At 43.3% G+C, this 60,727-nt stretch overlaps 1 protein-coding gene across 1 annotated transcript; it reads left to right on the top strand.

Moving 5' to 3' along the window:
* Nucleotides 1-1,265: 1,265 nt before the first annotated feature.
* Nucleotides 1,266-59,706, top strand: GOPC (golgi associated PDZ and coiled-coil motif containing). Its single transcript, XM_075924046.2, has 8 exons — nucleotides 1,266-1,882; nucleotides 29,270-29,434; nucleotides 48,226-48,401; nucleotides 50,544-50,709; nucleotides 54,354-54,449; nucleotides 55,492-55,656; nucleotides 56,872-57,052; nucleotides 57,570-59,706. Exons 1-8 carry the CDS (start codon nucleotides 1,592-1,594, stop codon nucleotides 57,686-57,688), a joined length of 1,359 nt encoding a protein of 452 aa, XP_075780161.2. The 5' UTR covers nucleotides 1,266-1,591; the 3' UTR covers nucleotides 57,689-59,706.
* The last annotated feature ends 1,021 nt before the right edge of the window (nucleotides 59,707-60,727 follow it).

The raw sequence follows: 60,727 nt of genomic DNA, 5'->3' as shown, positions 1-60,727 counted from the left end.
AGTTCTGGGCGCATGGCCGCGCATGCACGGCAGACCCAGCACGACTCGGAGCCCGCTCCCCAGAGTGCCGGAGCGGCACTGCCCTTAGTGCGCGGGCTCTAGCTCCTGTCACACCTATGTTCACTTGCAGGCTACACCCCAGGCACACCCATTGGCCAGGAATTGCGGCCAGTGGGAGCATGGGGGGGCAGTTGCCTGCAAGCAGGGAGCCATGTAGAGCCACCTCCATCCCCCTTCCCTGAGCTGTGCTAGATAGTTGCCCCCACCTACCCAGAACATACACCTTTATCCCCCTCTCCCACTCCTCACCCCTCCCAGACCCTGCACTCCCACCCCACGCCTATACCCCAGATCTCGCCCCTCTCCTACACTCCCAGACCCTGCAACCTCAGCCCACTACAGCACTCTACATTCTGCCTACATTCCACACCAACTTATTGTTGGCCCCACCTCAGAACCGAAGGGAGACCCACAAAATCTACAAGCCCCAGGTTCCCAGAATAGTTAATCCAGCCCTGGTGGGAAGCACTGAGCCTTGGCCCCTCCTCCCACTTGTCAAGCATGAGTGAAGTGAAGCAAAATGAGGCTACATCTACACTGCAACGTATCCCACAATAGCTATCCTGCGTCTCCACAGCAAGCCCATTATTTTGGGTTTGCTATTCCGATAACCCTGTAAATCTCATTCTACGAGGAGTAAGGGACAGTTTGGAATAGCACTTGATTTTGAAATTTGGTGCTGATGACAAAATATGCTATTTTGAAATAGCATTGAAATAAGATACTCTATTTGAGTGTCTCCCTTTCCCCCTCTGCTTCTGAAGAGAGGAAGGGCAGCTGCCCCAGGGCCCAGTGATTTAAAAGAGCCCTGGGCCCTGCAAATCACTGCTAGTGCCCTGGGTGGCATGGGATGGGCTAGCTGGGGGCGGCAAACCCACAGTCCTACTCCTTCTGCCAGAGGCTCTGTACCAGTGATGGGTGCACAGGTGGTAAAGGCTGAACCCCCTGCCATCTGTCTGGCTTTGCTGCCCCCGGACCAGTGAGACGTGCATGGGTAGCAGAAACTGAGATAAGCCAAATCTGACACACTAGTGCGCCAATAGCTGCTACTGGAGCAGATCTGGAGACTGGGGAAGGGAGGGGAGGGCGAAGCGCCCCCTGGCGACGGCTCTGCAGCGCGCAGGGAACTGCAACAGCCCAGACCCGTCCCGCCTCCCGGGCCGCTGCAGCAGGCGGCGCCTGCGCAAAGTGTGAGTTGTCACACTTGGCGCTGGGATCGATGGCGTGGCGTTCGGCCAGGCTCCCTGAGGTGCGGTCTCAGTTGTGGCAGGCAGCACAAGTCAATCGACGAAACCCGTCCGGCGACAGAGCGCCGCTTCGCAACCAGACTCTGTCAGCATTCCAGCGCATGCGCCGTGGGGTCGTGGTTCTCCTCTCACCAGAGCCAAGCGGAGGCTAGTGCCGCCGCATCCTGCGGGCGTTGAGGCGGGCGCGCGCAGGTGTGTGAAAGTGAGAGCGAGAGCCGCGCGGGCGTTGAGGCGGAGGGGCGCGCGCCCAGCGGGTGCCTCGCAAGGCCGCGAGGGGCGTCAACATGTCCGGCGTGGGGGCCGCTTCCTGCGCCTCGGGCTCCGGGGCCTGTGCCGGAGGGGCCGCCGCCGTCTCCTCCCCGGGCGGGGGGGTGTCGATGTTCCGCTGGCTGGAGGTGCTGGAGAAGGAGTTCGATAAGGCCTTCGTGGACGTGGACCTGCTGCTGGGGGAGATCGACCCCGACCAGGCGGACATCACCTACGAGGGGCGGCAGAAAATGACCAGCCTCAGCTCCTGCTTCGCCCAGCTCTGCCACAAGGCGCAGACCGTGTCCCAGATCAACCACAAGCTGGAGGTGAGGGCGGGGGGGGGGACGTGAAAGTGGCCAGACGGGGGAGGAGGTTTGGAGGGGCACGCGGGGGGTGGGGCTGGGTAGCCGAGTGCTGAGTTATTGGGGGAACTGGGAAGCAAAGGGCTTGACCGACGCGGGGTGGGGATTTTCCCCAGTGCCCTGATTGCTGCCTTAGTCTCCCATGGGGCAGGCTGGGATTCAGGGTGTCTGTTCTGTCCACTGTCTTCTCTGCACTTGGCTCTAGCTAGCTGGGGCACCTTTTCCTCTCCTCAGTCATAGCTTGGCTTCCCATGGCAGCTATGGGCCGGTCTAATGAATGACCAGTACAAAAACACACAACTTCTTAATTAGAATATTTTTTCACAAATCAAAACATCACCTAATCAGATGATCAAGTTAAAAAATCCATAACCAAGAAAGCACTCTTACCTAGTGAAAGAAGCAGGGAAGAGCATGCTTTAAAAATTCTCTGAACTCAGATATGGTGATGTGCAGTGTAAGAACCTGGTTGGGTTGTTAGGTCACCAACTGTGGTTCTCTCATTGCTCTATGATTCAGAAGTAACTAAAATTGCCATTTATATAGTCACCCCGAGCTATTAAACTAGCTAGAGCTGGTCTGTTGCAGAAATAGCTGACTGTAGGAAGAAAACATTTTGCCCATGATTTTAATCCCACTTCTTCTGGGTAGCAAGACATGGGTCTGCAAAATGTCTTTTGAGTATTAGTAATGCAGTAGCTAAGATTAGAGAATATTTAAAAGTAGAGTACAAGTTCAGTAGATCATCTCTGAGGGGTATCAGTGTTAGCATGGGGTGTTGGTGAAGGCAGGGCTGGGGGAGACAAGCTCCCATCCTCACATCGAGCCCCACCCCTTCTGCTGAGGCCCCATTTGTGCTCCCCCCTCCCAATCAGGGGGAGGGAAGGGCAGGAATGCGCTCACCCCAGCCTTTCCAGCCCCAGGCAGGAGACCCAGTACACGGTATGGCCCTGGCTTCACCAGCTCCGGAGGCGAGCGTGCCATGCAGCCCAGCCCAACCTCACCTCTCCAGCCCTGGAGCACCAGAAGAAGAAGGAGGGCGTAGGGTATGTGGCATGGCTCCAGCCTCGCCAGCCATGGCACACTGGGGAAAGGAGGAGGGCATGGTTGCTCAACTATTCGATAGTCTCTGGGGGCGGGGCTGGCAGCCAGGCACTCCCTGCCATCTTGTGCTGCTGCCTCTGATTGAGAGGCAACAGGGCAGTGTGGCATCAGCCCCTGTCCATGTGGTGCCTGAGCTCGCCGCAGACAGGGGCTGCTGCTTTGGAGCAGCTTCTGTCCACGGTGAGCCCAGACCCGCAGTAAGAGGCAGTGGAGGAGTGGACAGGCTGGTCCACAGAGCCAGCACACTCAGAGAGCTGGCTGCTTCCTGCCTTTCATGCTGCTGCCTCTCTATCAGGTTGAGGGGCAGTTGGATCCAGTGACCGTGGGGAGTCAGCTTAAAGCTGTCTACCTACAGGCACCGGCTCCTCCCTTCCGCCCTTTCCCCCGTTGGTGCCTCTGATACACATACCTCTGGTGCCACGTTCTACATTGACATCCCTAATAGAATCATGAGCTTTTTTGGGCAAAACCCACTTCATTGGATGAACTCTTCAATCAAGAGCTATGTATAGCAACAGACGTACCTGTCAGTTGTTAATGGCAGGAGAAATTGGCTTTGTAATATGCCAACTAGTTATGTCTTTGTTTTGTGTAAGTCCAGAGTAATTGTATCAAATCTGTAGATAAATTCCAGTTTTGCAGACTCTCTTTGTAATTGGTTAGTGATAATCCTTTGTAGAAAAATGGCTACTTTTAAATCCATAATTGAGTGACCAGGCAGATTAAAATGTTCCCCTACAGGTTTATGTGTGTTACCATTTCTGATGTGTGTCCATTTATTCTCATTTGGCTACTATAGATGGCAATGGGACACTTGATGGCATATATCACTTTAGAAGATGTGCAGTTGTATGAGCCTCTGATGTTGTGGCTTATGTGGTTAGGTCCTATAATGCTGTTGCTTGAATAGATATGGGGATGGAGTTGGCAACGGGGTTTGTTGCAGGGGTAGGTTCCCAGGTGAGTGTATCTGAGGTGTGATGTGTAGATGCCGTAAAGGATTTGCTTCAGGTTGGGGGGTTGTCTGTAGGTAAGGATTGTCCTCTCTCCCACGGCCTGTTAGTTTATAGTGAACAAAGTTGACTTCCTTATAGTTCATGGAAGTTCTTTCCAGACTGCTGTTTGTTGTATTATGTGTATGCGTGTTGCTGTACATTAGATAAGGCAAGTCTCCTGCTTGATAAATCTAATGCATATAGCCACAATATAGTGGTGCCATAGACAAAATCAGCATGGATAGCATGTTCTGGAAGAGCAATTCAGTTTTATTGTACCTTGGGAAACAGGTGAGTTTTATGATCTATTTGAAGGGGAAGGAAGATACTGGCAAATTCTTGTATAATTACTGGGGGAAACAATCATTAAGGCTTGAATGAAGGAAGAGAAAAAGGAAACAGTTAAGAGAGATGCTTCAGTGGAGTACATGGAGTGGGACTGAGACTGGATATAAGCAGCAATGAAGTCTGAAGGTGGTATTGGAATTGTGGAATGAGCAGAGGTAACAGGTAACTCTTTTAATGGGTGCACAATTTTCAAACTTTTTGAACTGAGCCCCTCTTGAAATTAAATTTTTTGGTTGTACCCCTCCTCCCAACACAGACAAAAATATGCAAGTCAAAGGAAAGAGGTAGTTCCCTTCCAAACACATGGGTCTGAAGACTGAGCTGCTACGCAGTGTTGCTCATCCCCTGGAACTTTTCTATATGTCCTTCAGTTTTGAAAACCTCTAATTTAAAGGTTGTGGTGTTATAAAAGCGGGGTTCTGGGCAGACTATATAAACCCTGACCAAAATCTGGACATGCATGCCCTCTCACATACATACACCTGTCCTCTGGGAGGGATTGCTTGAAAAGTGAGGACAAAGCTCTTAATTTTAGTTAAATAATTTTCTTTTGAGCAATTACTTTTAATATATCTTTGATATATACAGTTGGGGGGGTTTGATGGTTTTTTTTGTCTTTATCTTTTTGAAGTATCTTTTGAATGATTATTTTGTGCATTGTGGTTTTCATTCTATCCATTTTGGGCAATCTTAAGTTAGGGATGTGAAGGACTAATTGACTATCAATTTGCTGATTGGATAATTGACAGGATAGCTGACTAGTCACTTCCTTCCCCGCTTCCTGCCTCTATCAGATAGAGGCAGCAAGGCGGGGGAAGAAGAGAAAATGAGAACATAAGAATGGCGATACTGGATCAGACCAAAGGTTCATCCAGCCCAGTATCCTGTCTGCCGACAGTGGCCAATGCCAGGTGTTCCAGAGGGAGTGAACCGAATAGGTATTGATCAAGCAGTATCTTTCCTGCCATCCATCTCCATCCTTTGACAAACAGAAGCTAGGGACACCATTAATTACCCATACTGGCTAATAGCCATTAATGGACTTAACCTCCATGAATTTATCTAGTTTTCTTTTAAACCCTGTTATAGTCCTAGCCTTCACAACCTCCTCAGGCAAGGAGTTCCACAGATTGACTGACTGCACTGTGTGAAGAACTTCCTTTTATTTGTTTTAAACCTGCTGCCCATTAATTTCATTTGGTGGCCCCTAGTTCTTATATTATGGGAACAAGTAAATAGCTTTTCCTTATTCACTTTCTCCATACCACTCATGATTTTATATACCTCTATCATATCCCCCCTTAGTCTCCTCTTTTCCAAATGGCTCTGCTGCTTTGAAAACCTGCATGCAGCCCAGGGCCCGCTAGGGTGTCCTCAGGCTGGCATTTCAAAGTGCCAGCAATGTGGGGAGCCCAGGATCCCCAGCTGACCCTGGGCTTCATCTGGTGCTGCCACTTTGAAATGCTGTAAGAAGCCCAATATCAGGCTCTTTGCAGTATTTCAAAGCAGTAGCACCGCCTGGAGCCCGGGATCAGTTCAGGCTGTTGTTACACTTCGGAGGCGGAGGTGCCCTATCAACTAATCAAAATAATCGATGCAAAATGCATTGACTATTCGATTAGTCAGTTACCTGATACTTAACATCCTTACCTTAAGTATCAGAGGTATACATTGGAAATGGGAACTACTTATTTAACGTTCTTACATTACAGTTACAAGTTATGTTGAGAATAATGTCTGTCTTTATTACTGACCTTTAATCAAAAGACCTCGTGCTGAACATGAAGGATACAATTTCAAATTCTGAAACAACTTACTTGGGTCAAAATTGGTACTTGGGAACTAATCAGTAGACTCGCTGCAATTTAAAATTCATATTACTCTATGACTGGGGTCTCAAACTCCTGGCCCACAGGCTATCTACAGCCCAAGCAGTTAGACAATCACCCACAAAATATTTTTTAAAAGTTATTTAATTAGCCCTGTGTGTCTGCTAGTACATGAGTCCCTGCAGCCTGGAGAGAGATGGTATCTGTGTGCTGCTCCAGCTGCTGGGAACAGCACATAGAGAAACACACCTCCTCTAGGCCATTGGGATATGCCAGCTGCGGCACGGAGCTAGCACCCAAAAGCCATTCTCACTCTTCGGTGCTGCCAATGGCGGCAGCTCCTGGAGTCTTTTAAATCATCCAGAGGTGGCAGGCAGGGTCCGGGGTTGCATAGTGGAGGAGCATGCAGACTGGTAGCCAGAGCCGGAAGACCCATCGGGAGGAGGGGGGGAGAGACGCTCAGAGACCCATCGGAGCAGGGGGAGACACTCAGAGACCCCCTGTCCTCCCAGAGCTGCTGCCAGAGAGGAGTGCCCTAGGTAAGTGCAGCATCCTCCACCCCACAATCCCCCCCCCCAGAGCCTATGTTCTCTCCCTCCGCTTCCCTTCAGCACCAACACTTCCTTCCAGAGTTTTACCCCTTCACCTTTCCGGCACCTAAATACCCTCCCAGAGCCTGACCTCTCACTCCTCTTGTACCCCAGTATCTTGCCCCAGCCCAGCATCTGCACTTAGCACTCAAACACCCTCCCGTAGTCTGTACCCCTTCTCCATCCAAACTCCCTCCTAGAGCCTTACACAGCTGTGTGGGGGGAATGAAGATAAAGGATGTTAATGGGGAACAAGTTAACTGCTACCCAGTAAGCATTAACCAGTAAGGGTGATGCTTACCAGTGGGTTCTGGGAGTGGGAGCCACCCCTCCACTGCTTCTTAGTGCAGCCATTTTGAAATAATTCTTCATGAAATTCCTCACAGTACATTATTAGTCTCTTCTTAAGAAATTCTTATGAAAAATAATAGGGGAGGAGAGAATGACCTTTAATCATAAAAAAAATCACAAAAAAATCATTTTCCTATGCCCGGTAGCCTAATCTACATGCCTCTGGCGACAGAGACATGTAGTCTAGACGTACCCTAAGTGTTGCAACCTAACAAAGAGATCTAAAAATGTTGCCAGCATACATTATGGTTTGAAATGTCTTTCTAAGTATTGTCATTATTTAATGAGACCATTTTAGATGAGTCAGCACTCAGCTTACTCCTAGAGCTCTCTGTCATGGGAATGTTAGTACAGGCAGTCCCCGGGTTACGTACAAGATAGGGACTGTAGGTTTGTTCTTAAGTTGAATTTGTACGTAAGTCGGAACTGGTACATATTGTAGGGGAAACTCTAGCCAAACATTTTTCCAGAGCTCAGTTTTATTCTCCCACACCTCACTTCCCTCAGTCCTTTATTCTCAAGCTGAAGTGTCTGCTGAGAAAAGCCACTCCGTGTCTCCCTGGTCTGCTGGGGGGGGAGGGGGGGCGCTAGCTTCGCGTCTCCCTGGTCTGCTGGGGGGAAGCAGCTAGTGCAGGGTTGCCTCACCCTGTTTGTAAGTAGGGATCCGATGTAAGTCAGATCCATGTAACCCGGGGACTGCCTGTACTGAATGTGATCTAGTTTTTTGAAACATTGACTGATCATTCTTGAGCCAGTTTACTTTATATCCAGGGATGTGACCTTATTTTGTGATGTCATAAGTGGAGGTGAAGACATGCCTCAATTCTTAAATATTAACTCGCTAAATCCAGGTTCATCAGGGTCAGCAGCAGTATGCATGTTTTATTTAGAAGTTTCTCACCCATCTTTATGCCTTGTAGAAATTAATTAGCTATACTTATTCCATATTCTTGTGCTTCTGATATCCTGGAATTTTAAGTTTTATCTGACTTATGCTTCAGAAATCAGTGTGTGTAAAAGCTCTCTTTAAAAGTAAAGAAAAAAAGTTGAACTTCCAAAGAGTAAATAAGTTGCTAGGTTTTAAAATGTTGTTCACTGAATTATAAGATTTGTATATTTTAATAATGCTCTTAAAATAATTACATCAACCATAAAGGAGCCTATCATCTTATGGAAAGTAGGGGTATTCTTGGTACACAATTAAAAAGTATAAGCAACTTGAAAAAATGGTTTTGTGATACAGACATATCAAGCAAGAGTTACAGTTGAATAAAAAAGGAATTCTGAACTGTGTTTTTATAAATAAAGATAAATAATATGATACTGTCAAGTCCAAAGTAAAACTACAATTATGTACAAAACAATGGCAGCAATCAGTACATAAAATGAAATAAAAGCACAACGATAATAGCTTGCAGCAGGAACAGGTATTTCCATTCTAACAGCGGAAATTAAAAATATTTATAATAAATATGAAAATTAAAATATATATTGCTTATTTCCAAAGGAAACAACCCCTTCTGAAGTTTATATTGGTTTGTTAATTATTAATGCACTAAAAGGAAAAAATAGTGCAAATTGCAAAAAGTCATGTATCCAGAATGGGCTTCAGCACAACAGATAAAGCTGGGGCTAGCTGTCTTTTAGTTCTCCAGACAGTGTTTCAGCGCATTTCAACAGGACTTTCAGCTGCACCTGAGGAAGAGAGCAAATCAGTACTAGTTGTGGCATAAACAATGAAGAGTCCTGTGGTACCTTGGAGGCTAACAGATTTATTAGGTCATTAGCTTTTATGGGTAAAAACCAGTTCATCAGATACTTTGACCCAATTTAAATATATTTCCATACAGAATGAAAAGTAAGTCAGAAGTTAAGTGTATCCACTACCATCTGCTGTATTTGTATGAAATGCTTTTATTTAAATATTATTAAAGTTAAGGGACACTTTAATTCAACTCTGTTTTTGTTTGGATTATGGTAATAATATAGGTCCTTAATATTTAGCAGCACTAACCTAAAATATTTATATTTAATATAACTGTTTGTATAGTCATAGTATGTTCTTTATGTTCCTGGGGTTACAAGAAGGATAGGTTACAACGATCATGTGTTAAATTTTAACTAAATGTTTTAACAACTTGAATCACTGAAACTGCATAGTAAAATAAAGTGTGTTCTTTATTTTTATGTGGTTATGACGATCAGGACACACATGTTATTTATAAATGTTATAATATTGTGTAAATCAGAGCTTGAAAAATCCACCCATTCAGTCACCTGTGAAAAATGGAAAGCATTCTCTAACAAGTTGGGGAGCCTAAGCTTTCTTTGTTTAAAAATAAAGATTTTTATCTGTGATTATTTTAAGGTGTAGTGTTTATCTTTCTGAGGCTACAGACAGCTTGCGTGTGGCTGCTGCTATATCTGTCTTTTCAGGGAACAAAGTGCAATAAACAAGATTCTGGACAATTTGTTAGAACAAACCTTGTCATTTTGATATTGTATTGTTGCTTGAGAAAGTAACAAACAGAGGTAGGTATTGGAGGTATCCTCTGGAAAAGGGAACTCATACTTTAGACTGAGGAAGTATTAGATAGCTTCCATTGTTGCTTTTTTGTGGCAACCTTGGAAGAAGGTTATAGTAGTGGAGATCCCTCTTAGATCCTCAGGGACTCTGGAGGAAGCATAAAGAGACAAAAAAGAATTGTCTCTGTTCCAGCAAATGGAGGAAACTGACATTTTGAAATTTATTAGGTACCCTAATTTAGCGAATATGCCCTGCATCCAAATATACCCCGTGGTTTTTTCTATTTGAGTAAAAAAAATCGCGTATACCCCACGAACGAATATAACCAGTGAGGTATACAAGATTTTTCTGTGCCGGGGGTATATATGCTGGGGGTATATTTACGGGGGGGGGGGGGGGGGGGGAGAGGGAGATTAGCCACTCACTGCCCCAGGTTCCAGCTCAGCCACCAGCCTCCGGACAGGGGAGCGCTCATCTCACAGGTTCCTCCTCAGCTGCAGGAAGGGGCACGGGGATGAGCGCTTCTCTGCCCCTTCCTGCGGCTGCATAGGAACCGGGGAGTGAATGCTCCCCTGTCTGGAGGCTGGCAGCTGCGCAGTCACAGGAAGAGGTGACGGAGAGCTCACCACCTGGTGAGTATACCCCGCAGTGGTAGGGTGGATGCGGGGTATGTAAAAACGAATATAACCTGCGGATTATATTCGCTAAATTACGGTAACTATTAGCCAAAGGCTGATCCAAAGATAGAGCCCCAAACAGACCAGGTATCCCAAAAATCCCCACATCTTTGGGGCTGTGCTTCTCATGTACACATTGCCTTGGGGTGTTGTTTAGGGGAGCCTAACAACCCTCATCTCTTGTACCTGCCTTTGGTAAGTAAGGCCAATACTACACTGGAAAGATTTGGCAACAAAAGTATTGTCGACATTCATACATCGCCAAATCATGTTTGCCACTCTGTCAACATATTATGGCCACATTGTTAGCTCTCCCGACAGCAAAAAGAGCAAAGCAATGTGGGCAAGCATCCCACAGTGCCTAGCGTCATATTTAGTTGCTAGGCACTGTGGGAATGCACAGCATTGCGCAAAGCATTTTGGGAATTGGTGTCAGCCACCTGTTTGCTTCACAGCCTTTCCAAGTCTTCCAGTATGTGCTGGGAGAAATCGTGGAACCCAGACTTCTCATGTACTGTGATCAATGTGTTTATGACATTATGCTTTGCAGCAGAACTACTTATGAACTTAATATCAGAGGAAAAAGACTTGGATGTGGCAACAGTGTGAGCGTCAAGGGCAGGAGCAAAGTGGAATAACATTGGCTGTGTCAGAGCAGCTGTGCAGAGTAGAGCATTGCTTTTGGGTTAGGGAAACCAGCAGTGAGTGGTGGGGTCGCATGATCATACAGATGTGGATGTAGATCAGTGGCTACAGAAATTTCAGATGTGTAAAGCAATCTTCCTGGAGTTGTGTCTGAGCTGGCTCCTGAACTGCAGCACAAGGACACTCAAATGAGAGCTGCTTTCTCAGTAGAGAAGTGTGTTGCAGTTGCTTTGTGGAAACAGGTGACACTCAATTGCTACCGTACAGTTGCAAATCTGTTTGGAGTGGGAAAGTCTACTGTCAGGGCAGCACTTAATGCAAGTGTGCAGGGCAATAAATCACATTGTGGTGCATAGGATTGTGACTGTAGAATAGGGGTCAGCAACCTATGGCTTGCGATCCAAATATGGCTCACTAGGGAGCCAGATATGGCTTTTCTGGAGCCCCAACACAGACCCTGCTAGCTCCCCCTGCATCAGGGAGCTAGCACTGGTACTGCAGCCTTGCAGCCCCTTACAAGATTGGAATGCCAACGCTGGCTTCCTGCGGGGGGAACGGGGACAAAGCCCCGGGCCTTCCCATTGGTTCTGGTGTGCGGGGAATAAGCGTGGCTCCATGCGCTCCTCTTTTCCTGCCCTCGGCTTGCAGAGAACAAGTGGAACAAAAAATTACTCAGCATGCGCTGCCCTTTTCCTTTCCCTGGGACATGCTTCCTGGAGGCTTCCTTCCGGCAAATGGGAGCAGTGGGAGGCCCTGTTACATGATGTCTGCGACACGATGCAAAAACAGGTAAGTGCCTCCCCACTCCCTCATGCGCAGACCCCACATCCCCATCTCCTTACTCACTCCCACTCCTGCCCCCTGGCCAGACACCCTGCCCCCTGCCAGCTTGTACCCCCGGACAGACAGCCTGCCCCCAGCCTGTTTCTGATCCTGCACCCTACCTTCAACCCAGACCTCGCACCCTCATCCTTTCCTACACTCCACCTCCCGCCCAGATACTGCATCCCCATCCCTAGCCCATCTCTGCACACTTAACTCCTCATTTTTGGCCCCACCTCAGAGCCTGCGGGTGGGGGAGGCCACAAAATCCACTAACCTTGGAATCCCCCAGAAGAATAAATCTGGCCTGAGGCCTTGAACCTTGGTCCTCTCTGCCTCTCCCCTCACCATGGGGCTGGAGCACAAGGGGAGTGAGGTGTTAAGTTAGGGGCCACATCAGTGAGGGTTGGAGTTTTTTGGAGGTGTGGGTGGTGGATTTTTTTTTTTTTTTTTTGTTGCTTCTCATTTGTGTAGTTCCTCACCCAAAAAAGGTGCCTCACTCCTGCCATAAATAAAGACAATGTAAAACCTTTTGTGTTGTACATACTATTTTACTTTATTTAAACATAAAGCCTGGCCAACAAGCCCCCATCTGGCTGCAGCATTATAACACTCCTACACCCTCCCCTCCCCCCCCACCAACCTTGAGCCCATCATACTCCTGAACCCCCTGCCCTGAGCCCTTCATACATCCACATCCCCAGTCGCCTGCCATAACCCTCCTGCACCCCCACACACCCCAACCTTGTGCCCTGAGTCCATCATACACCCAAATGTCCTGCCCTGAGCCCCTTATATACCCCAACCCAGATTCCTGCACCCCCACACCTCTAGCCCCCTGCCAGAAGATTGACAGATGACAGCCTGAATGCGTGCATAAAGCTGGATTTGACCAGTTATGATGTAATCAAAGAAATGTGCAAAAATATGCAGCAGCAGAAGTTCCATTAAATAAATTCTATGAGTACAGTGTTTCGTTTATGGTATTAATCATGTCAATTATCATTAATATTAAGTTGTGTATTTTCAGTCATGCAAATAAGCATTTTTTTTTTTACTGGCTCTTTGTTGACCACTTGTTCCGAATTTTGATGTAGTTTGGCTCTTTGATTTAAAAAGGTTGCTGACCCCTGCTCTAAGAAATGTGGATGACATAGTGAATGGCTTTGCGAACATGGGCTGGGTTGAGGCTCATTGTGATGCCCAGTTACTATGACAGAGTTAGCCCAGTCCAGGCTTCAGCCTTTTAGTTCTTGCAGTGGGCCCATTCTTGTGAGTCTGCAAAAATTCAGACTCAACATAGAGCAAGTCCCTCCTGAAGTAGGCAAAAAGGTCAATGGCACTACCTTACTTAATGGGTGCCTGGGTAACAGCTGTAATGGGTTCCTTATAGCCAGGTAACCTGGGCAGTTTCTCCCTTTTAGGCTTGTCCTGGGCATTTGCCAAGTGAAGTTTCATCCTTTAAACACTGCCAACCTGTTAGCACACGGAGCCTCCATAGTCTTTTCCCTTTCAGGACAAGGATTATACTCCTCATTGAAATTATATTTAAATACTCTAGGGCAGTGGTCCCCAACACGGTGCCCGCAGGCGCCATGGTGCCCGCGGGGCCATTTGTGTGCGCCCGCCAAGTGCTCGGGGCTGGCCTGGCCCTGGGCACGTGGCACATGTATGGTGCCGGAGCCGGCCCAGGCGCATGGCGAGTGCCGGCCCCGGGAACGTCGCGAATTAGCCGCCCACCCTCTGGGCGCGCGGCGCGTGGAGGGGCGGGGCTGGCCCTGGGCGCGCGGCGCTTGGGCGGGGGGGCGGCTCCGGGCGCGCAGCGCTTGGCGGGGGGAGGGGAGCCGGCCCCGGGTGCGAATTAGCCGACCGCGCTCTGGGCGCATGGCGCTTGGGGGGGGGGGGGCGGCCCCGGGCGCGTGGCACTTGGGCAGCTCCGGGCACCGGCCCCGGGCGCATGGCTATGGGGGGAGCCCCGCCCCCGGGCGCCCAAGTGTCCCCGCCCCCTGGCGCCCGGCAGGCGAACGGCCACGCCCCCTGGCGCCCGGCAGCCTCAGATGGTTGGGGACCACTGCTCTAGGGCAGTGTTTCTCAAGCAGTGGTACAAGTACCCTTAGGGGTACTCGAGAGAAGTCTTGGGGGAGGGCAGTGTACAGAAACACAACTGAAATTTGAAGAAAATTGAATTTTTGTTTTAAGTTTTACAGCCTTTTATTATTTTTGTACTTTTTACACCCAAAAATTTCATCACCCACCCAGCTACGATTAAGTTGTTTAAACGAATGTGTTGCAATGGTAGAAAAAAATTTGTGTGTCTGAAAACTATAGGTTCTGGGGGGATTTTTTTTTTGAAAGGGATACTTTATTAAACAAGGTTGAGAAACACTGCTTTAAGAAACATTATAAAATAATTACTCCAGAGAAAGCTCTGGACATAGCATAGACTCAACAATTGCTAAAAATTCTGATCAGTGAAAAGAACAAACCCTGAAAAACAGAAGCTCTAGACATGACTTTAAGATTTTGGTTTTCACATTTTGGAAGACAAGGGCTATATATTAGTATACACTTGGTTCATGTTTGGAGGGTGTGTTTTCTAGATGCAAGACTAGAAATGTTCTTAAATGAAAGCTTACTTTCTGCAGAAATTGGTGAGTGAATCTCCACCCTCCAATTTTTGGAAAAAGTTTAATTCTTGCTAGTGGGAGCTGCAATAGAGGGTTTGTCAAACTATGCTTATATTATAGAAACACTAATTTTTGGTAAGATATAAGTAATGTCATCAGCCTGAAGGCGAGAAGACTGATAGCCAAAATCAGGTGTGGATTTGTAAATTGAATAATAAATGAAGTTAATGGAGACATGGTATAAGTTACATGAGGAGAGGATGCTGTGAAAAGCAGTAACTTTTCTTCCTCTTTCTCTGCCGTCTGTGCGTGCACGTGCATGTGCGCGCACACACACACACACACACGCACACACAGATATACCTTAAGTCAGGGCTTCTCAACACGTGTCCTGTGGGCTGCAAGTGGCCTGCATCCTGTTTGCAGCCTGCGGTGCAGTTTGGATTTACGTAGGACTCAACATGCGGCCGATAGGTGGGAGCCAAAATAAAAAAAAGTAGCCAATATAATGGTCTTCTGTTGATATGTGTTTTAGTAGTTAAATTCCTGGACTGTCACTGCTGTTATATGGGTGGAAATTCGATAAATATTGCATTTTATTAATATCAGCAGAACTGACTTAAATGGGGTCCTGTGTGTTGTGTAGTCTTGCCTTAATCTTTGTATCTTGCCAGTGTGAAAGAAGCTATTTGCATATATTTGCATAAATCTGCAACCACACTTAATTTGCAGCCCTCAGCATGTGCTGTATCATTGTCACCTCCGGAGCTTCCAAAGTTGAGTAGCCCTGCCTTAAGTGTTTGCTTATCTCCACCACATGGTGTCTTTGACTCTCCTCAAGGATATCTCACCATCAACTGAAGTTCAGTGTGGTTCAAACAGAGCTCCTAATCTTTCTCAGGGTACGTCTACACAGCAATGTTATTTCAAAATAACTAGTGTTATTTCGAAATAACTTAGTCCTCGTCTACACAGCAGGCAGTTATTTTGAAATAATATCGAAATACTGTCAAACTGGAGGACTTCTTATTTCGAATCCTGTGATCCTCATTTTATGAGGACTCAGGGAAGTCAGAGAAAGAGTGCTCTATTTCGAATTAAGTGCTGTGTAGATGCTCCCAATTTCAAAATAAGCTATTTTGAAAGAAACTACACAATTGACGTAGCTCAATTTGCATAGCTTACCTCGAGTTAAACCCTGCCCTCAAAGTCCTTTTCGCTTTTTCCTTTCTTGATCACTGTGGACAGCATCACCATCCTGCCTGTCACTCATGCCCATCATCTGTTTTTCATATTTGACCTCTCTAGGTCCTCAAATCTAGGTTATGTCTAAATCTTGCTGATTTTTTTTTTTTTTTGGTATAACATCTATAAAGCATGGCTTTTCTTATCCATTCATACAGTTAAAACTCTTGTCCAATCTCTTCTCATCTAGTCTCTCAATTATTCCAACTTTTTCTCTCTAGGCTTAACCAATGCAACCTTGCCCTGTTGATATCTATTCAGAATGGTTCTGCAAAGATCATTTTCCTACCCCATTACTTTGACTCCGTTACCTCTTTCTGTGCATCTCTCCACTGGCTTCCCCTTTCTCATGTCAAAAATAAGTTGCCTATAAACATTTTCAGGACCCATCACAGTCAATCCCCACCCTATCATCTCATTCAGTATTGATCTATTGACCAACCTCTCCCAGTGATGCTAGCCTCCATTGCCCACTTTGTAAATTTTCAAACAAATACCTGTGTGTTTTCTCTCATGCTACCTCTCACGCTTGAGGCACTCCCCATAACCATCTTTAAAGCTATATCTTTTTCCTCCTTAAAATGTCTTTGCTGTGGTGTCTTCAAAAATGTTGGCAACACTTAGGTTGCTGGTGTACTGAACACTGAAAGTTAAGTGACCCAACTACATTACAGAGGGTATGTCTAGACTACATTCCTCTATTGCCAGAGGGATGTAAATTAGACATACCGAAATTGCTAATGAAATGGGAATTTAAATATCCCGCACTTCATTAGCATAAAAATGGCACTGCTTTTTGTCGCCACAGAGCTTTGGTGATGAAAAGCGGCAGTCTAGATGCAGATCTGTCGCTCACTAAAGCCTTTGACGACAGATCCTGTATACCTCGTACGAGGCATAAGGGATCTGTCGTCAAAGACTTGAGTGAGCAACAGATCCACGTCTAGACTGCTGCTTTTCGTCGCCAAGGCTCCGGGGCAACAAAGCGGTGGCCATGTTCATGCTAATGAAGTGTGGGATGTTTAAATTCCTGCTTCATTAGCAATTTCGGTATGCCTAATTTACATCCCTCTGGCGACAGAGGAATGTAGTCTAGACATACCCTTAGGGTTATGAAGAAGCAACATCCCTGCGTTATGTAACTAACTCAACATAACTCCTGATGTATACTTCACTAGGTTAATGGAGTCAAGTATCAGAGGGGTAGCCGTGTTAGTCTGAATCTGCAAAAGCGATGAGGAGTCCTGTGGCACCTTTAGACTAACTGAAGTGTAGGAGCATAAGCTTTCGTGGGCACGTGCCACAGGACTCCTCATCGCTTTTGTAGGTTAATGGAACAATTCAGGAGTTGGATTAACTACAGCAATGGGAAAACCCTCGTGTTGCTGTAGTGAGTGTTTGATCTGAAGCACTACAGCAGCACAACTGATGCATTAGAGCTTTACGTTTAAACATAGACTGTAAGTTCTCTGTCTTTGTGGTCTTTCTACAGCATCTAGCACAATGGGGATTTGTCCATAACTAGGGCTCCTATGTGCTACGATAATGCAAATAAGTAATAATTTTCTATCAAGCTTCATTTTAAACACTTACCTTGCTAGTAAAAAATGAGTAGGCGGACTGGGTGTGTTGCTCCTAAATTGATCTTCTGAGAGGTCTAGATATGAGAAGTTGACATGGGATATCTAATAATAAATAAAATAGACTGTACAGTTTACTGACTCATGCTTGCTTTTTTTTATAAAGCCACACCACCTTTCCAATAAAATGCTTATGGAACTATACAAGAACTGCGGATTTAATCATCACAGTAATTAGTCAAGCTGCCGTTGTTCTAATCACAAAAAATTTTTCCACTTCAGAAAATGCTTTTATACTAAAATGACTTGTTGATGTTCTCTTATAAATGTTTGAGAATAGTAAATAAAGAAATCCATTTAATAAAAAATAGAAAGATTTCTGTCTGGATAGTATCATCTAGAGAAGCAGGCTTTCAATTTTTCCAACAATATTTTTAATGCTTTTCAGAATAGCTCTGAATGACTTCTGTCTCGACTGCAGAGCTTTTCCAGAACGTGTCCGCTTTTTTGGAACAGTTTCCGAAAAAGTGGACGTGTTCTTTCGGCATCCCTGTATTCCTCTCAGTGAGAGGAATAAAGGATGTTCCGAAAGAGGATTTTTTTCCAAAATTGGGCACTGTATAGATGGGCCAAATTTTGGAAAAGCCTCTTTCAGAAAAAAACAGGAAAAGATACGGTTCACAATTTGCAGTTCACAATTTGCATATCTTTTTCTGACTTTTCTCAGCAGTCTAGACATAGCCAATGTATTTAAACAATAGACTTTAAATTCTGAGATGATTTTGTTCCCCATTACACTATAGGCAAAACTCTTGTTTAAAATTTTAAGAATATTTTCAGTGAGATAAGTTTTCATTTATATCTTATAGCTGTAATGCCTTAATTTCTCACAGTTTCTGGTAAGTTTGCTCATTTTTTGACGTGGGGGGGAGTCAGTTGTCCCTCTAACACAGGCATGTCCAAAGTCCGGCCCGCGGGCCAATTGCGGCCCGTGTTCCGGTTTAATACGGCCCCACAGGTAATTTGGCAATATCTAACTTTTATGGCCCCCAACGAATCCATATGTATTGAGATGAATACATTGTAAAATCTCAGTTAATGTCAGTTGGTCTAAATCAGTTATAAATATATTTGGACACAACATGTATACTTGGTGTTATGTTCCTGTTCATATTTTTTGAACTTAAAAGTTGACAGACAACCTCTATTACCAATAATATGTAATGTACTTTACAATGTTCCTGACATATATTTCAGCTTCCTGGATTTTTTTTTATCTGGCCTTCAGATATGAAAGGCAAAGTGATTTAACACCTGTTTAGATTTGTCATCCATGTGACGAAATGAAAAGTATGCCGTTTGCAATAAACTTTGCATAAAATAGTTAATTTGCATTTAATTTTAATGGTTCAAAGAATGTCAGGCAAAATGGTCGGCCCTCACGCATGTTCACTTCATCAAATCTGGCCCTCTTTGAAAAAAGTTTGGACACCCCTGCTCTAACATTTTCTATGCTTGGGCAGCTTGAATTTTCTTACGTGCACCACCAATATTGAGGTAGTATATCAATGTACACCACCAATACAAACTAAACACACAGTTTATATTTAAACACACACTCTATATATACATATATTTTAAGGAGTCTATATATGTGGAATAAAATATATTAAAAGAAGACACCTAGTGCACTTGGTGACTACAAAGGTACACTTGGTGACTACAAAGGTACACTTAGTGACTACAAAGGCACTGTACAAAGGTAGGCAATAAGACTTCTTCCCTAGGAGGAAGAGTAGAAGCCCCAGAACAAATTACACGTGGCTCTAGGATTTGTAGACATTTGCATGTTTCAGAGAGCTTGCAAATAAGGTTTCATCCTACAAAACAACTAGCGTCACACCTAGTACTTGCTACTTCTAACTTATAAAAGCCAGAACTCTACCAGATAGCAAAGATCTGGCCTTAATGCAACACAATTTACCACGTATTAATTAGCAACACAGGATTTTTAAAAAGTCATTAAGCTCAGAGTTAAGATATCTGCAACATTCCGAAATATTCTGTTAAAAGAATTAAAAAACAACTGCAACAACAATTGCCGCACCTTAGGACTATTTGCTGTTTTTAAATATTTTTTTAGCTACAGACTAACACAGCTACCCCTCTGAAACTGTTAAAGGAATCTTTTTTTCTTATCTTAGCCATTAACATCTATATGCAAACTTTATATGAAATGCAATCATGCGAATGTCCTAGCGTGTGCACGCACACACACACCAGTCTTTAACCCCGTCCCTCCATACCAACCTATCAGAGAGGACTGCAGTGAGTGAGACACCCCAAACAGACTGCCCCCTGCCTCTACCTCACTGCATAGATGCCAGCACTCAATCATTCCCTCTTTCCCCCACCTGTCCCATGCAGTTCTCTCCTTTACCTCCTCCTTCCCAGCCCAAGAGGATTGAAGAGATTGCTGGGTTTCTGCCTCAACCTCTCTCTTTCCTCTGGCAGATGGGACTTTCCCCCAAGCCAATTAAATACTCCCTCCTCCAAGCCTCTCATTCCTTGCTTATCTCAACTGATTGTCTTCCCTTTCAAGCACATGGCAGGCAGTGTTTAGCTATGGTTTACAGGAGCCCATGCCCGCCAATCAGCTGATCTCCTTGCTAGCGCAGGGAGCTTTGAATCTCCCTGTGGGGCTCAGAACATAGCTGCATAGCCGCTCAGCCACATAGCTTAGAGGGAACTTTAGGGGGTGGGTACTTTTACTAACTACATTTTTTTCTTCTTCTGGGTCATTGCCTTATTGCGGAGTCATTTAAACCAGTGGTTCTCAAACTGCGGGTTGGGACCCTTGTGTGAGTCGGGACCACATTTTTATGAGGTGTCCAGGGCTGATTTAGGCTTTCAGGGGCCCAAGGCAAAGCACAAACCCCACGGTTAGGGTGACTATTTTAGTTCGGTATATTCCCAGAGATTTAATCATATGACATAATCTTTTATGAAAGATTAATCTTTAATTCTTGGGAGACTCCAGGCCAATCCTGAAGGGTTGGCAACCCAATACTGCTCCAGGGCAAAGCAAAACCTGAGAGCGTCAGCCCTAGGTGGGGTTGAAGCCCTTGGGCTTTGCCCCTCCTCCCCACACCTGGGGTGCAGAGGCTTGGTTGGGCTCAGGTTTCAGACTCCTCTCCTGGGCGCATATAGTAACTTTTATTGTCAGAAGGGGGTAGTGGTTCAATGCATTTAGACCATTCCATTGTTGATCATGCTGATTATGTGGACATGTGGTTTAACTAAAATAAGATGTTTGCATTTCCTAGTTTAAAAAGTAGCTTGAATGTAGGTCAAAGCAATGGCAATGATTAAAGCAGTAACTCATTCTGAAAGAGAATGTTGCTCACAGATGCTTTAGAAAGATGTTACTTTGGAGTGGTGTAAGTTTTTTGTAGTAGCAGGTAGTGAATGTGTAAAGGATTATACTTGGGATAGTGAGGAAAAGGAGATGGTCTGAGGTAAATAAGACAAATACAAAGTACTCTATTTAGGAAGCTCCAATCAGTTTCACGTATACAAATTGGGAAGTGACAGTCTAGGAAGGAGTACTGCAGAAAAGGATCTAAGGGTAATAGTGGACCACAAGCTAAAATGAGTCAACAGCTGTTCCAAAAAAGCAAATATGATTCTGGGATGCATTAACAGGAGTATTGTGAGCAAGATAGGAGAAATTATTCTTTCACTCTACTATACACTGATTAGGCCTCAGTTGGAGTACTGTGTTCACTTCTGGGCACCACATTACAAGAAAGATGTGGAGAAATTGGAGATGGTCCGGAGAAGAGCAACAAAAATGATTAAAGGTCTAGAAAGTGAGGGAAGACCGAAAGAACTGGGTTTGTTTAGTTTAGAAAAGAGAAGCCTGATAGGGAACATGATAGCAATTTTCAAGTGCTTAAAAAGGGTGTTAAAAGGAAGAGGGAGAAAAATTGTTCTGCTTGACCTCTGATGATAGGAAAAGAAGCAATGGGCTTAAATTGCAGCAAGGGAGGTTTAGGTTGGACATTAGGAAAAACTTCCTGTCAGGGTGATTAAACACTGGAATAAATTGCCTTAAGGAGGTTGTGGAATCTCCATCACTGGATATATTTAAGAGTAGGTGGGATAAACATCTATCAGGGATGATCTAGATGATACTTGGTCCTGCCGTGAGGGCAGGGGACTGAACTTGATGATCTCCTGAGGTCCCTTCCAGTTCTAGTACTCTATGATTCTATAAAGAAAAATGTGACTATATGTGGTAAAAAGTTGGAGATTTTCACTTGATGAGACAAATGCACATTGGAAATAATAGGCCCGTTTGTTGGTTATGTCTTCCTTTCTTGTGTCTACACTATTGTGTGGACACAGACCTGTTGCTTAAAGTCAGGCAGTGTAAACACTGTCTGCACTTTTGCCTACCAAAAAAACAAAACAAAAAAACCCTTCCCAGTCCCACAAGCTGTGTTTTGCTTTGTTGGCAGGAGAGCATTTCTGTGGACAAAACACTGTTTGATCTACTTGCCACAGCAAAGCTTTTGTCATTGGGGTGGAATTGAAGCACCTGTGAACAACAAAAACGTTGTGGCTTAATTGCCAGTGTAGACAAAGTCTATTCTGTGGATAGTTATAACTTTATACTATGGAACTGAAATGCACACAATATTTATAGTTCAGAAATCTCCATTATCTACTGTTGGCAAATGTTCTTCCTCCCTGAGTCCTTAAACTTCAGTGACTCTCTGTCAACACTAATAACAGTATACTTAGTCCTTTCCTTTTTACCTATGGATCTCAAAGTGTTTCAGAAAAAGTGGGTAAGTAGTATCATTCCCATTTTGAAGTTGGGGAAACTGTGTTACAAAGAGGTTAAAGACCTTACACGTTAACCACATAAATGAGACATTTTGATTCATTTCAGTGAAGCCAAAGTATCTTATCCAAGTTTACAAAGTGAGTCAACAGCAGTACTGAGAATAGATCCCCAAAATGCAGTTTTCAAATGAGGTCAGCATTTGGCCTAACTTGTTTCCATTGAAGGCAGTGGTGAAACTGCCATGATTTCTCTGGGGACCAAGTTAGGCCAATAAATAAGGGTACGTCTAGACTACCGCGTTTTGTCGACGGAAGTTTTGTCAACAGATACTGTCCGACGGAAGTTTTGTCGACAGATACTGTCGACAAAACTTCCGTCGACAAAGAGCATCCAGACACATTGAGTTCTGTCGACAAAGCAAGCTGCTTTGTCGACAGAACCCCGTAGTCTGGACGCAACGTTACAGGCAATAACACCTTCTGTCGACAGAAGGTGTTTTGCCTCGTAAAATGAGGTATACCAGCGTCGACAAAACTGCTGAGTTCTGTCGACGTTATGTCGACAGAACTCAGCGGTAGTGTAGATGCTGGTATAGTTTTGTCGACAAAAGTCCACTTTTGTCGACAAAACTAGGTAGTCTAGACACACCCTAAGGCTATGTCTAGACTGCAAGCCTCTTTCGAAAGAGAGCGTCTAGACTGCACGCGGAATTTCAAAAAAGCTGCTTTTTCGAAAGAAAGCACCCAGTGAGTCTGGATGCTCTCTTTCTAAAAAGCCTGTTTGCTTTCAAGAACGCCTTCTTTCGAAAGAGCACTTTCGAAAGAAGGCGTTCTTCCTCGTGGAATTAGGTTTACCACCGTCGAAAGAAAAGCCGCATTCTTTCGATTTAATTTCGAAAGAACGCGGCTGCAGTCTAGACGCAGGTGAAGTTTTTTCGAAAAAAGGCTACTTTTTTCGAAAAAACCCCTGAGTCTGGACACAGCCTCAGTGTCCAGTGCCCAGTCCAATAGACTCTACTATCTCCCATCTGTGCTTTCCATAATGGTGCTAAAGATGAGTTTTGTCTAATTTACAATATGTCAGATTATTTTATTGCTCCAATTCAGCATGCACCTCTGTTGTTAATAGCTATAAGAAATGAGTCAATTTCTTAGTGTAAATAATATTCAGAGTGGCACTCCTGTCCCTTGCATGGAATGTTAGCCCTTAAAATATTGTCACCATTTTAATTATTTTTGACTGCCTCTAGTATTGATGGATTTTAGCACGACACATACTTGTGTCTCAGTTGGATTAGCAATATTAGACCTCTAAATATTAATATTTCTTCCTGTTGGTTTAGTACTTTGGAATATGAATATATTTGATTTTTCTAACTAATAATTGTTGGGACCTCTGATACCTGACTTTGATAATAGCTTGCTATGAGATTCATATCATGTTGCCTTTAATAAGGTTAAAATAGTGGAAAGTTTTAGTATCTTTTAAAAAGGTTTGATTTCCTGTCCATGAAGTTATATATGTGTTTGTTGTGCATGATACCAAGGGAAAAAATGCTTAGCCATGCTTGTTTGCTCTTATAGGTGCGTTCTCCATTTCTTGAGCTTTTATTGCTGTAGAAGAGTAACTGATACCAGGTGAAATATAGTAAATTGTCACGTTGTAATTTTTTTTTAAGGCTATGATATGCCCATATTGTGCCATAGTGTACTTCATTGGTTTCCTTGTATATTTCTCAGTTTAGCTGAGTTTATGCAGGTTTACTTCATAGAGAGGAAGCCACAAGAGTTCCCACTGTGACAAGTTGAAAGAAGTTTAACAAACAGAAGATAGATTTATTCCTGTAAATACTTTAGTTATTAAAATATGCAAGATGATATTTGTTAATATAAGCAACATATGGGGATGACTGGCATTTGCAGTACAGTACGTGCAAGTTGATAATGTCTCCCCCTGTGACCAGGAGCTCAGATGGAAACCAAAACCCTACAAAAGACATGAAACTGAGTTCTTACATTAACACTCCCCTGTCCTTATGCTGGTATGTCCCTCTGCCTCTGCTAACTTCCGTACCATTGCGCTGATATTCTCCCCATTCCCACCCGGAGTAACAGAAAGCAAAACCCACTGGCCCTGCCCTACTGGTTTCAGAAGTGCATCAGCTCAGGTGGCTCCCCGGCCAAAGTAGTTCTTATTGTGACTGAGGCAGCCAGTGTGGCTTCTTGGACCAAGCAGTGCCCTCTGCAACCAGGATTATGTGGGCACTGGGTGGTGGTTGGGTGCTGCTGGGAGCCGTGTGCGTCACCTGTCCCCCACCCTGGGCTGCTAGCTGCATGGGCCTGATTAAATAACTTTTTCAAAATATTTTGCAGGCCAGATTGGGGGAGTGCTCAGGTCACAGATGGCCCACAGGTCAGAAGTCTGAGACCCCTGCTATATGATATCATGAATAAATATATAAAGTAACCCCTCCATTGTGACTCTAGAATCAAACCTGCCATTATATCATGGTAGTTGTTCAAATGGCTTCTCCCAAACTGTTGTGATCTTAAAACTAAACATTCTGTTTGTCATCCAGTACATGCTGTGTTTTTGTTTCTGCTGCTCCTCATTGGTTCCTCTGAAAATTCCGTAACAGTCGTGGGTGATCCTCATAATATATGACACTTTTCTTCTTTTGAGATGTATCTTGTAATATAAATATTTTTAAAATATTATATTAAAAGATTGATAAAGTTGTTCAGGTAAGCTTAACTCAGCTCTTTTGTGCATATTCATTTTCATACAGCCTTTTACTACAAGATCACTGCAAATTCAATGTAAGTGCACTTGTATTCCCCCTCCATGATCTACCAAGGACAACAGCTTAAAAGTTTTCTCTCTTGGGTGGAGACCAGTGTCTCTCTCATACTTGGCCAGAGGTTTTTTTTTCTGGCTATACAGTTCCCTTCTTATACTGTGTTATTCCCTGTAAGCCAGATGGCCTAAACAGCCAACATCTGCACTTTACTTTTTCCTAAGGGGCTATAAACAGCCTCATTACCCACTATTGTAATACACAGGCCTTTCTAAGTAAGCACATTTATGCTTAAGCTAAAAGCATTACAGAGAAGATGTATTAAAAACAAAAAATAACTCTCACAAATAATAAACTTATCAGTGACTAGTCACAGCTCCAACCAGGGCTCTTGTAGGCATTCATACAGGGAAGTTTCTGTAGTCACAGGTTCCTAACAAGAACACACATGAATAAGTCAGTTTCTTCTATCTACAGATTTGATTTTTTTATATTCAAATGCCAGGAACAGGTGTTAAGTAGACAATGGGTTCTCTCTTCAGGGTCTAGCTTCAAAAGGTTGGATCTGGAGGTGGGAATTTGAAATTGGTTCCTTTGGTCCTTCATAGGAAACCCACTTAATATGGCCACAAAATTCCTCCTTGTTGAGACCATTGCTTAAAGTGGTCCTTTTGAAATTTGTAACTCTTCCCAGTATTTCTATTAGCTGTGCTCTTCACACACACACCCCAAGAAATTATGTCCAATCCTGCAATAATATATAAATTTTGCATTTGATACAACAGACTCCTAAAGTTTCTTAAACTTAATTTCATAAGGTTTCTCAAAGTCTTTATTGTGGGAAATTGACCTATTTATCACAATAATTGCATACTATTTTTTCACTGGGATGAACAGTGCTCACTGAATTGATAGCTACTTAATATTTCTTTTTATTTTTCTCATTCAATGTGTGGTCATGCATTATTTACTTCTCACCATTACTTACTCCCTTTTATCCAGACTCTGTCCTGAATATAGAATTATTAATTTCTACATGGACTTTTCTGTGGTGATCTTGAAATATTGTGAGTTTTGGCAATGCTGTGGATAAAGGCCACTAACACTAATATATTAATTTCAGTGGAAAAAAAGTATATTAACACAAATTTTAAAACATTGAGGTGAATGAAACCAGTGCTCAGTTGAGATTGTCCATGTAATATTAATTCTGCCCTCTTTTAGCAGTGTCTCAATATGCCTCTTTATTGCACATACCTATATTCTGCTAGCCGTTCTGTACATCTCTCACAGAGGTAGCGTTATTATGTCAGTGTAGTGCAGGGGTGACCAGCCTAAATCTGAGCAGGGGCTAGAATTTACCTATTCACATTGCCAAAGAGCAACAGTTCTATGTCACCAGCCCTGATCATCTCCTCACCACCACTCTCAGCACATCCCGCCCACTGGCAGCCACAGCAGTCAATGCCTCCTTCTCCTTTTCCTCCTGCCCACTGTGATCAGCTGTTTTTCAGTGGGAGATACTGAAGAGGGGACGCATGGGTGTGACAGGCTCAGTGGAGAGGTTAGGAAGTGGCAGGATCCTAGGAGAAAAGGGTCTAGGGCAGAGCTGGGGGTTGAACAGTGCTCACCCTCCGGCCCAGTGGAAAGTTGGCACCTGTAGCTCCAGCCCTGGATTTGGTACCCATGTAAGGAGCCACATATTAACTTCTGAAGAGCTGCATGTGGCTCTGGAGCCACAGTTTGGCCACCCCTGGTTTAGTGGGTGAGTTCTATTGGTAGGAGCTACATTTTAGTGTAGACCCTTACACAATCTTACGTTGACTTAATTCTGTACCAAATGTGTAGTGTAGACTGGGGCTAAATGTTGAAGTAATAGTTGGGCTTGCTTGGTAAAGGAGTGTTTTTAATATGATAATTAAGTGGATTACTTCAGGGTGTGTGACAGAGCTATGATTATGATTTGAGAAGATTTAGGTTTTGCACTCTTTGTGTGAGAGCAAAGGAAAGAGTATGCAGAATGCATCAGTGTAATGAAGAATTGTGTGGGTTATATAAGTAGGCGAGCATAGGGCTGTTATTCCATTTCCAAGGAATCTGGCTAAGCATGTCAATTTTAGAGGCCTTTAGAAAGGTCAGTCTTTAAACTAGGGATGTAACAATACAGTCAATTAACCGATAAGCAAAGCTTATCAATTAATGCTATTGACTACATGCATTTTCTCCTTTCTCTCCCTACCGGTAAATTTTCTAGCAGGCTGGCCAGCAGCCCAGCTCAGTCCTGGCTTATACCGGCCAGGGACCTACCCCTGCTGCGGCTCTCCATATAAAGTGTATTGGGAGCGAAGCAGGCAAGCAGCCTGGCTCAGTTCTGGCTCTCGCTAGGACCAGGAGTTCAAACCCCACCTTCTGGCCCCCTAGATGGGGACTGCTTCCACCCCTGCGCTTCTGCTTCTGTATCTGAGGCAACAGTGTGGAGCAACAGGCAGCCACTCCATGAGGGGAGCTGATTTTTAAACTGGCTATGCTTGTGGACCAGCTCCCATTTGGCACCCCACACTGCTGCCTCTGATACAGAAGCAGAAGTGCAGGGGTGGAAGCAGGAATACAGAGGCAGCAGCACAGAGTGGCAGGGGGCTCCTTGGGAGTGGGGCTGGAGTGCACTGGCTTCTAGCCCTACCCTGGAGACTATAGAATAGTTGAGTAACTGGTCAAAAGTAATTAGGTTAATTGATTATTCAGTTAACCAATATTTAACATGCCTGTTTTAAACAGATGTTGTTTACACAACTTAATTGTTGTGGCACAACTGATCTACTATAATAAACTACTAACAATTGTATTTGATAGATCAAGTGCACTATTTGTGGCTTGATATGGGTGGGATAATATATGATGCTATGATTTACCTGGTTTTGAATAAATAAAATGTCAGCCTTAGTGTTAAATACACAAGAAAGTTTTTAAAATATATTCTACTACATTAGTACTAGGGATGTAAGTCACTAATCAGATAGTTGACACACTAGTTGACTAGTCGCTTCCCCCGTCCCTGCTGCCTCTAACTGAAAGAGGCAGCAAGGGGGGAGGAGAAGTGGGTGCTGGGGGAGCCAGCTTACAATCCAGCTCCCCCCAACTTCGTGGAAGGGGTAGAGGTGCAATGGTAGAGTTCCACATTTGAAATGTACAAGAGTCCCCCGCTGGCCCCAGGCTCCACGTGGTATTTCAAACTGGGGCTCTTATATGTTTCAAAGTGAAAGTGCCCTGCTGGGGCTCTTGTATGTTTCAAAGCGGAAGTGCTTCATGACCCCAGGTACCATGCCCTGTTTCAATCTTTGAAATGTACAAGAGTCCCTGCTGGGGCTCTTGAACATTTCAAAGGCAGGAGGCTGCTGGGCACTTCTGCCTTTGAAATGTAGCAACAGCCCAGCTGGCTCTTGCTATATTTCAAAGGGGAAGCACCCTTTTTGACTAGTTGATTAATCTAATTTTCACGTCCCTAATTAGTAGTTAGGCTACATTAGAAAGGAGTAGGACATTACAAATGTCACTGAGATAAAGCTTGACTCTTCTTCTCTAGCACTATGGGAAAATTATGAAAGCATGTAGATTGGGCCTTTAGATGTTATGATAAAAAAAAAAAGAAATAGTTTGGTCACTAGTGCATCACCTTACATACTATTGATATCTTTCATATACTGCATTCAACTTTTTTATTTTCTGTTTCAGGGTAGAGTATCTGCAGCAGACACATCAATAATGCTTAATTATTAGACGGGAACATTTTATTTAATAAGAAATCAAAGATTTTGAAAACTAATTCACTATAGAATTAAATTTCTTTTGTAGAAGCCTGTTCATTGTAAAACAATTTATTAAAAATTACTCGAGTTTTCTTGGCATTTAGGGGAAAAAACTGGCTTAACTTATCAACACACATTTTTTGTTGAAGGCAGGGAGACTGTGATTTGAAATATTCAGTATCAAAATAAATCTATATAGTCCTTGTAAGCATTCTGGGAATATGTGCTTTTAATTCATGGGCGCCTATACAGGAATTTATTTAGATGGCTTCATTGTCTTTGGTATTAATGTTAATGGATTTTGAAGGACGTTCCATCCATTCCTTAGAAGAATGATTGTAGGTGTTTATATGCTGGCAATAGGAGAAGAAAAAGTGTTGTAAATGGAGGAATACTTTGTGGAAAATGAGGCACTTATGAAAAGAGCTCAATTCCATTGTTGTTTTACCTGTATGTCGCAACCTTTTTAGCATGGAATATGACTCAATATTATATAACTGTTGAGAAACTAAATTTTAATAATTGCATTGATTATTGAATTCATGATATCTTATAGGCGCAGCTGGTGGATCTGAAATCTGAACTGACAGAAACTCAGGCTGAGAGAGTAGTACTGGAAAAAGAGGTGCACGATCAGCTTTTACAACTCCATGCCATTCAACTTCAGCTGCATGCCAAAACTGGTCAGAGTGTTGATTCTGGGGCAATTAAAGCAAAATTGGTGAGTATCATAGATTAAAGGAAAAAAAAATCAAACTACACTATTTTTAATCCAGGTGGTGATATGTTAATATTGTTGGCACAAATTTACTAGAACATCATCTTTGAAATAAACAAATACAGGTTGAAGCTCTCTCAACTGGGACAGTGGTCTGGCAACATACGTAGACCAGCAGGACCACAGATGATCCAGGGCTAGAGAGTCCCGGTGGAAAGATGGTGGCTGGGAGCCCTGCAGATTGGCAGGGCAGCAGACTGTGAGGAGCGGGGATGCCCAGTGGGGCTCAGAGCCTCGCGTATGGCAGTGGAACTGCCTGGCATGGCCGGGAAGCAAGTGGCCAGGCCAGGGCTGGGAGGGGAATGCTGGTGGCAGAAGGGGCCAGAAATGACCTCCCCTGGTGCAGCAAAATCCCTTATTTGGGACTGGTCAGGTCCCGAGGGTGCCAAACCAGGCAAGTGTCCAACCTGTATATTAGGGATGTTAAATTGTGGTTATCTGACTAATTGTGTAATTGATATTTGTATCGATTACATGAGTAGTTGATAAGTACTGCTCTGCAGAGCTGCAGCGGGGGTAGCTCCAGGAGCTGGCTCAAGCCGGGACTGAGAAGTCCTGGCTTGTGCTGGCTCAAGGAGCCACGTGTGCTATGGCTCTGCATTTTAAAGTAATAAGAGCTGCTTGGCCAGGGCCAAGGGCTGCTACCAGAGTAGCCCCTGGGGGCAGCCATGAACAGGGGCTGCTTAGCGGCAGCCTCTGCACACGGTGAGCTTCGGCCTGCTGTGGGCACAGGCTGCTTCACAGCAGCCTCCCCTACCCTTCCCTGCTGCCTTTGATAGAGGCAGCAGCTGGGAGGTTGGGGCAGGTAGCACCATGGAGTGGTGCTGGGGGAACCTGCTTTTAAGCCAGCTCCCCACAGCACTGGCTCCTGTTCTCCCCTCCCCCACTTTACTGCCTCTCATAAAAGCAGCAGGAGCCGGGGGAGGGCAGGGGCAGAATGCATAGTCCATACTCTAGTCAGCTACAGGCAGTCCCCGGGTTATGTACAAGATAGGGACTATAGGTTTGTTCTTAAGTTGAATTTGTATGTAAGTCGGAACTGGCTCCAGATTCAGCTGCTGCCACTGAAACTGACCAGGGGCTGACTACAGGAAGCCGGAGGCAGAGTTGCTCTGCCCCCAGCTTCCTGGAATCAGCCTGATCAGTTTCAACAGCTGCTGAATCTGGAGCCTGGAACAGAACAGCTGGGGCGCTGCCCGGTAGGTTCCCACAGGACCAACCCGGCAGCACCCCAGCTGCTCTACCCGAGGCGTCCCGCAACAAAAGCCTGATCTGCTGGGGGGGGGGGCGCACTACCTGCGCCCCTTTCCCCCCCAGCAGACCAGGGAGACCCGAGCAAAGCCGCACAGGCGGAGGAACCCCGCTGCCCGTGCAGCTTTGCTCCTGTTTCCCTGGGGTGCTGGGGGGAGTCCCCCCCAGCAGACCAGGGAGACCCGAGCAAAGCTGCACATGCGGAGGGACCCCACCGCCTATGTGGCTTTGCTCCTTTGCCCCCGAGCAAAGCCGCACAGGCGGCGGGATGCCGCCTGTGTGGCTTTGCTCCTGTCCCCTTGGTCTGCTGGGGGGGGGGGGGTCCAGCAAAGCCACTGGACCCCCCCAGCAGACCAGGGACACCCGAGCAAAGCCGCCATCTGGGCGGCTTTGCTCATTTGCCCGGGAGCAAAGTCGCCCAGGCAGCGGGACCCCCGCCGCCTGGGCGGCTTTGCTCCTATCCCCCTGGTCTGCTGGGGGGGTCCAGCGGCTTTGCTGGACCCCCCCAGCAGATCAGGGAGACCGGGAGAAGCTTTTCTCGCCCTGGAGGACACGGGCAGCGACTTGCCGCCCGTGAGCTCCGGGGCGAGAACAGCCCCGTTTGTAAGTGCGGATCTGACATGAGTCGGATCCGCGTAAGTCGGGGACTGCCTGTACTTGCTAACATCCCTACAGTATATGTTATCTGAGTTTCCTATACTGTTTCTTGTGAAGACTGCTGACATGATCAGATAATAACAAAGTAGCCAAAGAATTACAGTACAGGCAGTCCTCGAGTTACGCGGATCTGACTTACGTCGGATCCGCAGTTACGAACGGGGCCCTCCCTCTCCCTGGTCTCCAGCAGACCAGGGAGAGGAAGCAAAGCGGCGGAACACGCGGGCAGCAGACAGCCCAGACGCATCTGGGCTGTCCGCTGCCCGCGTGCTCCGCGGCTTTGCTCTGCTTTGCTCCCCGTCCCCCTGGTCTGCAGACCAGGGGGACGGGGAGCAAAGCGGCGGAACACGCGGGCAGCGGACAGCCCAGACGCGTATGGACTATCCGCTGCCCGCGTGCTCCGCGGCTTTGCTCCCCGTCCCCCTGGTCTGCAGACCAGGGGGACGGGGAGCAAAGCAGAGCAAAGCCTCGGAGCCTGGGGTTCTTAAGTTGAATCTGTATGTAAGTCGGAACTGGTGTCCAGATTCAGCTGCTGTTGAAACTGATCAGTTTCAGCAGCTGCTGAATCGGGACGCCAGTTCCGACTTACGTACAGATTCAACTTAAGAACAAACCTACAGTCCCTATATTGTACGTAACCCGGGGACTGCCTGTAGTGAGAAAAAGAACTTGATAATTTCAAAGAAAATTTATTAAAGTTCTGCAATAGGAAAAAATTAAGATTGTGCTCTTTTGTTTCCGTAGTACATAAATAAGTTCAGAGTTGGTGTTTTAATTTTTGAAATATTGAAAATTTAAAATTTTTACAGAAGGCTTTCTTTGAAGAATGCAGACACACCACTAGGCAGTTTTCTTTTAATTGAAGGGTGAAGGAAGTTTGAAACTCAAGGTTTTGTAAACAGGGTTTTTTTAGTTCTGTGTCAGGTAAACTCGTCAATGTGAAAATCACTTTTCAATCAAGTATAAGTTTCTTGGACTTAAAGCTAACAGTGTGTTCCTAGGGTAGAAAAACCTGAACTTTTAATGTGAAAAATAAACATGTCTTTAAAAAATAATCCGGACTTCTTTTAGCATTGTAAGTAAGCCAAAAAGAGTAAATACCCATTCTTCCTCCTCCATTCCACCTTTCCGTGGTGTGGGTTACTACTAGAGACAAGACTGAAACTGTTAAGCTCCTTCTTCAGATTATTCCGAAATAATGTAATGTGTGTCTACTCTACAGACCTTTATTTTTAAATAATCTTGAGCTGGAAGATGTCTTATTCCAACTCATAACTCTCATTTCAGGAGAAGTAAGGGAAGTCAAAGGAAGACTGTTCTTCCTTCAACTTCCTGCTGTGTAGACAGTGCCAAACCGATTTAAGCTATTTTGACTTCAGCTACGCAATTGACGTAGCTGAAGTTGCATAGCTTAATTCGACTTTAGCCCTGCTGTGTAGATGTGCCCTTATTGTTTAATTCAATACATCATCGGGAAAGATTGCATATGCCACTGGTGATTTGTAAAACATATTTTGAGAATCTATTTGACAAACGGCACCACAGAGCCACTTTTTTTTACTGTTAGTCTCCTGTGGATTTTAACTGGTGATCTAAACAAGAAAGTGTAGATGTTAAAATGCATTTATTTAAGTAAATGTGTAACTGCTGAAATTTTCAGTGGTTACGTGCAGGGAAGCAGGTTTGCAGGGGCGCTGGCTGTCCTCGCCCACCACTCACCAACCTCTTCGCAGTGCTGGGCACAGAAATCACCTCCCCACGAGTACTGGGAGCCTGCATATGTAACCCATTAGCCCAGACTCATTGGTTAACCTGTACACGGTTACACCCTTAGAAGAGAGGTTATTTTTGATTACTAATCACAGCTAGCATGGATTCAGAGTGAAGTATGGACAGAATTTTAACAAATAGACTATGAAGAATTATTTTTATTTTATATGCTTTGCAGGACTCTGACATGGTTTCTGAACATAGTTTTAACTCTCTGTAACTCCTTCAACTCTTAAGCCATGTTTGGATATGGTTATGTTGAAAATTGTTTCTCTAACAAATCCAAACTGTAAATTCTCAACGTATATGAAATGTGTTCCACTTACCTTCATGCATATTAAAATACAGAAATCCTAGAAGACAGAATAAAGCAAACTCAAAAGATAAGGCTAGATTTGTAATGAGTACAATTTCAACATAAGTACATCTCTAAATAATAGGAGAGTTTGTACCTTAGTTCTAATTAAGATAGACATATTTGTAGCTGTAGCAAACAACTATAATATTTTTCCATCTAGGTTAGGCAGAGTTTTTTTAAATAGACAAGCTTAAGAATCTATCTATTTTGAAATTTTACTCATTAAAACTCTAGGCTGATATTTTGTCTTTGATTGAATATGGTCCCTTATCTCATTCCCCTTCTTATAAACTACAAGGTTTATCTATTCAATTTGATTTTCTCTATCTTCTGATGTTTCATAGATGTTTAGTGGAGACTGATCTTTGCATTTATTTCTATGGCATTTTCTGAAAATTCAGTTTGCCACAGTTTGCCAGTTTTTCTGACTATGGAATCATTTTCTTCTTTGTTAAGTCTGTCCTTTCTGTGGATGAGTTGGTAAGTATGCAAATTGCCTTTATTTGTATTTACGATGATGTTTTTGTTTTGTGTGGCAGTATAAGTACTGGTCTTTAAGACTAGAAAAACACATCTGGCTGGCTTTCGTCCCCACACCTTCATCCCGCTGCCAGTTGGCCATAAAACTGATATTGTTGACAATTTTTCATTTTGGTGCCTTTCTTTTCAAGCCTGTGCATGTCTGTATTTGTTTGTTTCTGGGTGTTGCAATTCTTTTGGGATGATATGATCCGGTAACTTATGAAAATCTGAATATTGAGTTTGCTACATAGAAGTAAAATCTGAAACTATTAAGAATTTATTTAAAAATAACAATATCCAGCATGTTATAAGCAACAATATTTATACCTTATCAATTTTTTCTGGTAAGATGTCAGTTTTCATATATTCCCCGCTCTCATCAATTCCTTTTATGTGTGTGCGCGCGCGTGTTGTTTTTAATGTAAATTTCCTATATGTTAACACTCCTTTAGTGCCTAAAATACATAAGCTTAACTGTATGTGTCATAGTGGTGCAGACTTATGACTTTCACCTCTTAAACTTTGTAAGTTATAGACTTAAAGATTTTTAAATAAATTCTGTGTAAATAATTAGGGATGTTAGCTATCAGGTAATAGAATAGTCGACTAATTGCATGAATTCTTAGTGGTTAGTCAACTATTCTGAAGCCCACGGGGGTGGTAACCAGTGCAGTCCAGCCCCAGTCCCAGGGAACCTCCTGTGACCCCCTGTTGCTGCCTATGTATCAGAGGCAGCAGTATGGGGTGCTAGGTGGGAGCTGGTCTGCGAGGCGAGCCAGTTTATAAACCAGATCCTCGCGCAGACCAGCTGCCTGGGCCACTGCAGACAAGGGCTGCTTAGCGCGATGCAGAGCAGCCTTTGCCTGCAGCAAGCCTGGGCCCACTATAGGCAGAGGCAGCAGCACAGGCGGCGAGGAGGCAAGAAGCACTGCAGAGACCAGCTCATGCTCTCGCCCCTGCTTGCTGCCTTTGATAGAGAGGCAGTAAGGGGAGGGGGAAAATGTGAATAGTTAACTAGATTAACCGATAAGCCTAGGCTTATCAGTTAGTCGACTACTCACTTACATCCATAAAATTTTATTGATATTGATTTGTGCCTTATAGCTGCTGCTAAAATTTGTTTTATCTATTGAAAAATGTTAAGTAATTGAGATAATTTTGAGTATAACTTCATTTTTTAACATTCTCTATATTAAGCATATTTTTTCTGCTTTAAGGATTGTTAATTATCATATAAATAAGGGAAAGCAGTATCTGCTTATATAGACATAACTGGCTGAAGTATTCTTACAAATCAGGGCTCTACCCTTTTCATCTTAACTTACAGGGCTCGCCGAGCGGCGGCTAGGCCTGCTCGCCAGCCGCGCGGTTCTGCGCATGCGCAGATCACTCCGCACTGGCTCTTCCGGGGTGTAATCTTCTCGCCACAGGCAAATAGATTACACTATTTGTCGAGCCCTGTTAACTCAGTACATTTTTTGTTAAGAATTAGCCATTTTCTAATGATTTGTTGTAAGTTGTGGTTGGATTTTTTTTTTAAACCACACAGTATCATTCATTGTTATGATGATAAATAGTTTTTATCTAGCGTGTGAATTTTCAATGCTCCAAATTGAAAGTGTATATTTTTACATGCCACTTAAATAATGGGCAGTGTTATTTATATTAGAGGGTAGCATTGTTTGCTTAAGGTTCAGTTCCAATTTTCATTTTAACTTTATTTTTCCAATTGCAAATAACTTTGTCTTACTAGCTTGTTCTGAAAGTAATTTTCTAGCTTTTGGCACAGGCCAGAGGAGAAATTTTGGGATGAAAATTTGAACATATTTTTTTGCTTCTATTTGTGTTCCATTATTTCTTGTTTGTTTTGGGAAGAAATATTTTTCTCTGAGTGCTTGTTCATGTGCCTTCCAGTCAGGAGTGTGCACGCACATGTGCATTGTTGCAGGAAGATTTTTCTCCTAGCAGCTAGCTGTAGGGTGGGCATGGGTGCCTCCTGGAGTTGCACCCTGCTGACACCGCCTTCCACTCCAAACTCCTTCTTGCCACCATGCTTTGCTGTTGTTTCGATGAGTGCAGCAGCAGTCTGTTTACAGCATTCTTTTTTCTAGTGCTAATTAGTTTTTGTTAGTGAATAGCTTAGAGTTAGATTATATTTCCTTCCTCCCCTCCAGTCCTTCTGACTCCAGCTGGGTTGAGTGCCATGTTGCTCTAATTTGCACCTAGGAATCAACCTGCATACACTCAGCTGGATCGGGGGGTCATGGGTAATGGCACAAAGATAATTTAAAGCTACTTTTATGTCTCCCATTCTGAACTGTGCCATGCATTTCTTCATCATATTTAAGGATTGGAACAGTATATGTACTATGCTGAACTACTGCACAATACAATCTCTTTATCAATCATATAACATGATAATTTAGGAGAAGAGAAATATACTAATCTTTATCATATAAGGTGCACCCCCTTCTGATAACTATCTGTGGCCATACTAATATGAAAATACCTGTGGCTGGAAACTGGTTGGGCCAAACCATGTCTAACTTCTTACATCAGCTCAGATTTCATAGGTAGGTTTCTACCAAATTCATAGTCCATTTTGGTCAATTTCATAGACAGAGGATTTTTTAAAATAGTAAATGTCATTATTTCATCTATTTAAATGTTGTAATTATAGGAGTCCTAACCCCCAAAAAGGAGTTGTGTGTGTGTGTGTGTGTCACAGAGTTATTGTAGGGGTGTTGCAATACTGCTACCCTTATTTCTGTGCCTCCGGAGAGAAATCCAGCTTTGAAGTCACAGCTTCTGCCAGCAGCAGCACAGAAGAAAGGATGGTATGGTGAGGTATGGCCATCCTTCCTTCTGTGCTGCTGCTGCATAGCTGGGCCCTCAGCAGTCACCATTCTCTGGCCGCCCAGCTCTAAAGGCAGCAGCTCAGAAGTAGGGGTGACAGTTTATGATTTACCACCATTACTTCTATATTGCTGCTGATGGTGTGCTGTCTTCAGAGCTGGGTGCCTGGCCAATAGCTGCAGCTCTCTGGCTACTCAGTTCTGAAGGCAGCACAGAATTATGGGTGACAATACCTCCACCACTCTAAAATAACCTTGAGATCCCCTTTCAATGCCCTTTTGCATCAGGACCCCCAATTTGAGAAACACTGGTGTTCCTCATTAAAACAGTATAGCATAGGGTAAAAGCACATAAAAGACCAGATTTTAAGGGGAGAGACCAAAATTCACGGTCTGTGATATGTTTTATGTGAATTTGGTAGGGTCCTATTTATAGGACAGTGAAGTTTTAAGCTGCAGGGCTACGTCTAGACTGGCATGATTTTCCGCAAATGCTTTTAACGGAAAAGTTTTCCGTTAAAAGCATTTGTGGAAAAGAGTGTATAGATTGGCCTGGAGCACTGATTTCTTACATGAGATCATCAGTGTTCTTGTGGAAATTCAAGCGGCCAGTGTAGACAGCTGGCAAGTTTTTCCGCAAAAGCAGCCCAGGTGTGTTACTGATGGTTGTAATAACTATAAAACTGGTGTCTCTGTTCAGTGTGTGGTTTTTAGTGTCTAGCAGAGTTATAATGTTATTTTGTTTTCATATATTTAAAATACAATTTGATGTGAGTTTCAGTTACACTGGGCTGTAATTAACGGATGATACCTGGTTTCACTATGAGTTGGTAGATGACAACCAAGTGGTGCAGTTCATTAGGATTTTCCTCCCCGCACAGGAATGCATATAGGCTATCTGTGACGGGGTGAATCACAGAGATCCCCTTGAGACTGTCACTTGATATGCTGATCTTACCACTGAGTCCGCTTTTCTGCCTTCTGGGGTGCTCCACCATCCTGTCCTGCTGGGTCAGAAGCTCTGGTCTTCCCCAGCAAAGGTACAGCGTTGGGGTAACAGCTTCCCCAGCAGAGTAATGCAAACACTGATGATAGCTTAGTTCTATGAGGGCTAAGTTACAGGGACTTGACAGCACCCAGGCGCACAGCCCCAAATAGAGACCAAAATCCCCAGTATCTCCATCTTACTTTGTAAAATTTTACAAATAGGAAGATCATAAAGTTCTCTCTCTCTTTATCAGTGAAAGAGATATGTATGCACAGCTGTTGGTCCCTCCCCTCCCACACACACACCTTCCCAGTAACAATTATTTACACTGGGTTTGATAATAAACAGGTGATTGTATTAAATATAAAAAGTAGGATTTAAGTGATTTTAAGTGGTGACAGGTCAAAGTAAGTTACTAAGCTAAAATAACACATGCCAGCTAAAATAACACATACCAGCTAAGCCTAATACATAGAAATTGTTACAAAATATAATTCCCCATCCTAGACCTTATTTCAGGTAAAATTCTTCAAGCCATAACTTATCTTATCTCTGATCTGGGTCTAACAGCTTCTCTCCTTGTTAGTGTTCTTTGTTTCCGGATCTCTTCATGTGTCCTCTTGTGTAGAGGAGTGGTTTGTGAAGCCAGCTGAAAACCCTCATTATTTGCTCACCATCCCTTATAGAATTTCCCCAGAGGGAATCCTTTGTTCCATTCTTCCGTTCTGTCCCCTTCTCCCCTCTCCTGGAGGAGTACCAAATTCAAGATGTATTCCAGCACCAGGTGGCATGATCACGTGTCTTTTTAGGATCAACCACAGTCTGGGCTTACAGGAAAAACAAAAGTTCATACTCATGAGCACAGTGCCATTAAGTTTAAGAACCATTAATGGCTTTCACTAAAAGACTTAGTTGAATAAGCAGGTTTACACTTTATATTTCTAACTTCACATACAAAAATGATACATGCACAGAAATAGAATATGCACATTCAGTGGATTACAACAAGAGGTTACATGCTGCATTTTGCATAAAGCATATTTGAGTTATACATATTCATATTCAAAAACCTATTTCCATAAAAATATGGAGATTTAGCATTACAACACAGGAGTGAATATGAGGTATCATCAAACAATTACAACGCATATCTGAGGGGATTCACATGCTGAAAGAAGTCTTTTTGAACCCTCTTTTCTGACCTTCAAACAACCTCCCAACTTTGCCAAGTTCATCAGAAGTAAGCTCCCAAGACACTAGGACACACCAAACTCTGCAGCAAAACCTGCAGACCTATATTCAGTGCTGCGATGATCAGGACCCTCCAAAACACGCTTTTGAAGATCCAAGGGTCCTGTAATGCCTATCATGTCATATGGTGTACCTCCACAGTGCATGAAATGCTCCAACACAACCTCTGCAGGTAATACCAGATAAGCACTCTGCTCTCAGATGAACTTATTGAAAAGTTATAAAAGACAAAAATAACCTGCTACATAAGGACAAATACTTTTCACAAAGAGATCACTTCACACTTGTACAAATATGGGATATGTTCAGATAATTGCAACCCAGTGTAATTGATGCTAATACGAATTTGTATTTTAAATATATGATAAAATACTATATGCACATTTTACTGAAATTTTTATATGAATTTCAATAAAAAAATTACCAAAGGAAATAATAGTACATGTAGTCGACCCTATTACTACTCAACATTTCTGCTATGATTTATTTTCATTATGTGTAAGTAATCATAAGCTGCCTTCATTTTGAAGTGTTTCCCTAAAATAATAGCAATCAGAGTTGATCAGATTATAGCTCCTACCTGTGCTTTGAGTTAGAAGAATATATAATTATCTTTTCCTTCGAATGATGCCCCCACGGGTGTTCCATTGTTGGTAACGGGTCGCCTGGAGCCGCAGATCAGAGCCTTGCAAAGCAGTTTTCCCCACTGAGCCGCATGTGCAGGAGGTGTCTCACGATGCTTCCACCTGAGTGTGCTAGTAGCACGGCTCAGCCCCTCCCTTTCAGTACCTCTTTAACTGCTCTCATCAGCAGACGGAGCTTCAGCATCTCCCTGTCAGCCTGTTACATCACGTAAGATTTCACAGTTACCATTTAGATAATTAGTTGTAATTTACCCAAAAAAAACCCCAAAAACCCATAAACATTTTTTCCCTTCAAGGGATTTGAACGCGGCTTTGCTACTCAGTGGCATTGTGAACCAGGCTTCTCCCGGGTCATCCCCTTTCTCTCAAAAAGAGAGAGAGAAGGGTGTCTGGCTGATGAGTCTTGCCCACATGCTCAGGGTTTAGCTGATCGCCATATTTGGAGTCGGGAAGGAATTTTCCTCCAGGGTAGATTGGCAGAGGCCCTGGAGGTTTTTCGCCTTCCTCTGTAGCATGGGGTACAGATCACAGCTGGAGGATTCTCTGCATCTTGGGGTCTTCAAAGTATTTGAAGGCTTCAATATCTGAGATATAGGTGAGAGGATTATTCTAGGAGGGGTGGGTGAGATTCTGTGGCCTGCACTGTGCAGGGGTCAGACTAGATGATCATAATGGTCCCTTCTGACCTTTAAGTCTATGAGAAGGAAAAGGAAATAAAGAAGTAGCACCTCAGACAACTGAATATGTCTTGCTCCTCAGTCTTAAAAAAATGTATAGAGTTCCAGGAGCCCATGCAGGTGTCAGATGGCCACACGCTATGCATACAGTGCTTGGGAAAACCCTTGCACCACAAAAATGTTACCACTGTTCCTCCCTCATGGTGAGAGCCAGAAAGGACAAAGAGCTCCACCTCAGGATAAAGCTTTATTTGATAAAGCTTTGAGGCACAGAATGTCTCCCAACCACAAGAAGACTCGCCTCAAAAAAGAGCCACTTTCCGCCCCCCAGAAAAACTTCAAAAAAGAGAGCCTTACCTTCACTCTCTCTTACCCCTTCCACCTCTCCAAGAAGCAGGGGAGAGACATGGCACCTCGGGGACCTCCGCTACCAAAGTGGCTGGGAGAGCCTGCGTGCTAGCACCTGGACTGGTATGCACTTCCTTGGTGCTGGCAGAAGCCCAAGAGCGCTCCATACCTGCGGCACTGCATGAAAACCAGGAACTGCAAAAAGCTGCAGCGCTGCAAGAAAAAGTGGCTTGCTCATTTGAAGCGACACCGGCTCCAAAAGTGCCACATGCTCATGCACCTGTGCCAATGATGCACACAGACCCACTGCTGAGGCGGGCAGTGCCTGAGATGCCACAGTCAACCCTGATAACCAGAGCAGACATCAGCATTCATGCCCTCCTTCTGCATGTCTGTCACCTGCAATGTCTTCAGCCTGGGGTTCTCTTCACATACTAAAATCTCCGCTATTGTCTCACCGCAGTCCTTTGCTTGATGATGACCAGATGACTGCATGCTGTGAAGAGAATGCATCACCGCCAGGGTCACGCTCATACCATTACAGATTAGGAATGTATCAAAACCCTTGGTACCCACAGTGGGCTTACCCACCGTACCTTACCCTCCTCAGTGGGCACCTTGGGAACACTGGGACCCATATAGACGCTGGTCCTCAATTCACTCTACACAGGCAAGAAGAGGCTTGCCTCCTACCCGATCCCTTCCTCCTACAGAAGACTCAGAGGAAGAGAAGGATCAGATACCTGACAAAGTTCCAGACTCTCATGCACTTGACGCGTTCCCAGCAGATAATTCTCCATCACTGCCAGATGACGTGGTCATACCATCTGACACTTCCCCAATGGATGATCTTAAGCAATTTGAAGGGTTATTTAAAAGAGTGGCAGCAAGCCGACAAGTCTCTCTCCAAGAAGTGCAGGAGAAACAGCACCACTTGTTAAAAAATCTGCACCCTACATTACATGGGAAGATTGCCTTAACTATAGACAAGGCAATTGTGGAAACATCAGATGAGTGATGGAAAACACCTGCATCTAGTCAGCCTATCAGCTAAAGGGTGGACAGAAAATACTTTGGTCCTCCAAAAGACATGGAATTTCTGTTCATGCACCACCAAGCGAACTCCTTGGTTGTGGAATCAGCCCAGCAGAGATCCAAAGTGTCACAGAATAGGTCGGGTAATCAAGACAAGGACCATAAAAAGTTAGAGCTCTTCAGCATTCTTCCACACTGCAATTGAGACTCGCAAATTACTCTGTTCTTTTGGCAAACCACGATTTTGACAGCTATTCAAAATTGGGTGATTTCATGGACTACCTCCCTGAGTCAAAAAGACCTGTCCTCAAAGCAATAGTTCGTGAGGGTCATACGATTGCCCACACCTCCCTACAAACAGCGTTGGATATCACCAATACTGCAGCTAGGGCAACAGCTACAGCAGTGGTAATGCGCAGGGCCTCTCGTGTTTCCCCGGAACTTCAGTCCAAAGTAGAAGACCCACCAATTGATAAATTGAAGTTGTTTGCAGCTAAAACAGATGAGATTCTGCACACCAGTAAAGATTCAAGATCCACGCTCCACACTTTGGGCATGTACACCCCACCCTACAGGCATAAACGATAAACTCCCTATAACTGCAACAGATACAGACAGTATAATTGACTACCACAGAGACCCTATGAAGATACCAGGCTGAGACAGCAGGCACAGAGAAGGCGCTCCAACCAGTGTCCCCCCTTTACCAACCAACCCACAAAGCAGCAGATTTGAGGGTGTGGTTAAGAGTCTGCAAAACCTCCCTCACGATCCAATGCTGATGCAGCATGGCTATCTTTTTACGCACCATTTCCATCCCTTCTTACCACAATGGCAGTCCATAACGTCGGACAGTTGGGTGCTGGAAATAATTTGTGTAGGATATGCTATCCCCTTTACCTCTATCCCCCCACCCTACCCTGTCCCTCTTCAGGGACCCTTCTCACGAGGCCCTACTAAAACAAAATACATTTCTATCACTATTCTACTAAAACAAGAGATCAATCGCCTCCTCATGATTGGGGCCATAGAGAGAGTACCTGAGGAATTTCACATAAGGGATTCTACTTGAATTACTTCTTGACAGAGGAAAAAAATGGGAGGTTGGAGGCCGATCCTTGACCTCCGCAAACTGAACAAATTTCTAAAGAAACACCGATTCAAGATGGTCACGCTAACCACAGTTATTTCAGCATTAGATCAAGGGGACTGGTTCGCAACCTTCGACCTGCAAGAGGCTTACTTTCATGTCGCCATTCATCCAGCACACAAGCGTTACCTACGTTTTACTCTCGGACCAGATCATTATCAATACAAGGTCCTACCTTTCATCCTTTCATCGGCTCCCTGAGTATTTTCAAAGGTACTAGCAGTGATCACTGCATACCTCAGACAACAACATGTCGTCATTTTTCAGTACCTCAACTACTGCCGGATAAAAGGAGTGTCACGGAAGAAACCACCTCCATGATAAACATAACCAGAGCTCTCCTCAGTTGTCTAGGCCTTCTAATCAACTAACAGAAATCAGCGCTGCACCTAGTCCAAGACAGAGTTTATTGGCACTTGCCTAGATTCATTCTCAGCGTGCACATACTTACCTCAACAATGCTTCATAACTATATAAGACTTCATAAACACAATATCCATTACCCCTTCTACCATAGTGATAGAAATGTAGCCGTGTTAGTCTGGTGTAGCTGAAACAAAATACAGGACTATAGTCCTGTATTTCCCTTCTGCCATGATACTCACCTGCCTCCGGTTGATGGGTCATATGGCTGCAACTACTTACGTGGTCCATCATGCCCGTCTGCTCTTCCATTGCTGTCAACGAATAGCAACCATATACATCCCATCTCGCCACTCTCGAAACGAGAGTTACCATACCTCCAGATGTTCTTACAGCTCTACAATGATGGACATTAGCAGACAATCTCCTGGCAGAGGTTCCATTCCACCAAACCGAGCTCATGGTTCGAATTAGTACAGACGTATCTCTCCTAGGCTTGGGAGCCCACATGAAAGACCAAGTGGTCCAAGGTAAATAGTCTCCTCACGAGACATCAATATACATCACTGGAGCTGAGGACAGTAAGAAATGCATGCGTACATTTCGCGCCCAGAATTGTCAGTTGTACAGTTCAAATCCTCACAGACAACATCTCCATGATGTTTTATATAAACAGGCAAGGTGGTACCCGCTCCTGCTCCCTATGTGCAGAGGCCATCCACCTATGGAATTGGTGCATCCGCAACCAGGTTACGCTCGTAGCATCTTACCTATCTGGGGCCAGCAACACCATGGCAGACTCCCTGAGCCACAATTTCACCATAGACCACAAATGGGAATTACATACAGAGGTCACCAACTCAATATTCTACCAATGGGAGTGGCTATCAATAGACCTGTTCATTTCTCCCTAGAATACCAAATGCCCCCGATTCTGCTCCCGAGCGGGACTCAGCAAACACTCTCAGGGGGATGTATTTCTGAACCAATAGACAGCCCCTCTGCATTATGCTTTCTCCCCCATACCTCTTATTCCCAGAGTCCTACACAAGAGCCGCACGGACAGGGCTCGTGTCATCCTGATAGCTTCGTCGTGGCCATGCTAGATCTGGTATCCATACCTGCACAGGCTAGTGGTTAGACCTCCCTACCCATTGCCATGCCGATGCGACCGTCTCGCTCAGAACCACAGGAAGATGTTGCACCCACAACTGCATACTCTTCAAAAGTAGAACACCAATGTTCTCAGCAGGTAAAGGATGTTCTTCATAGCAGGAGACAGTCTACATGAAAGACTTACCTTCAAAAATGGGCATGGTTCTCTCAGTAGTGTCAGAGAGCCAAGATAGACCTTTGGACGTCTCCAATGAACACCCTCCTGGACTACATATGAGATCTTGAGATGTTGGGGCTTTCACTCTCTTCTCTGAGGGTTCATGTTTCCGCAATAAGAGCTTTTCACACCTCTGTGGATCGTTTCTCCGTATTTGCTCATCCTGTCACAAAAAGGTTTCTTAGGGGCCTCCACAACATATACCCCCCTCTTAGGACCCCACTCGCCTTTTGGGACTTTAACTTCATTTGGATTATCTGACCAGGTCCGCCTTTGAACCATTGGCTACTGTGGCACTCCCCTTCCTCTTTATGCAGGTCTGCATTTTACTAGCCATCACTTCAGTGAGGCGAGCTGGGGAACTTAGGGCCCTTATAGCGGAACTCTCATACACGTTTTTTACAAAAGAGTCACACTGAGACCTCACCCAGCATTCTTACCAAAAGTCTGTACAGCATTCCACGTGAATGAACCCATTGTGTTACTTACCTTTTTCCCAAAGCCTCATGCCTCACCATGAAACGCTAGCCTATATACTCTCGATATCCAATTAACATTGGCCTCCTTCTTTGAGAGAACACGAGCATTTTGTAAATCTCAGTGACTTTTTATTTCCATTGCTGAATGCTCAAGAGGTACTCCTATTTCATCCCAATGTATCTCAAAGTGGATATCGACATGCATAGTTAGCTTCATACCCTGGCCAACAGACCATTACAACATCCACATTCTACTTAGGCTACAGTGGCTTCCATGGCCTTTTTGAACAATGTTCCCTTAAGAGACATTTACCGAGCTGCCACATGGTCCTCAGATCAAGCTTTCGCTAAACATTATGCCGTATTACCACAACTCGCTTACGATTCAGCAGTGCCAATGCAGTTTTGTCCTCCACTGCTAAACAGTGACTCTGACTCCCTCCATCTGGGTCGAATACTGCTCTGTAGTCACCAACAGTGGAGCACCCATGGGGACATCACTTGAAGAAGAAAAGGCCGACTGTTCTTCAAGATGTGTATCCCCATCGGTGCTCCACGACCCTCCCTTCCTCTCCTTTGCTCGGAGCCTTACTTGGGCATAAACAAGGAACTGAAAGGGAGAGGTTGAGCCGTGCGACTAGCAAACTCAGGCAGGAGCATCATGTGATGCCTCCTGCACATGCACGGCTCAACAGGGGAAACTACTTTGCAAGGCTCCGATCTGCAGCTTCGGGTGACCCATCACCAACAGTGGAGCACCCATGGTGGGGAGGGGAGGAGGAAGACACATCTCGAAGAACAGTTGTTACTGCACAAAGCGAGTAACTCCCTTTTTTCTCTGCATTCAGATTAAGCATTGTGCAGTAATTTGGATTTCCATAATAGTTTTAATCATGGGGAATGAAGAAATAAGGGATAATCAAATATTATTTTAAGATTAAAAATTGAGCAGCCTCATATTAAATAAATCTTTCATACTAAACAATGTAGGTTTTCTCATCTCTGGAATCTTCAGTCTTTCTTTTCCTGAGTTTTGTGCATGAAATTGCATATTTAAATACCAATCCTGCAAGAGGCTCCAAAAATGAGGATCCTTGCATGGACATGTTTGCTTCACTAGAGCTTTGCATGATCAGAGATCCTTTCATGATGAGTAGTTTTCAGGATAAGGGCCTGTGGTCTTCAAGGAACACTGTCAATTTGAAATTTCTTTTTAAAAATAGTTTCAGGTATCACACTTATTCTTCAGTCTCCCTGAAAGAAGCGATTTTACAACACTATTTCTGTCTATTTCTGAGTGAAAGGCACACATGAATAGCAGTTGAAATTGGAAATGTGGCTGTGAATGGGAAACAGTGATACCAAATGTACACAGAATGCTGTCAAGTATCCAAAGTAAATAATCTGAGAAAAATACAAGCATCTGATGACATGGGTCTTTGCCCATGAAAGCTTATGCTCCAATAAATCTGTTAGTCTATAAGGTGCCACAGGACTCCTCGTCATTTTTTGAGAAAAAATAGTTATCTCTAATGTTTCAATTAGAGTGGGGTGTGGTTTTTTAATTTATTTATTTTTACTCCAGATGTTCGTTTGGTGCTTGTTATATGCTTAGATATTTTCTAGATAAAGGTGTTAAATTGTGGCTAATCAAGTAGTTGATCGAATTTCCATCGACTACTAGATTAGTCAATGGGGGGAACTGAGGAGCCATGGTCGTGTTAGCTCCTGGCCCTGGGAGCTAACCCCACTGTGGCTCTGCTTTTTAAATGTAGTAAGAGCATTGCCTTCCCTCCCTCCTCGCACCAGTACATTTTTTAGCAGGCTGGTCAGCAGCCCGGCTCAATCCTGGCTCATGATGGGTCCAGGACCTACCCCCGTGCAGCCCTGCATTTAAAGTGTATTAGGAGCCAGGTGGGCGGGCAGCCCAGCTCAGTTCTAGCTTGTGCCGGGTCCAAGAGCTCACACCCTTAGACAGGACCCTTACTGCTGCCTCTTTATCAAAGGCAGTAGCACTGGGTGACAGGCAGCCAGTCCGCGAGGGGAGCTGATTTTTAAACTGGTTCCGCCCCCGTGGACCAGCTCCCACCTGATACCCCGTGCTGCTGCCTCTGATACAGTGGCTGCTGGCCCTTCCCTGTGGACCAGCTCCCACCTGATACCCCGTGCTGCTGCCTCTGATACAGTGGCTGCTGGCCCTTCCACTAGGGGCTATAGAATAGTAGACTAACCAGTAAAAATTCACAAGTTTTTTGTGACTATTCAATTAACCGATATTTAACATCTCTAACTACCAATAGTCTCTTGTTGTAAGACTATGTAGAGCTCTGTACGTGATTTTCATCTTGTGGTGATTTTCTTAAAAGAGAAATAAGTGATCTTTATAAGACTTGCACTTGTGGATCAATTTGAGCATGCAGTCTTTCTGTCTTTCAACTCCAGGCTTTTTCTCTTCCTACTCTCCCAATAGAATAGGGCTAGTTTACACTTAAAACTGTCACTCAGTGTAACTTACACTACTCGTCACCCTTGCATGTTAGTCACATATTTTGAAAAAAACAACAAATGGTCTGGTAGCACTTTACAGATAATTTGATATGGCATGATTGGTTAGTGAAGTGGTATCTAATGTTATTTTTTGCTTTAAAATTAATGGCTGCATTACATAGTGTTTTGTCTAGAAGTCTTTTATATTAATGGTGTTTAAGAGAGATTTTCAAAGGCACAAATACAATTTAGGTGTCCAACTCCTCAATAGGATTGAGCACATAATTGCCTTTTGTGCTTTTTGAAACCTTCCCCTATGTCTTTCCGCCCTCTCCTCCCCAAGAAAGGACAAGGAATGTATGATGTAGGGAAAGTTAATCTCAATAAAAACTTTATGGCTCTTGTCAGAGTTTTTATAATAAAGGAAGCTTCAATACTTCACTATTTTAGAGGGAACAATTCATTACGTAATGCTGCAGTTATTTCATGTTTATTTGTAGAATTGTTTAGTATTGTTCCTGAAATAACGTAAATAAAAACTACATTTTTTCTTTAATTTGTTTTAGGAGAGAGAGCTTGAAGCCAACAAGAAAGAAAAGGTGAAAGAAGCTCAACTTGAAGCTGAGGTGAAGTTACTGAGGAAGGAAAATGAAGCACTTCGTCGACACATAGCTGTGCTTCAGGCTGAAGTTTATGGGGCAAGACTGGCAGCCAAATACTTAGATAAAGAACTAGCTGGAAGGTTTGTACAAGCAATTTCAGATCAGTACCATGAGAGTTTTTCTCTTTCGGGCAGATACCATATTTTTCTTCTGTTTATATAGTGCGTAGCACAATGCGGCCCTGGTCCATGAGTGGGACTCAGAGGTGCTATGATAATACAAATAATAATAATTGTATATGAGAGTCAAAATTCTGGAAGGATTAGGATACGTTTAAAATTAGGTTCCCTGTTTTTCTTGCTGTTGAAAATAAACCATGCTTTCACCATGTCCATTGATAATTTTAACCAGCTGCTTGGAATCATCTTTTAGAAATATGCATAAATCTGTTTAAGCATTGGATTGAATATTTCCAGTCAGGTTCTTGTGTCATGTAAGAAAAGCAAACATATGTTCTTCAGAGAGACAAAGTCCTGGCTGGGATGATTTAGTTAGGGTTGGTCCTGCTTCGGGCAGGGGGCTGTACTTGATGACCTCCTGAGGTCTCTTCCAGTCATTCTATGATTCCATGAGAGAGGAAAAAAGCCCTTCCGTATGTCCCCAAAGAACAAAAGTTTGTTTTCCTTAGTTCCATGAATGACCTAGGATGACTACCTAAGTAATAGCCTAATTCCAAAAGAATTTTTTAAAGAACCAATATTTGTTTCAAAATAAAAAGGGAATTTAAATGTAAAATCATGGCTTCTTACATTGTGGTAAAACTTAAAAGGCTCCACTTAAGAGACAAAACCACATTTTGTTTATTCCTATGCAAGCATATAGGAAGACACTGTCCCTAGCTTAATATCTAAAAAGATAAAAATCCAATGGAAGGGGTAGGAAGGGGATTGAGTAGATAAACATTAGTGAGAGTGATGATAGGTACACATTTTTAGTGCCTTTTATCTTTCAAAATGTATAGAAACTATCCCCCTACAAAGTTATTAATTCTCTTTTTAGCATATTATTTTTATCCCTTACCTGTTTTTTATTTTCCCAGTTGTTTGTTTTAAAAAGGATATTGCATTATCCTCTGTGCCAGAATGCCCCTTTGTTATTATTTCACCCACTGTCCACTCAAATAGCGCTCCAAGGCTGCCCTCAGAAACAATTTGGACCTCGTGGGTTGTAGAGGAAGCCCAGACAGTATCTTTCTCTACTATGACTGCAGCTGCAGCAGGTGCTAGGCTACATTTCTCACCCAGCAACCAGGGAAATAGTTGGAGGTTTCTACCCCAAATGATTTCTCAAGCGGGGGTTTGGGCCTGTAAGGTAGGATGCAGAGTTGGAGGGTTTGGGGGAAAGAGAGGATTTCACTAGATAGAGAATATCTTGTAGTTACAATTGATTTAAGCAAAAAATCCTCATCTTACAAGCCGTTTACACCTGCTTCAAAGGAGCTTTGCTAGGTAATGTGAGATAGGTACCGCAGTCCACAGTAGGGATGTTAGATCTAGGATAATTGAATACCTAGTAACTGCACGAATTCTTATTGGTTACGCAACAGTTCGTTAGTCCCTGGGGGCAGGGCTGGCAGACCTGGGAGCCCCCTGCTTCTCTACACTGCATCACACTAGCTCCCTGTGAAGACCAGTTGCCTGCCGCCCCACACTGCTGCCTCTGATACAGAGGCAGCAGCGTGGGGCACCAGCAGCCCCTGTCCACAGGGGATCTGAGCTCCCTGCGGACAGAGGCTGCTCAGGCCCACTGTGGACGGAGACTGGTCCCCGGCAGCAGCCCCTGTTCACGGGCATTCCGAATTCCCTACTCTGTCTATGGGTAGCTGACAGAGGCAGCAGCGTGGGTCAGGGCAGCACTGCGGAGCTGGTGCTGAGGGGAACTGGTTTTTAAGCTGGCTCCCCCCCAGCATTGACTCCTGTATCAGAGGCAGCAAGGGAGGTGGGAAATATGTGTAGTCAACAAGATTAATCGCTAAGCCTAGGCGTAGCAGTTAATCATATAGTTGACTATATTTCAACATCCCTAGTCTACAGGCCCTGAAACTTTCAGGGAGTGCTGTGTGTGTAACTGCTTGACATTGCTACAGTTGTGCTTATTCAAGCACATGGGGCAAGTTACAATACCTCAGTACACTAGAGCGGATAAATGGTGAGTACTAGAACACCTCCATTTTCAGTTGTGATGTATTGTACACACTCTTTTTTTTCTTTCTTGTTTTGTAGGGTCCAGCAGATTCAGTTACTAGGTCGAGATATGAAGGGTCCTGCTCATGATAAACTTTGGAACCAGCTAGAAGCAGAAATACACCTGCATCGTCACAAAACTGTTATAAGAGCATGTCGGGGTCGTAATGACCTGAAACGACCAATGCAAGCACCACCAGGGCATGTAAGATGAACTTTGATATTTATCTTAGTGAGGCTGTCTTCCCCTATTTTCAGCACCAGTCCTTCACAGCTTTCCAGAACAAACTAATATGTGTAATCCTCCCTTTTCTTGTTTGTTCTTATGTAGAGTTTATATTCCCTTGTATTTGATACGATAATTTGAGTCGTTATGGTGTTACATATATTACAGATTAAGTGTGGTTCTAGCCTAAATGGTTACTCCACTATAATGGCCTAATGTTGTGTACTTGTTGCTTCAATTGACTTCCCTGAAGGTAACGAGTACTCAGCCCTTCTGAAAATCAGACTACAGGTTTGAACCTCTCTAGTCCAGCACCGTTGGTATATGACTGGTTCCAAATGAGAGAATTTTCTGAACCATGTGAGGTCAATATTGTCTAGCAGCATTACCAACACTTTCATTGCTTACTGGGATGTTAGAGGACATTTGGGGTAAATTAGAGCTAAATAACAGCAGAGAACACTGATTGCTAGGGCAGGTAGCTGTAAACAAATTCTATAGGACCGCAGGAAACTTAGCCACACCATAAAAAGTGGACATTCGGCTAACTAAAATCATTCTGGACGATGGATGTTTGCGGACCAGAGAATTCTGGACTAGAGAGGTTCATCCTTTACTTGTGTTTAGGTGCCTACTTATGGATTTAGAAGCCTAACTTCAGGGACATAAGTTTCAAAATGTTGGACTTGTTACTCTCAGAGGGGTAGCCGTGTTAATCTGTAATTTAAAAAAAATTAAAAAACAAGTTGTCCTGTAGCACCTTACAGAATAACAAAAAATTTAGATAATATCATGAGTTTTGTGGGCACAGTCCATTTCTTCAGATGATAAGTGGAGCAAGAGACACAGAGGGACAAATTTAAAGCAGAAAAAGGGGGTGGGAGGAGAAAAGAAAAAAACCTTGCCAATTAAAGCGTCTGTGCTAAATGAGGCTAATACTATGGGCCGTAAGTGCTGGATACTTAGCTTTTGATGTCATTTGGATATTAAATATAACGGCCCATCCAGGAAATGTCTTTGTTCAGTCCCTGGGTAAATGTGTCAGATTTGCATATGAAAGCCAGTTTTGTATTCTCTCTCTAGTTAGTTCCTGAAATTACTGTGTAAGAGAATGGCCACTTTAAAATCCCTTAATGAGTGCCTGGGCTGGTTAAAATGTTCCTCACAGGTGTCTAGGTGTTACGTTTTCAAATATCTGATTTGTGTTCATTGTCAAAACATCTTTATAAAAAAATCTGAATAATAAACTTAATTTGAGTTAGGTATGACCTCAGATTCATGGTCAACCTTTTCAGAAGTTGCTAATGATTTTGGGTGCCACAACTGGATACACGTTAACGAATCATGGTTTTTATAGAAAATACTCTTTGAAATAAAGCCACTTAAAAGCGTCTCAGCTGTGTCATATAAAATCACTCATCTCTCTATATAAAAATAGTTTTCCTTGCAGAGCGACAGAGTGACATCATCACATCTCTCTGCACCCCGCAGGGTCTGCCCTCCCATGGCCTTCCTGCCCCAGATACTGTTTGGGGACAGCAAAGCTGCCTGGCAGCCTGTCCTGGGCAGATTCTACCTCCTGAAAGGCTGTAGCCAGAGCTGAGTGGGCAGGACTCTTGGGAGGTGGAATCTGCTCAGGCCAGGCTGCCAGGTGGCTTTGCCCATCCCCAAACAGGGTCTGGGGCAGGGAGTGACCTCATCCAGTGCCTAGATGCTGCTCCAGATCAGTCTGCTGTGGGGAGTGGGGCTTGTTCAGTTAGGAAATCCCAGGTATAGGCTCTGGGTCGGCTGGTCTGGGACATTGGGGGCCTTCCTGGCAGCCAGAGGCTCAGAGGCACCACGCAGGAGCAGGCCCGGAAGGGAAGTGGCACAGGGCGCAGTGACCAAGGGGTGGTGCTGGCTGCGCAGCTGGCTGGTCCTGGTGGCCCCCTGCTTGGAGAAATCAATCACTGCACCATGTCCCCTTCTGGCTGCTACTTGTAGTTCACGACTGTGTGCGTGGTGCGGGGTGAGTTTTGGCTCGCTGCCCAGGGATGGGGACTAGAAGGCTGTGCTCCTCCCAGGTGGGAGCTTTCAGCCCCCTGGCCCAAGGGGCTGCATCAGCTGGTGCAAGGCCTGGGGCACGGCCCACTCGCACCAGGAACAGAGGCAGGCTCCATGTCCCCGGCTACCCACCACCCCATCCTCTGCCGTGGCCCGAATGGCCGCACTAGCTCCAAGCTGGAAATTGCATTTAAGCAATGCCTGAGGCATCAGAGAGTGTTTGCAGCAGCTGCCAATATGGCCAAGTGGAGATGGGCTAGCCAGGGTGGGGGGTGTGTGTGGAAGGGGGCAAGGTGTACGGAGGGAGGGAGGATAGGGGATAGGAGTGTATGGGGGGATGGATGGTGTGGTAAGGGGGGATGGTGGGTGTGATAGGGATATAGGAATGGAGGCACGGGGATGGGCAGTGGGGGTGCAGAGGGGGAGGGTTTAGGGAAAGATGGAGGTGTAGGAATATGGAGGAAGGATGTGGGAGTAGGGATAAGCAGAGGAGGGGGAGGGGTTAGGGAAGACAGGTGGGTGTAGGAATGGAAGTGGGGGTAGGGATGGAAGGAGGGGGATGGTAAGGGTTACGGGGAGGATGGTGGGGGTAGGAATGGAGGCTGGGAAATGGGGGTGTAGGAATGAAGGACAGAGGTGGGGCTAGGGATGGAAGGAGGGGGTGGGCTGGCTGCGGGCCATGGACTATTTTATTGGCAGGTGGGACAGGAATGGGAAGAGTGTACGCAGGGGGTACTGGCTGGTGATTTAAGGGCACTGGCGGGTGGGATGGGCCAAGAGTATTCAGATATAGGGGCTCATCCAGGGGTGTGGTGGGTGGGAGTGGAGAAGGGTGAGAGTAACTTGAAGCCATAGAGAGTGCAGCTGGGCTCAGTGCAAGATTAACAGGCTCTCTGGCTGTAAAAGCGACCAGTGAGAGGGAGGGGGGGTTTACAAGAGTAGTGAGCAGGAGGAGCAGCCCCCTAGTTACTTATAAAAATATTGGTCCCCATGGATTTTCTGTGAAGTTACTTTTTTTCTCATCATGTGTGATAGTAACAATAAATGTAACAAAATATAACAGCAAAAGGAATATCTTGCTTGAATATCTGCTTTTGTAATATTTTGAGATCAAATCACCTTTTTTTTTTTTTATCCTGTTGGAATAAATTAGAAGAAACATTTGGGACTGTATACTAAAAGTTTTGACTATATTACTGTAATTATAAAGGGGTAGTTTTATCCTTTTTTTTTTAAATTCACCTGTGGTCAAATATAGTGTCTAGTATTGAGTGGTAGACCCAAAGCTTTCCAAATGTGACATACATGTGGTCAACTTCTTCTTTCTGGAGCTGACTTCTGTCTCATCCATCTGTTGCTTCCACAGGAACACTACCTCCAATCAGGAATGTAAGATGAATCTTCGTTTTTTAATCCATCATCAGTTCTTCTTCACAGTTGTCAAGGAATATTCTGTATTTGGGCTGGCTTGTATTAATGTAACTTATCCGCTGCTGTTTGTATTCTTCTGAGTCTGAACAAAACATAAAAATACCTTCTAGTTCATATGTTTATATTTATTCTTTTTTGTGTTAAACTAGGAACCAGACTCCTTAAAGAAGAGTCAAGGCGTTGGTCCAATCAGAAAAGTTCTCCTTGTTAAAGAAGACCATGAGGGACTAGGCATTTCAATCACAGTAATAAATACTTACCTATTTTTCACGTTGTCCTCATTGACAGTTAACTTTTTTAGTTCTTTTCTATTGCTTAGGGAGAATAGTTTGGATGAAACTATAACAGTCAGTGATGCCAGTTTTTACATTTGGACAGACTGGTTATTACAAGATAAGTAGTAATCCAATGGGGAAAAAACCCACTTAAATAGAACTGTTGTTATACACTTTTATTTATGAACAACAAAAAGTAGTTTGTACTTTCACCATTAAGATAGTCAGTGTAAGATTGCTGGTGGAAATGTATATTAACTTGAAATCTGAAGGTTTTAACTTTTAGGAGGATTATTTTTATAAAATATAAGGAACAATGAGTCTATTGCTTTTAATATCTCGTGCATTAGACTGCACATAAAAACTAATGCAAGTCATTCTAAATTCTAGAATGTGCAAGATAGCTGAAACCTCTCTTTTTTAAAAAAAAAAAAAGACAACTTTAGAAACATGCATTTAACAAAAAACAGTAATATTGCATTTCTGGGCTTAGGTTTTATCTACAGGTTAGTTAGTGACGAATTTTGACAACCAATTAATATAATCTTGGCAAGCAAAGAGAAAAATGGGGACTTATGACAGAAATTCCTCCTTCTTGGCAAAGACCACCTTCTTCAAATTTTCTTATTGACTTCATACATCCAAATAATAGTGGGCTTATTTTCAAAGGCTGAGTGACTGCCCTGTATCTTTGAAAGTCAGGTCACTTTGATTTAGATATCTAATTTTTAAGCAGTTGAGCTTGAAAATTCTGTCCATAATGCCTTTATATATCTGATTTAAATATTTTTCTGTTAATTTATCAGAATTATCGTCATTTACTCTTCGAGTATATAACTCAGCTTTGTTTACTTGTCTATGCAGACAAATAATTAATGGAATCATAAAATGAATTATTTTCAACAAAAATATACTGCTTCATTTTCTATTGTAAAAATTTTAAAAGCTATCAAGAAATTGCTTTTGTACTAATATATATTTTACAAAATTCTTTTCTTTTTTATGATGTTAGGGTGGGAAGGAGCATGGTGTTCCAATATTAATCTCTGAAATCCACCCTGGTCAACCTGCTGACCGATGTGGAGGTCTGCATGTTGGAGATGCCATTCTGGCAGTAAATGGAGTCAATCTGAGAGATGCCAAACATAAAGAAGCAGTAACTATTCTTTCTCAGCAGGTAATTTATATTATCCATTATGGATATAAGCGACTAGTTGCTTCTCCCTTCCTCCCCTCCCTCCCCAGCCTTTTGTTGCCTCTGTCAGAGAGAGTCAGCAAGGGGGAGAGCAGGAGCCAGTGCTGGGAGGAGCCATCTAAAAGCCGGTTCCCCCCAGCACCATCTCTGGGGGGAACCGGCAGGAGAGGCAGGGGGGTAGCAGGGACTGCGCGCGAGCTGATTCCTGGCTGATTCCCAGCTCCCGCCCAGTCCCAAATGCTGTGCCTCTACTTTTTAAATGTATTAAGAGCCTGCTTGCTCTTAGTACATTTAAAAAGCAGAAGCACAGCAGGGGGAACCCAGCATGAGCTGGGAATCAGCTGTCGCAGCTCATGTTAGATCCCCCCGCTGCACTTCAGCCTTTTAAATGTCAGGCTCTTAATACATTTAAAAGGCAGAGCCGCAGCAGGGTTAGCTCCTGGGGCCGGGAGCTATCTCCGCTGTGGCTCTCCTTATTGACTTGTCAATGGAAATTCCATCGACTAGTCATTTAGTTGATTAAACTAAATTTAACATCCTTATTATCCATCAGTATGTGCATCTTACCTAATGAGTTGCTTGGCATTTTTAAATTGTCTTTCAATCCCAGCACGTACGTTTAGGTACAGTGTTTCCTACAGCTGTATCACCTGATATTTTGATGCTCTTAGATAGGCTGGGTCAGTACTTAGAGTAGAACCTTCCATCTAAATGTTTAAAGAAGCATTACTGATTATTCTTCTCTCAGCCATTCTAAATTGTTGCCCTGGTATCTCATTAAAATTATAGGTTAATCATCTCATTTCTCCATTCTCATTTCTCATTCTCTGTGGGCTGAACTACATCTCCCATGATGCACCATTGCCTCTCTTGATGTACTTGCCTTTCCTCTCCAAATAATTTAGATTTACTTAAATTCTTGGTATATTTGTTTTTCACTAAGAATAAATTTTGCAGATGTGGGGAATACAAACTATATTATTCATGCACAGCAAAGATGTTTAATCCCTATGTTAGTGGAAATTTCAGTGCCGCCTAAACTACAGAGCTATTATTGCATTCATTGAGTAAGTAGTTAGTGCAGATATTTCCCCCAAGCATTTCAGATATTCAACAAAATGTAAAGTTGTTGTTAGTCTAGTTTTACTATAGTTATTTTGTGAAATAAGTAATATGATCAATTTTATTGTGTTCCAGAGAGGGGAGATTGAATTTGAAGTGGTGTATGTTGCTCCAGAGGTAGACTCAGATGATGAAAATGTAGAATATGAGGATGAAAGTGGACATCGCTATCGCTTGTATCTTGATGAATTAGAGGAAGGTGGAAATTCAGGTTCTCATAGGAAAGATGCAAGTGCAGATGTCAAACCATCAGAAGGTAAAACTTCTTTGGCTAAATGCTAAAAGCTGAAACTTCATTATACAAAGCTGTTTGACTGGAATTAAGAATTTTTAATGAATTTTACCTGCCATCATGCAGCCAACTCAACTAGCTTTGTTAGGTCCCTCTGAAGTCCCTCATGCAGTCATCTTGGCTATTCTAGTTAAATATGTATTATATGCTGATTTTCACATCCTCTTAATCATGTTCCCATGTTGAAAATTAGCTATTCCTAGTTTTTGTTTTCTGACTCTTGGCCAGTCCTAATACAATAACAATTGTTTTTCTTTACCTACTGTTTTGTAGATGTGTTCAATTTTTTCTTTTAGATTAGAGAAGCATGATTTTCCTTTACAGAAGCAGTGCAGATTTTCTAATCATGTCATGTTTATCAAGAAGTCTTTCTAGTTCTTCTTAGTTATTTGAATGAGTTTTACAGTTTTAGAAATAAAGTTCATTAGTCTGTAATTTCTTGGATCATCTCAGTGCGTTAAAAAATATTTTTAATTTGCAGTGTTTGGTAAGAAACCAAGTGTTGGTGGACATGAAAATGGAGACCTAGGAAATTCAGTTCAAACTTCCTTAGAAGAGACTGCACCTAAATTGGCAGATTCTGCTGAGTCCTTGTCCTAAAGAAATCGACTGACCTGATCACTTCTCCAGGAAAGATTGATAATCAGTATAGACTGTTTAAATTTTATATACCAGTAGGTTGTAAAAGGACTATTAAAAATCAAAGGAAACCTGTATTACTGTTGCCTGCAAAAATGGCGGTTACCTCAGGGCTTCTTTGTGAACAATTCATAAAATGTAAAATGGTTCCTCTGTGACACACAGTAGTTAACACATTGCATGTAAAATGGATTTTCCTTGAACTGTAAACACCAAAGCATGTGGTTTCCAAAAGAAAATGCATTTAACTTTGGATCCTATTGATGACCTTGAAGGGTGTAGAATAAATTTGTAGCCAACTTTATTTTGTTACTTTGTCTCTGAGTAAAAGTAAAGAATTAACAGCACTTGGATCCAAATCAACCTTTAACTCTTAAAAAGGAGAGAAGTGAATATTTAGGATGGTGACCCTGAATTTTCCATTTAAAGTTTTTGATCTTCAATTAAAAGGGGAAGAGGAAAGGAGGGAGGATTTAAAAAAAAAAGTCACAATTCAGATTTTTACATAATAGAAAAAAGCAAATGTTTTAGTTAAAAAAAAAAAAAAAGTGGAAAGAACAACTGTTAAGTATGGTGAATTCTAAACTCCCAATCCACAATCAATTAATCTGTGAGGCGATTTTCAGCATTATTTAATTTCTTTGAACAATTTATTGCCAATCAGTGCTTCACTTTAAATATTCTCAAAAAGTATTTAAACAGAACACAGTTCTGTTTGTTTTTCTAATGCAAAATTAGTGTAAAAATGGCTTAACACTTTTTCAGAATTATGTCTGCCCTTGTACATTATATCTGAGCATCATACAGTCAATATTCATTATTGAATGGATACTGTTAAAACAAATAAGTAGTTTTATATATTGAGTTTGTTCATCATGGGCTTGATCCTATGAGACACTGAGTACTTTTGGATGGGTACTGACCACACTCAATTCCCACTGAAATAATCTTTAATCAAAGGGAATTGAAGACATGCCATACCTCACAACAGGTGCTCAGGGCCACGCAGTATCTGGCCCTAGATGTGTTATAGTATGACAGTCCTGTTAACCTATAGCATTTTAATTGTTACTGTTGAAATGAAATACCATTGCCTTCCAGGATCAGTTATATTCAAAAATACCTGATAATTGATGTACATCTAAAGGCCCAAAGCATGTTTGGAAAATGGTGAAGTTATTAAAGGTGGTTTTCCTGGTTAGTTTCTCATACTGTATCTATAGGTATTTTAGTGAAACACAATATACTACATATGCAAACTGTAAAAAGTGTAATAGCTTTTATTAATCCAGGGTAAAGCATGAAATGCCTGCTCTCTCATTCACTGCTCTGCGGACTGTTTTAATGTGAAAAGATGAGATTTTGTATTTTGAGAATGGAACTAATGTGAAATAACAGCTTTGCAAATGTTACTGTATTGATGTACATAGAGAAAAAAAATCTCAAAGGCCTTTAGAGGAATATCAATCTAATGTTTGATGTTAAAAACTTTTGATGTAGAACAGTTACTTACCCTCTTAGGAGCACTATATATATATATGTTTGTATAGATATCTTTAAAATGTATATACTTTATTCAAAGATTTTACTATTTATAAAACCTTTAACCATTGCTCTTTTAATGATTTAATGTGCATGGTTCTATTCACTCAAAAAGCTGTTTCATTTACAAACATTCTTTTGTGGTACAGCATATTAAAATACTCTATAATATTGCCTCCTAGGAGAAGTTAATATTTAAAAATAGGGCTCAATACATAAACAATATATCACCAGTTGCTCATAAAACATCTTTCTATGCACCTGAAGCTCCATGTGTCACAAGAAATCTTCAGGTGCATTTTAGCAGGTGAACTCATTGCTATAATGTTGCATCCAGACATTCAGGCTGTGTCTAGACTACATCCCTCTTTTGACAGAGGGATGTAAATTAGACACTTTGAAATTGCAAATGAAGCGGGGATTTAAATATCCCACACTTCATTTGCATAATCACGTCATGGCACTCTTTTGAAAAAGCGTCATTTTGACAGTAAAACCGCAGGCTAGATGCAGTTATTTAAAAAATGGCAGGCTTTTTCAAAAGATCCTGTACTCCTCAAAAAATGAGATTTACAGGATCTTTTGAAAAAGCCTGCCGTTTTTGAAAGAACTGCATCTAGACCGTAGTTTTACTGTCGAAATGTGCTTTTTCGAAAGGGTGCCATGATGCGATTATGCAAATGAAGCGCAGGATATTTAAATCCCTGCTTCATTTGCAATTTCGAAGTGTCTAATTTACATCCCTCTGTTGAAAGAGGGATGTAGTCTAGACACAACCTCATTGTGTTGCATCTACTGTCATTCCAATAAGGTGTACTCTGAGGCTGTGTGTATCTTAGAGCTCATTCTGTTTGTTGGACAAAGAAGGCAGTTCAGTCTTCACTTTCCTGGAAGTCCTTGTTTGAAGATGTTACACATGTTGTTTTTCTTCTATCACCGCTATGCCTACAGTTTTGATCATCCTATATGTGAGATCAGTAATAAAAAGTAGCGTACTGGCTGGGAATTTGCATTTGACAAATTGATGCCAAACTTCCTCCAATGTGAATTTTTCTAACCTTTGTTTGGGAAACCCTGAGTCAGACAATGTTGCCAGAACTTTCTGTGAAAGGATAGTTTGGCTGTACTCTATAGTCCCTGCTATAACAATGCAGATTTACTATTGCAATAGTGAAACTATTAAAAGTGCATTTTGAAGCTGGACGTAGTTTAACAAGTTGCAATATCTAAATGCAATGTATAACTACATATTGCTCTGTTTGCCAATAACTGGAACACTAAAGCCCCCTGCTTCCCAGGGGTTGAATGAGTTAAACATAAAGAGTTTCCAATGAAAGTAAGATTTGCATTACTTGTACATATTTCATTTCAGATAATAAAACAAAGCTCAAAAGAGTACAGCATTTTGTGGGTAATTCCTTGGCCATATTTTAAAATCTTCAGTGGAATAGCTATGGC

This window comes from Pelodiscus sinensis, chromosome 3, assembly GCF_052426305.1.
Source record: "Pelodiscus sinensis isolate ZL-2025 chromosome 3, ASM5242630v1, whole genome shotgun sequence".
Classification (NCBI taxonomy): domain Eukaryota; kingdom Metazoa; phylum Chordata; order Testudines; family Trionychidae; genus Pelodiscus; species Pelodiscus sinensis.
This window is presented reverse-complemented; position numbering and strand designations above follow the sequence as displayed.

What these genes read in the sequence shown, in the direction of transcription:
- GOPC (XM_075924046.2), top strand. Translation starts at nt 1,592, where the DNA reads ATGTCCGGCGTGGGGGCCGCTTCCTGCGCCTCGGGCTCCGGGGCCTGT. An exon ending in GGGCAATTAAAGCAAAATTG is followed by an intron (nt 29,435 to 48,225) that starts GTGAGTATCATA and finishes AATTTGTTTTAG; the next exon opens with GAGAGAGAGCTTGAAGCCAA. An exon ending in GATAAAGAACTAGCTGGAAG is followed by an intron (nt 48,402 to 50,543) that starts GTTTGTACAAGC and finishes CTTGTTTTGTAG; the next exon opens with GGTCCAGCAGATTCAGTTAC.